The 72,089-nt window shown below is 44.0% G+C and overlaps 10 protein-coding genes across 10 annotated transcripts; 4 read left to right on the top strand and 6 right to left on the bottom strand.

Annotated features, from left to right (window-relative positions):
• Window positions 1-30,887: 30,887 nt before the first annotated feature.
• LOC309564727 (histone H2B 1.1-like) lies at window positions 30,888-40,813 on the bottom strand (the record flags this gene model as incomplete). The annotated part of the gene is made up of 2 exons (XM_082269410.1): window positions 30,888-31,211; window positions 40,460-40,813. 2 exons carry the CDS (start codon window positions 40,811-40,813, stop codon window positions 30,888-30,890), a joined length of 678 nt encoding a protein of 225 aa, XP_082125536.1.
• Window positions 35,284-35,940, top strand: LOC309564732 (uncharacterized protein; the record flags this gene model as incomplete). Its single annotated transcript, XM_082269415.1, has 1 exon — window positions 35,284-35,940. One exon carries the CDS (start codon window positions 35,284-35,286, stop codon window positions 35,938-35,940), a length of 657 nt encoding a protein of 218 aa, XP_082125541.1.
• On the bottom strand, window positions 36,859-37,269 carry LOC309564765 (histone H3.2; the record flags this gene model as incomplete). The annotated part of the gene is made up of 1 exon (XM_082269447.1): window positions 36,859-37,269. One exon carries the CDS (start codon window positions 37,267-37,269, stop codon window positions 36,859-36,861), a length of 411 nt encoding a protein of 136 aa, XP_082125573.1.
• A 324-nt stretch (window positions 40,814-41,137) lies between the features above and the next one.
• Window positions 41,138-41,530, top strand: LOC309564788 (histone H2A type 1-like; the record flags this gene model as incomplete). The annotated part of the gene is made up of 1 exon (XM_082269470.1): window positions 41,138-41,530. The coding sequence occupies one exon, from the start codon at window positions 41,138-41,140 to the stop codon at window positions 41,528-41,530; it is 393 nt and encodes a 130-aa protein (XP_082125596.1).
• Window positions 41,531-43,046: 1,516 nt separating this feature from the next.
• Window positions 43,047-43,358, bottom strand: LOC309564824 (histone H4; the record flags this gene model as incomplete). The annotated part of the gene is made up of 1 exon (XM_082269507.1): window positions 43,047-43,358. The coding sequence occupies one exon, from the start codon at window positions 43,356-43,358 to the stop codon at window positions 43,047-43,049; it is 312 nt and encodes a 103-aa protein (XP_082125633.1).
• A 13,566-nt stretch (window positions 43,359-56,924) lies between these two features.
• On the bottom strand, window positions 56,925-57,305 carry LOC309564799 (histone H2B 1.1; the record flags this gene model as incomplete). The annotated part of the gene is made up of 1 exon (XM_082269481.1): window positions 56,925-57,305. One exon carries the CDS (start codon window positions 57,303-57,305, stop codon window positions 56,925-56,927), a length of 381 nt encoding a protein of 126 aa, XP_082125607.1.
• A 324-nt stretch (window positions 57,306-57,629) lies between these two features.
• On the top strand, window positions 57,630-58,022 carry LOC309564780 (histone H2A type 1-like; the record flags this gene model as incomplete). The annotated part of the gene is made up of 1 exon (XM_082269462.1): window positions 57,630-58,022. The coding sequence occupies one exon, from the start codon at window positions 57,630-57,632 to the stop codon at window positions 58,020-58,022; it is 393 nt and encodes a 130-aa protein (XP_082125588.1).
• A 1,404-nt stretch (window positions 58,023-59,426) lies between these two features.
• On the bottom strand, window positions 59,427-59,738 carry LOC309564832 (histone H4; the record flags this gene model as incomplete). The annotated part of the gene is made up of 1 exon (XM_082269515.1): window positions 59,427-59,738. One exon carries the CDS (start codon window positions 59,736-59,738, stop codon window positions 59,427-59,429), a length of 312 nt encoding a protein of 103 aa, XP_082125641.1.
• A 2,952-nt stretch (window positions 59,739-62,690) lies between these two features.
• Window positions 62,691-63,506, top strand: LOC309564326 (histone H3.2-like; the record flags this gene model as incomplete). Its single annotated transcript, XM_082268954.1, has 2 exons — window positions 62,691-63,076; window positions 63,486-63,506. The coding sequence occupies exons 1-2, from the start codon at window positions 62,696-62,698 to the stop codon at window positions 63,504-63,506; spliced, it is 402 nt and encodes a 133-aa protein (XP_082125080.1). The 5' UTR covers window positions 62,691-62,695.
• Window positions 63,507-65,203: 1,697 nt separating this feature from the next.
• Window positions 65,204-65,848, bottom strand: LOC309564742 (histone H1B-like; the record flags this gene model as incomplete). Its single annotated transcript, XM_082269425.1, has 1 exon — window positions 65,204-65,848. One exon carries the CDS (start codon window positions 65,846-65,848, stop codon window positions 65,204-65,206), a length of 645 nt encoding a protein of 214 aa, XP_082125551.1.
• Between the last annotated feature and the right edge of the window lie 6,241 nt (window positions 65,849-72,089).

The raw sequence follows: 72,089 nt of genomic DNA, 5'->3' as shown, positions 1-72,089 counted from the left end.
TTTCAACATCATCGGAGACGTGCTGCGATGGTCCTTGCATGTACTCATCTTGAGAAATTAGTGGTTGGGCATCGCTGCACTCAATCTCTTCCACTTCTGGGGCAGGGCTAGGTGGATGGCCCTGGGAAACCCTGCTGACAGAGTCCTCAAAAAGAAGAAGAGACTGCTGTATGGCTTGGGGCTCAGACTGCTTGCCTGATTTGCAAGGGGGTGAGGTGAAAGACAGTTGGACATTGGTTGGGGGGCGTGGCGACCGCCAAGGAATATGGCCGCATAGCTTGAGAGCTCCTGAGAGGTCCCGGCTGATTTCACATCGCCTACATACCAGAGACCCCTAGGAGACGCCCGCACCAGCGGACCGCACGCCGGATCACCCAGCCGAAGCGATGGCCCAACGGAGGAGAAGGAACAACTCCGTCAGCATAAAGAAACTGTCTGACTTCTTCCCGGCGGCTCCCGCCGGACTCCGCCAAAATGGCGGCGGAGACAGAACACACAGCGGGACACGCCACCCTCTTGCGGCCAGCGCGCCGGAGCTTAGAGAGGAGGGGCTGCACTCGCCCGCGCCGCCACACACTTCCTCGGGAAGACAAGGAGAAGTACAACAAGGCTCAGGAAACTCCACGCCGCCCACGCCACCTACACCGCCCACACCATCATTCCAAAGCCCTGCTAAGTCCAAACCCAGGATGGATCCTGGGCTCCCTGTGCAATCTACACTGGCTATGGAGGTTAGTGCTGCTGCTCCAGATGCATCCTCCTTCACTCCAACCCAAGACCTGTTTTCCTCCTTTCAGACTACAGGGCAGCCTGTGTCTGATTCCACCATTAGTGTTGAGCGAACACGGACTGTATTATTCGTGTTCGTACCGAATAATTGGATTTTTTGTACCCGAACACGGACACGGACACTTTACTGTATGTTCGGGTAAAAATCCGTGTTCGGTCGTTTTATTTCCGGGTTTTGCATGCTTTGGCGCTCTTTTCATGGCGGGCTTTCAACAGCCAATCAACAATCGTTTAACTGGTGTGCCTTAAGCCATCCCAGCCATGCCTGCAAATGTCTCAGTAGCTGTGATTGGCCGTCTGAAGCATGTGACCAAGTCTTTATAAGTTCGAGGCAGCCGCAGCGGCGTCATTATGCTGCTTAGATTCAGGGACAGAGCACACATCAACGTGCTGGCTGCTGATTAGGGAAAGATAGGCAGGAAAAAACCATTTGTGTCCGGATAGAATTGAGGGACAGGTCGGAGTGTTTAGGCAGGGCGAGTTGTAGGCATTTTAGGGATAGAGTCTGCTGAATTATATAGGGTCAGTGTCTTCTACAAACTACAATCGATATTGCTGTGTGGGGGGTGGGGTCTGCACTCAATCCTGATCTACGATCTCTTCTCAATCCTGTTAGGGACAGAGTCTGCTGAATTTTAGGGAAACTGTGTTCTACAAACTACAATCGATATTGCTGTGTGGTGTGGGATTGGAGATAGGCAGGTGTCAGTGATCCACATCCATTTTTCTGTGTGTGAGCTGCAGTGAACACAATCTTTTTGGGCTGCAGTGAACACAATCTTTTTGGGCTGCAGTGAACACAATCTTTTTGGGCTGCAGTGAACACAATCTTTTTGGGCTGCAGTGAACACAATCTTTTTGGGCTGCAGTGAACACAATCTTTTTGGGGTGCAGTGAACAAAATCTTTTTGGGGTGCAGTGAACACAATCCTTTTTGGTGTGCAGTGAACACAATCTTTGTGGGGTGCAGTGAACAAAATCCTTTGTGGGGTGCAGTGAACACAATCTTTTTGGGGTGCAGTGAACAAAATCCTTTTTGGGGTGCAGTGAACAACATCCTTTTTGGGGTGCAGTGAACACAATCTTTTTGGGGTGCAGTGAACAAAATCCTTTGTGGGGTGCAGTGAACACAATCTTTTTGGGGTGCAGTGAACACAATCTTTTTGGGGTGGAGTGAACAACATCCTTTTTGGGGTGCAGTGAACAAAATCCTTTTTGGGGTGCAGTGAACAAAATCATTTTTGGGGTGCAGTGAACACAATCTTTTTGGGGTGCAGTGAACACAATCTTTGTGGGGTGCAGTGAACACAATCTTTTTGGGGTGGAGTGAACAACATCCTTTTTGGGGTGCAGTGAACAACATCCTTTTTGGGGTGCAGTGAACACAATCTTTTTGGGGTGCAGTGAACACAATCTTTGTGGGGTACAGTGAACAGAATCTTTGTGGGGTGCAGTGAACACAATCTTTGGGGGGTACAGTGAACACAATCTTTGTGAGGTGCAGTGAACACAATCTTTGTGGGGTGCAGTGAACACAATCATTGTGGGGTGCAGTGAACTCAATCTTTGTGGGGTACAGTGAACACAATCTCATACTGAAGGTTTGAGGGTGCTGCCTGTTCCATACTCCCCCTACTCCTCATCTAGCCTTTTAGGGGTACAAACAATAGTAATTGGGGCCTAGTGTGGTTGTGTACGTGTGATATACATACACTTTTTTAGGATCATATTTTCTATTCCGCTATTTAATCAAAAACCTTTGGGGATCAGTTAAATTGGGGGATAGTCTGTGTTGGTACGTGTGAGAGAGATCCACCTTTCCAAGTTGTTGGGGTTCATCTCATACTTCTGAAGGTTTGAGGGTGCTGCCTGTTCCATACTCCCCCTACTCCTAGCCTTTTAGGGGTACAAACAATAGTAATTGGGGCCTAGTGTGGTTGTGTACGTGTGATATACATACACTTTTTTGGGATCATATTTTCTATTCCGCTATTTAATCAAAAACCTTTGGGGATCAGTTAAATTGGGGGATAGTCTGTGTTGGTACGTGTGAGAGAGATCCACCTTTCCAAGTTGTTGAGGTTCATCTCATACTTCTGAAGGTTTGAGGGTGCTGCCTGTTCCATACTCCCCCTACTCCTAGCCTTTTAGGGGTACAAACAATAGTAATTGGGGCCTAGTGTGGTTGTGTACGTGTGATATACATACACTTTTTTGGGATCATATTTTCTATTCCGCTATTTAATCAAAAACCTCTGGGGATCAGTTAAATTGGGGGATAGTCTGTGTTGGTACGTGTGAGAGAGATCCACCTTTCCAAGTTGTTGGGGTTCATCTCATACTTCTGAAGGTTTGAGGGTGCTGCCTGTTCCATACTCCCCCTACTCCTAGCCTTTTAGGGGTACAAACAATAGTAATTGGGGCCTAGTGTGGTTGTGTACGTGTGATATACATACACTTTTTTGGGATCATATTTTCTATTCCGCTATTTAATCAAAAACCTTTGGGGATCAGTTAAATTGGGGGATAGTCTGTGTTGGTACGTGTGAGAGAGATCCACCTTTCCAAGTTGTTGGGGTTCATCTCATACTTCTGAAGGTTTGAGGGTGCTGCCTGTTCCATACTCCCCCTACTCCTAGCCTTTTAGGGGTACAAACAATAGTAATTGGGGCCTAGTGTGGTTGTGTACGTGTGATATACATACACTTTTTTTGGATCATATTTTCTATTCCGCTATTTAATCAAAAACCTTTGGGGATCAGTTAAATTGGGGGATAGTCTGTGTTGGTACGTGTGAGAGAGATCCACCTTTCCAAGTTGTTGGGGTTCATCTCATACTTCTGAAGGTTTGAGGGTGCTGCCTGTTCCATACCCCCCCTACTCCTCATCTAGCCTTTTAGGGGTACAAACAATAGTAATTGGGGCCTAGTGTGGTTGTGTACGTGTGATATACATACACTTTTTTTGGATCATATTTTCTATTCCGCTATTTAATCAAAAACCTTTGGGGATCAGTTAAATTGGGGGATAGTCTGTGTCGGTACGTGTGAGAGAGATCCACCTTTCCAAGTTGTTGGGGTTCATCTCATACTTCTGAAGGTTTGAGGGTGCTGCCTGTTCCATACTCCCCCTACTCCTCATCTAGCCTTTTAGGGGTACAAACAATAGTAATTGGGGCCTAGTGTGGTTGTGTACGTGTGATATACATACACTTTTTTTGGATCATATTTTCTATTCCGCTATTTAATCAAAAACCTTTGGGGATCAGTTAAATTGGGGGATAGTCTGTGTTGGTACGTGTGAGAGAGATCCACCTTTCCAAGTTGTTGGGGTTCATCTCATACTTCTGAAGGTTTGAGGGTGCTGCCTGTTCCATACTCCCCCTACTCCTCATCTAGCCTTTTAGGGGTACAAACAATAGTAATTGGGGCCCAGTGTGGTTGTGTACGTGTGATATACATACACTTTTTTTGGATCATATTTTCTATTCCGCTATTTAATCAAAAACCTTTGGGGATCAGTTAAATTGGGGGATAGTCTGTGTCGGTACGTGTGAGAGAGATCCACCTTTCCAAGTTGTTGGGGTTCATCTCATACTTCTGAAGGTTTGAGGGTGCTGCCTGTTCCATACTCCCCCTACTCCTCATCTAGCCTTTTAGGGGTACAAACAATAGTAATTGGGGCCTAGTGTGGTTGTGTACGTGTGATATACATACACTTTTTTTGGATCATATTTTCTATTCCGCTATTTAATCAAAAACCTTTGGGGATCAGTTAAATTGGGGGATAGTCTGTGTTGGTACGTGTGAGAGAGATCCACCTTTCCAAGTTGTTGGGGTTCATCTCATACTTCTGAAGGTTTGAGGGTGCTGCCTGTTCCATACTCCCCCTACTCCTCATCTAGCCTTTTAGGGGTACAAACAATAGTAATTGGGGCCCAGTGTGGTTGTGTACGTGTGATATACATACACTTTTTTGGGATCATATTTTCTATTCCGCTATTTAATCAAAAACCTTTGGGGATCAGTTAAATTGGGGGATAGTCTGTGTCGGTACGTGTGAGAGAGATCCACCTTTCCAAGTTGTTGGGGTTCATCTCATACTTCTGAAGGTTTGAGGGTGCTGCCTGTTCCATACCCCCCCTACTCCTCATCTAGCCTTTTAGGGGTACAAACAATAGTAATTGGGGCCTAGTGTGGTTGTGTACGTGCGAGATACATACACTTTTTTTGATCATATTTCCTACTCCGCTATTCAATAAAAACCTTTGAGGATCAATTGAATTGCGGGATAGTCTGTGTCGGTACGTGTGAGAGAGATCCACCTTTCCAAGTTGTTGGGGTTCATCTCATACTTCTGAAGGTTTGAGGGTGCTGCCTGTTCCATACTCCCCCTACTCCTCATCTAGCCTTTTAGGGGTACAAACAATAGTAATTGGGGCCCAGTGTGGTTGTGTACGTGTGATATACATACACTTTTTTGGGATCATATTTTCTATTCCGCTATTTAATCAAAAACCTTTGGGGATCAGTTAAATTGGGGGATAGTCTGTGTCGGTACGTGTGAGAGAGATCCACCTTTCCAAGTTGTTGGGGTTCATCTCATACTTCTGAAGGTTTGAGGGTGCTGCCTGTTCCATACCCCCCCTACTCCTCATCTAGCCTTTTAGGGGTACAAACAATAGTAATTGGGGCCTAGTGTGGTTGTGTACGTGCGAGATACATACACTTTTTTTGATCATATTTCCTATTCCGCTATTCAATAAAAACCTTTGAGGATCAATTGAATTGCGGGATAGTCTGTGTCGGTACGTGTGAGAGAGATCCACCTTTCCAAGTTGTTGGGGTTCATCTCATACTTCTGAAGGTTTGAGGGTGCTGCCTGTTCCATACTCCCCCTACTCCTCATCTAGCCTTTTAGGGGTACAAACAATAGTAATTGGGGCCCAGTGTGGTTGTGTACGTGTGATATACATACACTTTTTTTGGATCATATTTTCTATTCCGCTATTTAATTTAACTGGGCCTCCATGCGAGACCTGTGTGCCTTGTTGCGCTGTTTTGAGTACTCCACCAACATGGCCAGTGGCAATGACGCCGTTCTCAGCTTAACTATCCCACTTCCATGCCTCCTTGAAAAAACAATTCGGGCGATGATGGAAGAGGATGTGGCACAGGATGAGGAGGAGGAGGAGGATGAAGAGGTAACATTTCCAAGGCTTTCAGGGCAGTCATTCGCAAGGGGCTCCGAGGGTGGGTTCCTGCACACGCAAACGCCAGGGACGCAATTGTCCAGCAGGGGCACAGTTCTGGAGGATGAGGAGGATGAGGAGGAGGAGGAGCTGGAGGAGGAGATGGAACCATGTTCACAGCAGGGTGGCACCCAGGCCAGCTCATGGCCATCACTGGTGCGTGGCTGGGGGGATACAGAGGACACGGACGATACACCTCCCACAGAGGACAGCCTTTCGTTGCCTCTGGGCAGCCTGGCACACATGAGCGATTACATGCTGCAGTGTCTCCACAACGACCGCCGAGTTGCCCACATTCTAACTTGTGCTGATTACTGGGTGGCCACGCTGCTGGATCCCCGTTACAAGGACAACGTACCGTCCTTAATTCACTCACTGGAGCGCGATCGCAAGATGCGCGAGTACAAGCGCACGCTGGTAGACGCCATGCTGCTGGCATTCCCATCTGACAGCGGGGCCACAGTGGAAGCACAAGGCAGAGGAGGAGGAGGAGGAGGTCGCCAACGCAACCAGGGCACCGCCAGCACCTCAGAAGGCAGGGTTAGCATGGCCGAAATGTGGAAAAGCTTTGTCAGCACGCCACAACAAACAGCAGCACCAGCAGCTCAGATGGAACGTCTTAGCAGGAGGCAGCATTTTACCAACATGGTGGAGCAGTATGTGTGCACACGCCTACATGTAGTGAATGACGGGTCTGCCCCCTTCAACTTCTGGGTCTCCAAATTGGGCACATGGCTTGAGCTTGCCCTTTACGCCTTGGAGGTGCTGGCGTGCCCTGCAGCCAGTGTATTATCTGAACGGGTATTTAGCACGGCTGGGGGCGTTATAACAGACAAGCGCAGCCGCCTGTCCAGAGACAATGTGGACAAGCTCACGTTCATTAAAATGAACCAGGCATGGATCCCACGGGACTTTTCCGTACCTTATGCAGAATAGCAATGGATACCGACCTTACCCACCCATTGTTCCATTTTTGCTCTTTCTCACTCTTTTGGGGTGTACCCTCATTTAAAATTTTTGAAAAGAAGCAGTGTTGGCTACCTCGTCCTCCTCCTCAGGGCCAGATTAATGTAGGGGCTATTGGAGCTGCAGCTCCAGGCCCCTACCTTTTATATAGGCCCCGGGTTGGCCATATTCACTGTTACCGCTCTTCTGTCACTTGTAAACACAGAAGTCTGGCTTCTATGCTCGCTTCCCCAGGCAGCACCCTCAGAACCTCCCCACACAGCGTGAAGGCCGGACAAGGAGGGACAGTTGGCGATGCATGGATGTGTTTATGGGCTTCAGAGACAGCATCCCATGTTGAATTAGGCATGCATGGCTGCACCCTTCCTCCTCTGGGTGCATGGCAAGGCACGGCCCTTAAGGCCCTTCAAAATCCTCAGCACCAAGCCCATGATGCTGTTAATCCGGCCCTGGTCCTCCTCCACCGCCGCTTCCACCTACACCGCCCATAGGTGTGCGCAGCCTATTGCATTAAGGTGTGCACCCCAAAGTTGAAATACACATGCATGTGTTTGCCAGCAGGGAGAGTAATGTATCGGGGCCATGTACCTGTAGGCAAGGAGAAATAGAGCAGAGCAGGTCCCAGGGAGATCTTTCCCATCTCCTCACTGGCAATGCTATGTGCCCTAGGTGATTAGGGTGTGCCCAGGCACACCCAGCACACCCTGTGCGCACGCCTATGTCACCGCTAGGCTTGTGACGGTATCAGATTTTCATGCTGCGATTAATTGATTAAGGTTTTGCCACGGTATACGGTATTATCACGGTATTCTATTATTAAATTTAAATTATTAAATTTCCACCTCACTTCAATTTCATTGCTGAATTTAGGGGCTTTGGTTCACTTATGCACATTATTATATAGTCAGTCAGTACAGACTCTGTGAACCAGGCCTAAAATAGGTCATCAAGCAGTGTCTGGCCTAACTGGTGATAACTGGTTCTGGCGCTCGGCTCCGATCCGATGGCCTGGTCATTAAGAGGGCAAATCCTTGTGGTCAAGAAGTGGTTAAACCTGAAGGAGGTGTTGTTTATAAATTACTTTACTATTGCTTTAGGCCTGGTTCACATGTATGCGGGTTGGTGGTTCACATTTGCACAGGCATAGCAGCCCATTGATTTGAATGGGCTGCTATGCCCTCATTTTCCGCAGAAAAAAGGTGCATGCAGCATTTTTTTAAAATTCAGTGGCCTTGAAATCCATCCTGCTTTTGCACCATGCGACTAACCTGCAGTTCCTGCTCTGGCAAGCTTTCTGCATTTTTTGTATACGTGGGCACGGCATTTAAAAATAAACAGTTTGCGTGTGCAGCAAAGGCAGGTAAGTCGCATGGTGCAAAAGAAGGATGGATTTCATGGCCACTGCATTTTTTTAAATTCTGCATGCACCTTTTTTCAGCTGAAAATGCAGGCATAGCAGCTCAAGCCCATTCACATCAATGGGCTGCTATGCCTGTGCAAATGTGGGCCCCCAACCCGCATACATGTGAACCAGGCCTAAAGCAATAGTAAAGTCATTAATTGGTTAAACCTGCAGGAGGACCGGTGTTTTTATCTATTAATGACTTTACTATTGCTTTAGGCCTGGTTCACATGTATGCGGGTTGGGGGCCCACATTTGCACAGGCATAGCAGCCCATTGATGTGAATGGGCTTGAGCTGCTATGCCTGCGTTTTCAGCTGAAAAAAGGTGCATGCAGAATTTAAAAAAATGCAGTGGCCATGAAATCCATCCTTCTTTTGCACCATGCGACTTACCTGCCGTTGCTGCACACGCAAACTGTTTATTTTTAAATGCCGTGCCCACGTATACAAAAAATGCAGAAAGCTTGCCAGAGCAGGAACTGCAGGTTAGTCGCATGGTGCAAAAGCAGGATGGATTTCAAGGCCACTGAATTTAAAAAAAATGCTGCATGCACCTTTTTTCTGCGGAAAATGAGGGCATAGCAGCCCGTTCAAATCAATGGGCTGCTATGCCTGTGCAAATGTGGGCCGCCAACCCGCATACATGTGAACCGCCAACCCGCATACATGTGAACCACCAACCCGCATACATGTGAACCAGGCCTAAAGCAATAGTAAAGTCATTAATAGATAAAAACACCGGTCCTCCTGCAGGTTTAACCACTACTGGATCGCAAGGATTTGCCCCTTTAAAGACCAGGCCATCGGATCAGAGCGCCAGGACCAGTCATCACCAGGTAGGCCAGACACTGCTTGATGGCTATATAATAATGTAATGTGGGCTGCTAGGCGTGTGTGTGTGTATATATATATTTATTAGAGCTGCACGATTCTGGCCAAAATGAGAATCACGATTTTTTAGCTTGGAATAAAGATCACGATTCTCTCACGATTCTCTGTGTAACAAAAAAAAAAAAAAATTGGGATAACTTTACTGTTACGTTTTTTTTTTTTTTTTTATTCATTAAAGTCTAATCATTGCGTTTGAAAGACTGCTGCGCAAATACAGTGTGACATAAAATATTACAACAATCGCCATTTTATTCTGTAGGGTCTCTGCTAAAAAAATATATAAAATGTTTGGGGGTTCTAAGTACTTTTCTAGCAAAAAAAAAACTGATTTTAACTTGCAAACAGCAAGTGTCAGAAAAAGATCCAGTCTTTAAGAGGTTAAACTTCCTTTCTCCCTGGCAGAGGGAAGGAAAAGATACAAATGTAATCATTTTTGTTTATAGTTAGGAGACTTAATGCTGAAAGGTGTTAGCTGAGTGAGTGAATGAGTCATCCAGCTCACTGAAATGTATCAATTCACAAGTCAGGCAGACTTGACAGAGAAACTCGGTATTTTAAAAATGCCACAATAACAATACCGTGGCTATGCAATACCGCGATATATCGAATTACCGAAAACCGGCATATGTCTAGTCACCGCCACATCCACCACCACCTCAACCTCCCTCCTACTCCATATGGGCCTCGTCCTTCAGAGATGAAGAAGAACATTGTTTTATTTTTCTGTTTTTTTTTGTTGTTTTAAGTTATTTCCCTATCCACATTTGTTTGCAGAGCACTTGCCATGCTCTTAATTACGTTTTGCTGCCATTTGCAGCACTCTAGCCCTTTCCTTTGGTGTTTTAGAGCCATTTTAGTGCCTTAAAGTTCGGGTCCCCATTGACTTCAATGGGGTTCGGTGTCCGGGAAAAGTTCGGTAAAAGTCCGGGACACGGACCCGGACTTTTTTTTAAAGTTCGGCCGAACCCGTCGAACACGGACATCTAGGTGTTCGCTCAACCCTATCCACCATCAAATCAATGTTAAATATGCTGCATACATCACTTCAAGCTAACATTGTCTCTGCTATGACACGCTGCCAGAGGGAGATAGCCGACTTAGGAGACAGGGTCGATACAGTGGAGAACAAGATGTGTGAATTCACAACCTCCTACAATGCATTGGTCGATTCGCACGCAGTATACCAGGAGGATATGCGCCGAGTCCAGGCCAAACTAGCGGACTTGGAGGACAGATCACGGCGCAACAATTTGAAAATTAGGGGGATTCCTGAGTCGGTGACTCCTAATCAACTACCCCACTTTGTCCGTGACCTCTTTAAGAAAGCCGTCCCTGAACTCTCTCCATCTGATCTCACTATCGACAGAATCCATCGTATCCCCAAGCCGTCCTTCCTCCCACAAGAAGTGCCATGCGATGTCCTCATGCGCATCCACTTCTTTCAAGCCAAGGAACGCATCCTGGATGCATTTCGCCGCAAGGAACATCTCCCGGATCAAGCATCTACACTTCAGGTCTTGCCCGACTACTCGCAACACACTCTCCAACTGCGGAGGAATTTGAATTCCATTACGAAGGCTCTGAGGAACAATCGTGTTGTTTACAAATGGAAGTACCCCGCTAAATTATGCATCACTTACCAAGGCTCTACCTCCTACATATCTACCATAGATGAAGGCCTGCATCTCCTCCGTCAGTGGGGGATGGTCCCAGACCCTCCACCAAACCATCGCAATCTCAGTCACCCGCCTCCGAGACATGTTCAACCAGATTGGAACGTTGTCACTAAAAGGTCCGGATCCTCCCACGCTCAATCCTAGAGGACGTTCCCACTCTTCACCGGGATCTCCGGGCCCCTCTCAGGTACCAGAGTACCGCTCATCGTACTCTGACCCCCACAGGCTTTGCAGCCTCAGTTGCCCCTTGGTCTTTTGACCTTTTTTTAGTTTTTTTTTTTTTTTCTCTCTCCTTTTTTGTGCTTTTGATTGCTGTTTATCTCATTGCTGGTTCTCTTTGTCTGTTGGTTTTCCTAACACCTCTTTTGCAGTACCGCTCTTCTATCACAAGGACACGTCACCGATTCTGTACATCTTCCAAGGATCCTCTCCCTCACTTGCTTCACCTGATTGGACTACGCTCCTGAAGGACTGACTCTCTTTCCCACCTCGCTAACCGGATCGTGTGAGTGACTCATTTTGCATTTCAAAGTCTCAGGGAGCCCGATACTCCGGGTAGCTCACTGACATTTTGAATCCTCCCCGTGTCACTGCTTAATAGCCTATTTGCCCTCATCTTACTCGTACTCTTTCATTGTGCCCAAATGCCGTTACAGTGTATGTCTCTTAATGTTAATGGGCTGAACCATCCTGCCAAGAGGTTTTCCTTATGGTCTGAAGCCATACGCTCCAAGGCAGATATCGTAGCCGCCCAAGAAACACACTTTCATATCAAAAAAACCCCAACATGTCGCCATCCCAAATACCCTCATGTTTTCATGTCGTCCACTTCTGCCAAGAAGAGGGGTGTCTTGCTCGCTATAGCCGACTCTGTGTCCTTCACGGCCACTAAGGTGGTGTCGGACACGGAGGGCAGGTATATCATATTGGTTTGCCTCATTGACAATTGTCCCTATACCATTGTTAATCTTTATGCCCCTAACACACACCAATTACGCTTTGTCAAAAAGTTATGGGTCCAAATTAACAAACTTAAACAAGGAAAGCTGATTGTATGCGGGGATTTCAACATGGTGGTGGACCATTCATTAGACTCATCTTCTCCACGCACGTCTCGCCAGCCTAACTTGGCCTCCTTCATTAGCCTAGAGGGGGCTCATGATGTGTGGCGCTACCACCATGTTGAGGAAAGGGATTACACCTATTTCTCCCCACGCCATGGCACATATTCTCGAATAGATTTGTTTCTAGTGGATCTACCAACCCTTCAGGCGGTCACCAACACAAGCATTTCCCCGATTACTTGGTCGGACCATGCAGCTATACACTTGTCCATTAATAATGGCCCTTCTGCCCCGACATCCACTATATGGCGCTGCAACAACTCTGTCCTCACCGACCCCGAGTCTACCTCCGCCATTCAGAAACTCATGCGGGAATTCTTTGAAATCAATAATACACCTGATGTCTCCCCGACCATCCTATGGTTGGCTCACAAGGCTTACATTAGAGGTCTTCTGATCCAACTGGGGTCCAAATTGAAGAAAAGATTCACATCCAAATTGAATGATCTGCTGACGGAAATACAAACCCTAGATGCGCAGCACAAAACATCCTCTTCCCCCTCCCTTCTCTCCAAATTGACATCTTTGAGACTTGACCTTCGTAGACTTTTATGGGAAAAACATGACAAATTCCTGGCTCGACTTCGTACCACCTATTATACATCCCACAATAAAGCGGGGAAATTCCTGGCCTCTAGATTGAAAGCCCGTAGGACGAAATCTATAATCCAATCCCTGACGCACCCACACACTGGTGATTCCCTGCGCCATCCTCAAGCCATTGCGGATGCCTTTGCAGACTACTATGGCTCGCTCTACAATTTACAAACGGATGGGTCTACACAACAACCTACAGACTCCGCCATCTGTGATTTTTTAAAACGCATTAATGTCCCTGCGCTTACCCCTACAGCGAAAGCACTCCTTGACGCCCCGATTTCCCGACATGAACTCTCTCAAATTATCAAATCACTCCCTGTGAACAAATCCCCGGGTCCAGACGGACTTACAAATGAATATTATCGATCATTTTCTGACATCTTATCCCCATATATCCTAACCCTGTTTTCAGATACCATAGACTCAGGCTCCTTCCCCTCGGAAATGCTGCAGGCCCATATCGTGACTCTCCCTAAGCCGGGCAAACCTCCCAGTACCCCCGCCAACTTCCGCCCTATCTCATTGCTAAATACAGACGTTAAAATATACGCCAAACTGCTTGCAACTAGACTAGCCGTAGTTTTACCCGACCTGGTCGGTCCTGACCAAATGGGTTTCATTAAAGGCAGACAAGCCCCTGACGCTACTAGAAGGGTAATAAACTTAATACACCGGGCGGAGCGCGCTCGGGTGCCTTCTCTGCTTCTTTCCATTGATGCAGAGAAGGCATTTGACCGTGTCCATTGGGGATATATGCGAGCAGTACTCACCAAATTTGGGCTTTCAGGCCCCATTGCATCGGCTATCTTAGCGCTATACTCCTCCCCGTCCGCCAAAGTTCTGTCCTCCGGACTGCTTTCGAAAACGTTCAAAATCACGAATGGCACCCGTCAAGGGTGTCCTTTATCCCCCCTAATTTTCAACTTGATGATAGAACCCCTGGCCATCTCCATAAGAGAACACCCCATGATACATGGCTTTAAATTTTCCCACTCGCACCACTCCATCACCCTATTCGCAGATGATGTAATTCTCAGCCTCACTGACCCCATCACGTCCCTTCCCGCAGCTCATTACCTCCTCCAAACCTTTAGCAACATTTCCTATTACAAGGTCAATTTCACGAAATCCCTAGTATTAAGCATGGGAGTCCATCCATCGACTATCACGCACTTGAAATCCACCCTTCCTTACACATGGACGTCTGAGAATGTCCCCTACCTAGGTCTAAAGCTCGTTTACCCCCTGTCCAAAATTGTATCGTCTAACATGCAGCCTCTTATAGAATCAATCTCTGCCGACACACAAACCATAGCCCGTACAGAAATATCGTGGGCGGGTAGGATAGCAGCCTTCAAAATGGTATGTTTGCCTAAGATCCTATATGTCTTTCGCACCCTCCCAATCCATATTCCTGTGACATATATCAACACACTGACTAAGTTACTTCGCACATTGATCTGGCAGAAAAAAAGGGCCAGATGCAACTACTCCCATATGATACGCCACAAATCTGTGGGTGGACTGGGTCTTCCGGACCTACAGGATTACTACAGGGCAGCTCAACTTGCTCCCATTAGACAGTGGGCTCCTCACTCACCCTCCTCACCATGGGTGAAAATCGAGTCCGTAACCTCCAAATCTAGCGACCTTCACCTCCTCCTGATAGCAGACCTCTGGAAACCTATACCCCTCTTATCGCTCTCCATTACCACCCAAACAACACTGAAGGCATGGCGATCTCTGTGCGCCGAGCCCAAATCAGATCTCCCGACTATTCCAATCACTTACCCTTTGCACGTTCTCCAGGTTCTTATGCCTTTCACATCCATCTCCAAATTTATCACAGCTGGGGTCCAAACAGTGTCCCAACTCTACTCACATAACACCTTGAAAAGCTTTCAGCAACTCAAGACTGAATATGATCTCCCAGACTCGGCTAGGTTTCAATACAATTCCATTACTAGCTTCCTCTTGAGACACCCACCTCCCCTAACCTCCCTTCCGTCCCCTATATGGCAATATCTGTTTTCACCTCTCACCAAAATTAAGGGTATATCCCTATTCTACAACCACCTCCAGGGCAAAATGACGTTCCAAAAAACTTCTCATATGACTAAATGGGAAGGGGATCTCCGCACTTCCTTCTCTGCCACTCAATGGCAAACAGCCATTCGTAGCACCTACAGGGCCTCTGGATGTGTAACACATTGGGAGCAATCTCAAAAAATCCTAACCAGGTGGTACCTGACACCATATCGCCTGTCTAAATTTTACCCACAATCTGACCCTCTATGTTGGAGGGGCTGTGGTCAGGTTGGCAACATATACCACATTTTTTGGTCCTGCAAAAGCCTTCTGAGCTTCTGGAGGAGGGTGTCGGAGATCCTCGCAACAGTCACAGGCATTCTTAAACCTATCACCCCTGCCATGGCTCTCTTATCTCTAGGTTTGGATGGCCTCCCTGTCGACTTGCGCATAGTATACACTCATGTCTTGATTGCGGCCAGGTCCACTATTGCGAGAAATTGGAAAAATCCAGACCCCCCCTTCACACTTAGAGGTTATCCGTTTGATTAATTCTCACTACTCTATGGAAAAGGCACACGCTTTCTCTGTGTCCCAGGGGCCTAGGTTTACTCACAACTGGTCCCCTTGGACACATAGCAAATATTATATATCAGTCCTTTAAGCATATATGTTAGTGTTTGCATTCACCACACATGGTGTGGATGCAAGTCTCCTCCATCTATCTCTCTCTTCCCACTTATGTTATTTTTTACAAGGTTAATTCCTCACACCGAGAATGTAGCATTATATGATAACTTTCTAATGTTCTATACAGCTTCTTCTGCCATGAAACCGATCTGTTTCCCTGTTCCAGCTGTTCCATATTCTGTCATATTGCACAATATGTTTGTTTTTTGCAAAACTTAATAAAAATCATTGAAAAGAAAAAAAAAAAAAAAATGCTGTTTGTTGTTGAGGTTTTGCATACCAGAGCTCATGTTTTTACCTATACTTTTGTAGCAATAAAAAACTTTTTTTCTGTTTAAAAAAAAAAAAAATAAAAAAAAAAAAAAAAAAAAAAAAGACAGTTGGACATTGGCTGCAGGTGCCAACTCTGACCTTTCTGCAGTAGACTGGGTGGGAGACAATGTGAAGGAACTGGAGGCACTGTCAGCAGCAAACCAATCTACTATCGCCTCTCTGTGTTCTGGCCTCATCACTTCTAGAGGCGTATGATGCCCTACCAAATACTGATGCAGGTTTTGTCGCCTACTAACACTTGAGGAAGGTGTTTCACTTGTGCGTGTAGCTGGCACAGATCGACCACCTCCTCTCCTTGCAACAGGAGCTCTACCAGCAGCACCACGACCCAGGCCACGGCCCCTATTTGACGGTCTCCTCATATTTCTGTAATTTATGATCTTGCCCTAGAAAGGTGTTTATTGAATAGCGGAACAAAACAACAACAGTATTGCACGGGTGTATATGTCAAATATGCAAACTATGCCGCAATTTAATGTTTTTTTACCCCAAAAGGGTGTATATTGAATAGCGGAATAGAAAAAAGGATAAAAAAACGGTGTATCTCACACGTACAAACACAGACTAGGCCCCGATTAAAATTTTTTGTACCCTAAAGGGAGGATGAGGAAGAGGAGTAGGAGGAGTTGGAGACAGGAGGCAAACTGAAGCGCCCTGCAATCCTTGGCGGTGGAAGGAGATGCGAAAAACAAATTTAAAAGGTGTATCTCACACGTACTGATACAGACTATGCCGTAATTTAATTTTCTTACACTCCAAAAGGGTGTATATTGAATAGCGGAATAGGAAAAATGTTATAATACGGTGTATCTCACACGTACAAACACAGACTAGGCCCCGATTACAATTTTTTGTACCCTAAAGGCAGGATGAGGAAGAGGAGTAGGAGGAGTTGGGAACAGGAGGCAAACTGAAGCGTCCTGCAATCCTCGGTGGTAGAAGGAGATGCGCCAAAAAAATTTAAAAAGGTGTATCTCACATGTACCGATACAGACTATCCCGCAATTTCATTTTTTACACTCCAAAAGGGTGTATATTGAATAGCGGAATAGGACAAATTTTACAAAACGGTGTATCTCACACGTACAAACACCAACTAGGCCCCAATTACAATTTTTTGTACCCTAAAGGCAGGATGAGGAGTAGGAGGAGTTCGGAACAGGCAGGAGGCAGACTGAAGCACCCTCAAATCCTCGGCAGTATGAGATGCGCCCCAAAAATTGGAAAGGTGTATCTCACACGTACCGACACAGACTATCACGCAATTTAATTGTTTATACCCAAAGGTTTTGATTACATAGAGGAATAGAAAATATGATCAAAAAAAAAGTGTATGTATATCACACGTACACAACCACACTAGGCCCCAATTACTATTGTTTGTACCCCTAAAGGCAGGATGAGGAGTAGGAGGAGTATGGAACAGGCAGCACTCTCAAATCTTCAGAAGTATGAGATGAACCCCAAAAACTTGGAAAGGTGGATCTCTCTCACACGTACCAACACAGACTATCCCCCAATTTAACTGATCCCCAAAGGTTTTTGATTAAATAGCGGAATAGAGAATATGATCAAAAAAAGTGTATGTTTATCACACGTACACAACCACACTAGGCCCCAATTACTATTGTTTGTACCCCTAAAAGGCTGGATGAGGAGTAGGGGGAGTATGGAACAGGCAGCACCCTCAAATCTTCAGAAGTATGAGATGAACCCCAAAAACCCCAAATATCATTCAGCTCTGCTGCAGGCCACAACTTAATTTTTTTTAACCCAAGGCTGTATATTGAATAGTGGAATAGAAAAAAAGTGTATGATTTTTGAAACCACTCAATATTAGCACATGTGAACTGAACACAGCAGTGTATGATCAGTCACTCAGCACAGCACAGCTGAAGGAAAAAGGCTGCACACAGTGCCTGATAGAAAAATACTTTTCTCCCTCCTCCTCAGTGGGCAAAAAAGATTGTGTTCACTGCACCCCAAAAAGATTGTGTTCACTGTACCCCAAAAAGATTGCGTTCACTGCACCCCAAAAAGATTGTGTTCACTGCACCCCAAAAAGATTGTGTTCACTGCAGCCAACACACAGCAAAATGGATGTGGACCACTGACACCTGCCTACCTCCTATCCCACACCACACAGCAATATCAATTGTAGTTTGTAGAACACACTTTCCCTAAAAATCAGCAGACTCTATCCCTAACAGGATTGATAAGATCGTAGATCAGGTGACTGCAAACCCCACCCCACACAGCAATATCGATTGTAGTTTGTAGAACACACTTTCCCTAAAAATCAGCAGACTCTCTCCCTAACAGGATTTATAAGATCGTAGATCGGGTGACTGCAAACCCCCCCCCACACAGCAATGTCGATTGTAGTTTGTAGAACACACTGTCCCTAAAATCAGCAGACTCTCTCCCTAAATTGCCTACAACTTGCCCTGCCTAACACACTCCGACCTGTCCCTCAATTCTATGCGGACACAAATGAGTTTTGCCTGCCTTTCTGTCCCTAATCAGCAGCCAGCACGTTGATGTGTGCTCTCTCCCTGATCTAAACAGCAGAATGACGCCGCAGCGGTGCTGCCTCGAACTTATAAAGACTTGGTCACATGCTTCAGACGGCCAATCACAGCTACTGATACATTTGCAGGCATGGCTGGGATGGCTTAGGCACACCAGTTAAACGCTTGTTGATTGGCTGTTGAAAGCCCGCCATGAAAAGCGCGCCAAAGCATGTAAAACCCGGAAATAAAACGACCGAACACGGATTTTTACCCGAATATACAGTAAAGTGTTTGTGTCCGTGTTCGGGTAAAAAAATCCAATTATTCGGTACGAACACGAATAATACAGTCCGTGTTCGCTCAACACTAATCGGGAGTGGTATTAGTGTCGAAGAATTCTCGCAATTGGGCCTGTATGTGTGTGAGTGACTCAGGATCAGAGAGGAGAGAATTATTGCATCGCCATACAAAGGAAGAAGGGGTAGTGGGGCTAGTTAGATAGTGACATGAGAACCGCAGCGTGGTCGGACCACGTGATAGGGGATATAGAAGTGTCCAGCACAAGCGGTAACAATGTAGAGTCCACTAGGAACATGTCTATCCTAGTGTACGTATTATGGCAAGGTGAAAAAAAGTAATAGTCCCGCTCTTCCACGTGTTGGTAACGCCACACGTCATGGAGCCCCTCAGCATGTGCCAGAGAAGCTAGAGAAGGCAGTTTTGATGCGCCCCTGGAGGAGGAGTCCATGACATGGTCCATCACCAAGTTGTAATCACCGCACATGATCTGTCTACCCACTTTTAGTTTAGATACCTTCATACAAAGTTTACGTAAGAAGTAGTTGGTGTCTATTGGGGGCATACACGTTAACTAAGGTGTACGGACAATTATCTATGACACAAACAAGAATTATGTATCTGCCCTCTACGTCCTGCACCAGCTTGGAGTAGGAGAAGGATACAGAAGAACGAAGCGCCAGCATCACACCCCTCTTTTTCTCTGTAGAGGAGGCCTGGAAGTTGTGAGGATAGTCCGGGTGTGTGCAACGAGGACTGTGGTCTTGTTTAAAGTGCGTCTCTTGTACCGCTAGTACATCTGCCCTAGCTGTAGTCGCCTCCCGCCACATAGAGTAGCGCTTCACGGGGTGATTTAGCCCCTTAGCGTTCAGAGAGAGAAGTTGAAGGGTCATGGTAGCATTGGGTAAAGGGTATGATTGAAGCAGGAGGTGTTGTGCAAAAGTTCAGGAGGCAGCTCCTCCGGGGATGGGTTGCGGCTGGGATGAATGTCATTCCAGTAACAGATGGAATGTGGGAAGGAGCAGATAAGAGAGAGTACCTGAGGGGCCAGTCGACGTGGGTCTTCGGACAGGATAGTAGCAGTGCATTGCAGGAGCACAAAGAGACGACTCCGGTCCACCCCTGGAGGAAGGCGAAGATGGTGACTCGAGCGAGTGTCAATGAAAGGTTCCAAACCAGGAATCACAGGATGTAACTGCAAAAAATTGGCAAAAACAAAAACGACACACAAAAAACAAGAAAAGAGTAGGGTAGGGTAAAAAATACTTGGCCTTTTACGACCAGGTGTACAACAGGCATTGCAAAGGCATCAGGGGTGAAAAGCACGGTGGTATGTGCTCATTCAGCAAATTGGGGTCTGATCCACCCAGCGAGGGTAAGGAAAACTGCTGTCACTTGTGGCGTGATCTGGATCTAGAGGATCTTGACACGACGTTCCACTCGGGTTGAACATGCCGGGGCGGAAGTGTGGTGGTGTTGCGTTGGGGATCCTGAGGTTCTGGTACAATTCCCCATTGGCGGAGCAATCGGATCCCTTGATCCAGGGAAGTGATATGGGATGTAGTACCTTGGTGAGTCACGCAGAGTCTCGCAGGATATTTCCATTTATAAACAACTTTGTGGTTGCGGAGGGCCTTGGTGACGGTGTTCAAATTGCGCCTAAGTTGCAGAGTGTATAGAGAATAGTCTGGAAGAACCTGCAGTGATCCAATTTGGTCAGGTAGGCGATCTCTGCGCCTGAAAGCTTCCAGATTTTTTTCTTTGGCTTGAAAGAAATGGATCCTGAGCAGCACGTCTCTGGGCACTTCTTGTCGGAGGAAGGATGGCTTGGGGATGCAGTGAATCCGATCTATTGTTAAGTCCGCATTAGTGAGTTCCGGAACCGCTTTTTGAAAAAGGTCCCTCGCGAAAGACGGTAGTTGGTTAGGTAAAAGTGACTCCGGGACGCCACGGATCTTAAGATTGTTGCGTCTGGATCTGTCTTCCAGATCTGCAATTTTTGCTTGGATTTTGTGGATGTCTTCCTGATGGGAGACGTGAGAGTCCACTAATACATTATAGGAGGATGTGAATTCCTCCATCTTGTCTTCCAGATTGTGTACCCGGTCCCCCAAGCCATGCAGCTCTTTCTGGCAGTAGGAGATATATGCAGCAATGTTAGCCTGCATGGAGTTGTTAAGCATGGACATCATCTCCTTGAGCGTGGTGTCTGACACTGGCTGCCCTGTGGTGGTAATGGCAGCAAAGGGGTCTGGAGGCGGTATATAGGCCCAAGGCAGAGGGCTGGTGGATGATTGAGTGCTCTCCTCCATGTCCGGTGTTTCATATGTCGCATGGCTGCTGTCCCATCTAGGCCTGGATTTCGCAGGGCTTTGCGTGGAGGGAGTGGATGGAGAGGAGTCCCCTGTGCAGGATGATCGCATCTGGGTCGGTGAGCCGTGCTGCCCGGGGCTCGCCTGATGCAGGTGCGGCCGCCGCTAGAGGGCTGGCGCGCTGTGGCAATGGCTGGGAGCCGGCACCATTTTTTTTAAGACTGGGAGACGCCGGCCGAAAGAAGTCCGAGAGTTTGCGGACTGTTGGGGCCTCGGTCTTCCGTCTTGCCATCTCTGGGGTGTGCGGGGAGTGATCACGCACTCGTTCCCGAAGAGCTGAGTTGTGAACAGCAGTTGTTGCGGGCCGTAGATCCGGAATTTGCCGGGTGGGATCAGGAGCTCCGGCTCTATGCGGCCATACTAGTTGGCGGTCGCCACGCCCCCCCCCCCCCCCTCTGCCTGTCATGTTTTTTTTTTTTTTTTTATAAATTTTATTGAAAATTTCTTCACAGTACAGTAACCACAATCAAAACAACATGTAATGAATGAAGGTACAGTCGTGTACAGATATATATTTGATAGTCATTTCTTTTGCATGGTTGCGCTATTCTTTTTTAATATACATGTTGCTTGGTCCATAGCTGCACCGGCTTTAGATATACATGTTCAGGGTTTGCTCCCCCAATTTTTTGCTTGTGTACAGACAGTCGCATTATTGCACCAATAATAAACCGAGAACAGGTAAATAGCAGTATTACTGCATGAAGGTGGGGGGGTGGTGGGGTGAAAAGTAGGGAACCTGGGGGGGGGGGGGGGTAAAGACTACGGAGGACAGCCATAAGTAGTTTGAGGACACCTAGAGTAGAGATAAAATATGCAAATATTCAGATAGTAAAGTGGGACCATCAATTCAATAGTGCCATAGGTAACATTGGCAGATGGATGGACTGACAATAATAACTGATGTTACATTGAGCCCGTCCTTTTCAGCTTAGCAAGATGAACAGTATGGTACGCTGGCCGATTGTGAAGGTCCAGTTGTTCCTGATTTGTGAGCGTAGTAAGGATAAAAGCATTCCAGCGGTCGGAGAAGCGATTAAAAGAGGCAACACTCCCAACGTCCATGGACAATCTTTCATTATAGAGACACAGTTTTATGTGTGTGATTTTGGGGCACAAATGGGAGGTCCATTTGTTCAGTATGCATTTCCTGGCTATAAGGATGCAAAGTAAGATCCATTCCTTATGGGGGAGACCGGTGTCCGGGGGTCTGGAAAGAACTTGCGGGTCCCAATATCCGAAGAGCAAAAGGAAGGGATCCTTGGGTATGCGGACTTGCGTGACTCCAAAAATGAAAGAGAGAACGTGGTCCCAGAAGTTGGATATAGCCGTGCATTGCCAAAAGTGGTGGGCCAGGGTGGGGCGTGGAACTTTGCAGTGTGGGCATGTCGCACCCTGTGGGTTATGAGGATCCGTAGAGAACGGCATATAGGCACGGTGCAAAATGCGCAACTGAGTTTCCCTCCAAATTTCATTTGGTGTCAGGCAAAGAGTTGCAATAAGTCCTGTTCGAAGTCGGAGGAAAAGATCTGGATGTGGAAAGGCTGTACCCCAGTTCAGAACTGTTGAGTCAGATAGGGGGGGGCGTGGACTTCAAAAGGATCGGTTTATATATGCCCGAAATAGTGTTTATATTGTCAGCAATAAAATTGTCTAGGATGGAGAGGCGGAAGCGATCAATGTCAGAGCTACACGACTTGCGAATAAAGCTCAAGCATTGTCTGTAGTAGAAATGATGAGAAGGTGGCAGGGAGAAGGCTTTGGCTACAGCAGAAAAATCCAAGGGGGTGCCAGAGGTACTGTCACACAGATCCGAAAATTTTGTGAGGCCGTTGGTTTTCCAGAGGTAAAAGATACCAGAGTCCATGCCCAGTGAGAACATAGGGTTTCCCTGAATCGGGAGGTGCCGAGACATGTGGAGAGGAAGATGTAGAAGCTTTCTGAGTTCCCTCCATGCAATGGCCGTATCACGGAGCAGTACATTATGTTGGAGGACAGGGGCCAAGGTTTTCCATTTGCAGTGTAGCAAGGCAGATAGGGAGACAGGGTACACCATAGCGGCCTCCAATGTATACAAAGAGCAGTGGGTAGACTGAGTTAGCCAATCAATACATATCCTAAGTAAGCATGATAAGTTGTAAACTCTTATGTTGGGGAGACCAATTCACCCCTCTCTCCTGGGCAGCTGCAATTTCTTAAGAGATATCCGTGAACGCCTGCCTCTCCAAATAAAATGAGAGATAGCCTTGTTCAAAAGCTGAACATCTTTATGTTTAAGCAACAGAGGCAGGGTTTGCATTGGATAGAGCAGTTTAGCGAAGCTGACCATCTTGACCAGGTGACATCTGCCAAGGAGAGAGAGAGGCAATTCCATCCAGCTGCCCAATTCCTGTACAATTTTGGTTATCAACGGTGGAAAATTTAGTGTGTAAAGTGAGGAAGGGGTCTTACCAATTTTTATTCCTAAATAGGTTATGTGAGTTTTGGCTATAGAGAATATAGAAGTCTGTGGCCATTGACGGGTTGGACAACAGGTGAGAGGTAGTATTTCGCTTTTTTGATAATTAATGCAGAGACCCGCACATATTTTAAAAGTGTCAAAGATAGATTTTATAGTGGGTAGATCAGAAGCCGGATTGGACGTGAAAATAAGCACGTCATCAGCAAAAAGGGCCGTACGGAGGTCGTGCTCACCCACCTTGATGCCATGTAAAGGGGCTTGTTCTGCTAGGTATCGGGATAAAGGTTCCAAGGCTAAATTAAAGAGTAGGGGTGAGAGGGGGCAACCTTGTCTCGTACCTTTATGCAGGCTAAATTCCCCCGTGAGGAGACCCTCCACCACCAGTCTGGCTGTAGGTGCCTTATACATGGAATCAATCAAATGGGTGAAGACCCCAGAGAAGCCCATGTCGGAAAGGACCATCGACAACCAGTGAAAACCCACGTTGTCGAAGGCTTTCTCGGCATCCAGGGTGATGATTGCCAGGTCTTCCCCAGGGTGGAGCCGGGCCTGTTCCAAAACCACAAGATATTTAGCATGGCCGTTCTACCTTTCACAAAACCTGATTGTGAAAGGATTAAATGGATGGCCGAAGAGGGTAAAAGGTTAGCCAATCTGGTCGCCACTAGTTTTGACAAAATGTTTACATCCAAATTACATCCAAATTAAGTAGGGAAATTGGGCGGTAAGCACCTGGGTCAAGAGGGTCTTTACCTTTTTTAGCTAAGAGTTTAATTAAGGCTTGATTACCGGTCGGCAGATATTCGCCGCCTTCCCAAATGTTGGTGTAAACCCGATGTAGAGTGGGTTGGATCACTTCGCGAAAGGATTTGAAAAATTTGCCGGTAAAGCCGTCAGGGCCAGGGGCTTTATTAGAGGGCAGGGATTTTATGACCGAACTCAGTTCATCTGGTGAAATTGGAGCATTAAGAGTTTCCAGCTGTGAAGGGGTCACCTTAGGCAGCTTAGTGCGTTGCAAGAACTCGCGGGTGGTCGGGGGTCAATGGGGTCTCTAGAGTAAAGCCTGGAATAGTATTCCAGCATTGCCTCACTGATCCGCTTAGGGGGAAGTTGAGGGAAATTCAGGAGGTGTGCGATGAGTTTCTCGAAAAATGGTTTGTCCGGTGTGTTCAGAGCATAAACATTGGATATTAACAACTCCGTGGAGCCAATCTGGATGTGAGCCGTACAAAAACGACCATGGTCGTCAGATGTGACTGACAAAACATTACAGGATAGATTTTTATGGATCAGTATAATGACCCCAGCCTTGCGACCTAGAGCTGCTGATCTCAGCACCTCACCCACCCAGAGCTTCCTAAGCCGGTGGAAGCCTGAGGGGGCGAGGTGTGTCTCTTGCAGTAGGGCAATGTCTGCATGCAGTCTGTGCAAGTGACGTAAAATTTTCATGCGCTTGAGAGGGGACCGGAGGCCCTTAACATTCCATGATATTAACTTCAGGGAGGGTAATCAGGGGAGAGAACTGGTTGCAGGAGTGGGAATGAACACGCCTTAGCTGGAAGCTCAGAGAGTAAGTATCTGACTCTAGATGGGGTAAGAGCAAAGATATGCAAATAAATTGGGCCAGGGCCTTCACCACAATTAGTGAGGGAAGCGAGGTAAAGGGTGAGATATAAGGAGAAGGGGTAGGGGAATACAAAAAAACAACATACAAAAACCAGTACTAACTTCTCTTTTTTCCACATGGGGTCACAATCGAGGGGGTCTCCCACTCACAACGGCCCACGCAGATGCACACAAAATCGCCCCAAGGGAGTCAAAGAGGATGACTTCTCCTGCTGTAAAAAAAAAAAAAAACACAGGGGGAGAAATAATGTGTGCCCTGGGAGGGATGGAGCGAGCGGCAGGGCCAACAACCCAGGGGGGAAAAGAAGCATGGCAAAACATAGCAATGTAATCACATGTAAATACATAGAGAAAATAAAACATGTTCCCTAGGGAGCGGAGTCCTGTAAAAAAATGAATAAGGCATGGGAGTGAGGTAATTGAGGGTTTGATCAACAGTCAGGTGAGCGAGTACTCGCGTGAAAGGAGAATGAAGATGGAGGACAAAGTCCAACTACAGTACCTTTAGCTGCAGAACAGGCAGGTCCGAGTCCGAGACCTGGGAAAACATATGTAAAGCATACCACAAAATTACTGCGATTGAAGATTGAACATTGAAGATGCAGGAGAAAGTTCAACGGTGTTTAGTGCGGTAAGACGGATCAGCGAAGCGCTGGCGCTTTGGCGAGTCCTTTCGGGGGCTCCGTTGATCCATAGGTCGCGGGAAAGAGAGAGGCCTAGGGGTAAACTGTTGCTGATTGTCTGGATTCAAAGAGCGCAAATAATCTTCCGCCTCAGAGGGATCCTGGAATGACAGCTGCTCACCAGTAGATGATTTCAGACGCAGAATGGCGGGGTAGGCAAGGGTGAACTTTATGTGTTGTTGGAAAAGCTGGGAGCAGATTTGCTGAAATGCTTTCCGTTTTTTGACACTTCAATGGAGTAATCAGCAAATATTAAAACTTTGACCCCATCCACCTGAAGGGATTTGGATTGTCTGTATTTCTGCAGTAGCAAGTTCTTGTCAGCATAATTAAGAAATTTAGCAATGATGGGCCTAGGGGTCTTGCGGTCCTTAGAATGAGCCCCAATGCGGTGAGCTCGTTCTACCACATGAACACCGGTCAGACCAAGCGCCTCCGGGATGCGGCGGGAGCAGAAGTCAATCAGCTCTGAAGAAAGTAGCGATTCTGGGACTCCCACAAAACGCAAGTTGCTGCGTCTGGCTCGGTTTTCCAAGTCTTCAAGTTTCTGTGACAGGAATACATTCGTCTTTTCCTGCATTTGTTCTTGGGCCTGCATGTGATAAAGTTCATCCTCCAGGCTGGAAATACGCTGCTCAGCCTCGATTAACCTGGTGACATGTTCCCCCAGCTCCTTCTTTATTTGCAGCATGCCAGACTGCACTGCTTTCTCCACAGTGCTTTGTATGGTAGGGGATAGGAGAGAGGCAACAGCCTGTGCGATCCGTTCAATGAACCCCGGATCGATGTGCGGAGTATGGGAGGAGGAGGGGCCGCCCACCTCCATGGCTGGCTCCGAGGCCTCTGCCGGCTGCTGTGAGGAAAGCGCGGCTTGGACAGCGGGCGGTTCCTGGGCTGCCCGCGGACCCGATTTCTCCAGGAAACGATCCATCGTGGTGGCGGGTGAGTGCACGGCCGGGCTGCGGGTCCCCGATGGGTACAATAGCGGGCGAATGGCAGATTTTTAAGCCGGGCGCGGGAGCTGAGGTGGAGTGTGACTACTCCATGCGGCGCCGGAACCGAAAGCCATGTTTTTTAATTACCCTGTGACAAAAGTCTCTAGAGAATTGCAGTATATCTGGAAAAAAGGTATACAACACCTCACTTCAATCTGTGGTATTGGGGGGCCACAGTTTTATCACACCAGTTCTACAAATAATTGGCTAGTAACTGTTGTCACTGTGTGTAGCACAGTTAATACAGCAACAGAGGCCAAAAGTTTACAGGACTAAAATACACTCTTAGAAAAGTATACTGTTAAATAACATGCCACTTCAATATGTGGTATTGGGGGCCACTGGTCTATCACACCAGTTGTTCAAAAAATTGGCCAGGGAGTTTGGCACTGTGTATATCAGATTGAATGCAGCAAAAGAGGCAATATTGTTGCAGGACACAAATACACTCGTAAAAGTATACTCAGATAACACCCCACTGCAATATGTGGTATTGGGGGGGGGGGGGGGGGGGCAATTGGTCTATCACACCAGTTATAATACATTAAAAGTGCTTTTGTCACTGTTTGTAGTCAGGGCTAGCCTTAGGTGTTCAGGCGCCCTGTGCGAGCTAATCCTGTGCACCTTTTTTGCACTTTATTTGACTTTTCTTTTTTATGATCACTAATAACTTAGCCCCCCTTACATCAGAGAACCCCCGCACATCAGAGACCCCCCACACAAAATCCCCTTAATTTAGAGCCCCCCTACATCAGAGAGCCCCCCTCACATCAGCGACCCACCTCACATCAGAGACCCCCACACAGAGCCCCCTCACATCAGAGACCCCACACACAGAGCCCCCCCCTAAGGCCGGCCCTGTTTTTAGTATTGCTGCAGCAACGCTCAGTCACCACACTTGTCACAATGCTGCACAGTGGACAATAATACCACTGATCCACTATAATATGCTTTCTACGAACTATATTATACTGTGGATTACCCTCCCCCCCCCCCCCCCCCCCTTACATGGTGCACTGCACAGCAATACCAAAAAAATTGCAGCCCTTTAAATGGCTTTTGTGGACATTAACAGAGTGATTTGTGTGACTGTTGCCGATCTCTAACTTCCCCTAAAGCACAGACTGGATACCTGTCCTTAAACTCAAAAGAGACTGTAGTAGACCTATACCGAAATACCAGCCCTGAAAAGGACTTTTGTGGACATTAACAGAGCGTTTTGTGTCACTGCTGCCGATCTCTAACTGCCCCTAAAGCACTGACTGGATACCTGCCCCTAACTTGAAAAAGATACTAGTAGACCTATACCGAAATACCAGCCCTGAAAAGGACTTTTTTGGATCTTAACAGAGCTATTTTTCCCTTACAATCTCTCCCTGATGCATGCAGCAGACCTCTCCCTACGCTGACAAAAAGCAGAATGTGAAATGGCCGCCTGCTCTGGTCTATTTATAGGATAGGAGGCATGTACATGTGCTGAAATGTTTCAATGGCTGTCCCGTTCCACCTGATGGCTGTGTCATGGGTCAAAATTCTCCCCAATGTAAACTAATATGGCCGCCACGAACAACACCATGTGTTCGAAAATTGGCGGGTAGCGAACAAGCAAAATTTGCCGCGAACCAACCGCCGGGCGAACCGCAAGGCCATCTCTAGTGGGCACCCCTCCAATCAGATATGGTCACCTCTGTTGTCATACAGGTACCTCTGCTGTGACATGGGCCATGTCACAGCAGAGGTACCTGTATGACAACAGAAGTGACCATATTTGATTGGAGGTGCCCACATCACATCAGCGTGCCATATTCACACCAGGCCAGCAGTCCTCAAATCACACCAAAAGTGTCCAGACCATATATGGAGCTAAGTGCCTGTAACAAAGCTGTATTAGTCCAGACAAGTAACTGTTATGATTGATCTGTTATGACCATAGACACACATGTTTTCAGCATGGCTCTTTATGATGGAACAGATGGCAGAGCAGGAGGATGACAGCAAAATGAGGAGTTTTTAATACAGTGGCCTGTGGGTGTCAAACTGGTGGCCCTGCAGCTGTTGCGGAACTACAAGTTCTATCATGCTTCTGCCTGTGGGAGTCATGCTTGTAACTGTCAGCCTCGCAATTCCTCATGGGACTTGTAGTTCTGTAACAGCTGGAGGGCCGCCTGTTTGACACCTGTACAAGGAACCACAGAACCCAGCACTGCCCTGCTTCCCTATACTGTATGCTGTAACTAGGATAGATTTACAAATCTTACAGAGCAGAAGATATGTATGTCTGCAGAAAGATGGTCTGTGGGTGGTACTACTTTGTTCCTCATTGGTTCTAAAATCATCCTAATAGAGACTATTGTATTAATAAACTCAGAATTCTGTAAAAAAAAAAAAAAAACAGATATAAAAAAATTTGAAAAAAAATGTGTAGATATTAGTAAAGGTGCTACACATGTCCAATGATAAAGGAAACATTTTCTACTTCAAACTTCTATAAAGGACTGTGTGCTGTCCGAGGTGATATTGTGATCAGATTTGTATGTAGCTGATACTTTGTACATATTTTGTGTCATTTACCTATCAGGCAGCTTATGGCTTTATCTATGGACATCAATCTGCTGTTGATGATGGAAATAGATACAAATAGGCTGGGCTGATGGAATAAATACAATGTTTCTTTTATCTTGCTTCTTTTTTCTTGTAAGAATGTGTGAGCGCGGCATAAATGTTTATTCAGCTCTGCCACCTTGTGGTGATTCCTGGTAGAACAGTTGGGTATGTGTGCAGTACGAGGCGATGAATTGGGAATGTATAGAGGCAGAAAGTGGAGATGATCTCCGCAATAAATCTAGAATCAGGACGGTTTGATCCATTCCCCACAGTACTTCTCTACTAAATGTCATTATTATTAGTTTCCCACCCAAGAGCCGGACATAATTGGATTTATTTTCTTTATCAAGTAATATTTTATTGTGATAAATTGTATAATTAAAGTGCACTCTACAGGCAAACACTTTGTCTTCTTATCACACTCAGACTTGTAATACAGGTGAGTAGTAATGAGAGGAAATGTGATCACAGAACTTCATTCTCTCTCATCTCTTTTACTTCCAATCTATCTATGCTGATCGTCTACTCACCGCTAAACTCCTCCAACCAAATCCATTCCTCCTACGTCACATCACATTATAATTCATAGTTCAGGACATTATTTACTCTCTTGGCTATTAATAGACCACGCCTATAATGGATCAGAGTTGCTTCTTTTAAATCTCCCGCCGTTATTCGACTGGCCAATAGGAAGATTGAGCCGCATTATCCCGCTAAACTCGACATTGTAGAAGTTCTATTCATAGATTCGCTCATCTTCCTCCAAATCACATCACTTGTGTCGCCTTTCAGGTTCCAAATATTCAATCAATTATTTTCTATTCCCAAACACCTCCATCCTTTAATTCTGCTGAATAATTTCTGGAGATCAGAGATCATTGAATATTAAATACCAAACAAACATCCCCCATCTGAAAAGGAACACAGATCTCAGATCCCCCTTCACACTCCTTGGAAGAAAAATACATTTTATTATGGGAAGAAACCGCCCAGAACTGTGATTGGTGCAATTTTCACATTTTAAAATTTAAATTTCCCGCCGGAATTCTATGGAACGTTCCAATTATCTCAGATAGAATAATCCGACACTAAAATCTGATATCTTTTCCTCCGGGAACATCGATCATCCGTCCTCTGAATTGTCGGGCAGTTTATCTAACCAAGAATAATAAATACGTTAGAAATATTAGGTTCAGTTTCAACATAAACGATATATTCTCCTCACCCAGCAGCCAGCTCGGAAAATCGGCTCCATCACCCGGAGTGCGGACTCTACAATCAACTATAACAATGCATCAACTGCCCAACCAATGTAATTTGTAATATTGTTCTGTTCTTCCATAGCTTTGTTAAACGTAAAACAGATCGAACAATCAGATCGCAGAGTGTATGGGCAGCTAGACATCGCAGCACTCCATTTCTTAGTGAAAAGAAATGAGCGGCAGTTCCTATGGTTACACAATAAATGTGTAGAAATGAGTGTTGGGAGTTGTGAATGATCAGCCCTTTGTGTGAGAAGGTGGGTGGCCCTGAGAAGGACCTTTGTTGTGATGAAGTGGGGTAAGCGGTGGATGTTGGGATTTTTTAACCTCCGAATCCGTAGAGAGTGCGCCCCTGGCGTTTGAGAGCATAGACGACATCCATGGCGGTGACGGTCTTCCTCTTGGCGTGCTCGGTGTAGGTGACGGCATCGCGGATGACATTCTCCAGGAAAACCTTCAGCACTCCGCGGGTCTCCTCATAGATGAGTCCGGAGATGCGCTTGACACCCCCTCTGCGGGCCAAACGTCGGATAGCGGGTTTGGTGATGCCTTGGATGTTGTCCCGGAGCACCTTCCTGTGCCGCTTAGCGCCTCCTTTCCCCAGACCCTTCCCTCCTTTACCGCGACCAGACATGATGATTCTCTGCTACAAAGACAGACTGAGCTCAGCTGTCTGCCCGCCCGCCTTATATACAGCCTGAGCGGACCAGATGGAAACCTTCCTGGGAAAGAGGCGGAGTCACACCATTCATTAAAAAAATAAGACAATTTAATTCATTTATAAGGCACCTAATTATTATATTATATGCCGATACATTAATGCAACAGCAATACATTTCCGGAAGATGCATTTATTCCTTCTTATCATGTATTTCTATTTATAGCTGGAGATTACACGGAGAAAAGGAATCTTTAACACTTCATAACAGAAACACAATCACCAGTTTTAATTGTTCAAAGTAATTTAATATTTATAAAATATTGTTTTGAAAAGGAAACAAGGACACGTTTTCCCGACATCTCACCTTCCTGGGTGTAAGGCTGGGCGGACCTGATGGGAGACATGCTGAGAAGGGGGCGCTGTCAGTCATTTATTACACTGCAGATAATTGCATTTATTTAGAATATTGTAATGAATGGAAACGGATGTAATTTATCAGAAGCGAGATATTTTCTTTATTGATTCATTGTACATTTTTTCTGACATGTCATAATTTGATATATTTATATAAGTTTTTTCTTTCTTCATTTACTAGTTGGAAACATTGTTAACAGTTTGCTGATTTTAAAGTTACAAAGAGGGAGCCGATCAGACATGAAACATTTGTTTCATTGTACATATGTATTTGGCAGTGTCATCATTGCTACATATCTCTACCAGCACTTTCACTTTTTTACTCTAGTTTTAATATGGGGGAAATCTGTAACTGTTACATCTCTGAAAAAGGGAACATTAATTATCGGCCAGTTCCACGATCATATACAGATGTGATGATGAAACGTGTAATACTTTTTATCCCATCATATAGAAAGGTAGAGATCTATGAGAGAAGTCATCTCACTATCATGTTCTCTGTGTAGCAGTGTGTATGTGTGTGTGTGTGTGTGTGGGGGGGGGGGGGGGGTTGGATTCTGCATTCTGAGGACTTGGAATAAAAGAGAACATATGGAAATGTTTTACATTATTCAATCATCTTCACATTCCATTTCTATTCATCTTCTTGATAATAAAGCATTGATGAGATTTCTCGGATAAATGTCTCATCTGATGATCTCAGGTCTCAGTGTCGGATTTGGCGGTATAATAGGGCTGAGTATTTCTCTGTAACGTTCTTCACAATTCAGGCGGCAAATTTAAAAAAGAGCTATGTGAAATCTGGGCCAATTAGAGCCGTGGGCGTTTCCCTCTTAAGCCTCTACTTCATAGAAATCTATTCTGAGATCTTTCTCCGTTTCCCCCCGAGAAAATACTTGTTCAGTAGACTTTTCATTGATCTCTATAGGAAACATTCTCTAGCAGGGCGGATTCTGTATTGTAAAGTAAAAGAAAAGCTTGGAAGAAATGTGACATTTATATTTCTAACGTATTTATTATTCTTGGTTAGATAAACTGTCCGACAATTCAGAGGACCGATGATCGATGTTCCCGGAGGAAGAGATATCAGATTTTAGTGTCTGATTATTCTTTGTGAGATAATTGGAACGTTCCATAGAATTCCGGCGGGAAATCTGAATTTTAGAATGTAAAAATTGCACCAATCACAGTTCTGGACGTTTTCTTCTGATAATAAAATGTATTTTTCGTCCAAGCAGTGTAAAGGAGGATCTGAAATTTTTGTTGCTTTTCAGATGAGGGATGTTTGTTTGGTATTTAATACTGAAAGATCTCTGATCTCCAGAGGATATTCAGCAGAATTAAAGGATGACGGAAAATGAAAACTAACCCCTATAAGGAGATCACATCGTTCCTTATACGATATAAACAATTAGATGATATATATATATATATATATATATATATATATATATATATATATATATATATATATATATATATATATATATTTATTCTAATTTGAACAGACAGGTGTCATTATAGCACATTGTCCCCCCACCCGGATCACAATCTTAGGTGTATAAATATACGATCAGATCTCCTAAACATGTATGTCCGGCTCCTTCTTAGGCTCTGGGAAGATCTGTTGGATTTGGAAATAGAAAATAATTGATTCGGATTACTTGGCGCCAGACTTGTGTCAGTAATCATCGAGAATTTAACCGGTTTGGAAGAAATATTTGGAACCTGAAAAGCGACACAAGTGATGTGATTTTGAAGAAGATGAGCAGATCTATGAATAGAACTTCTACAATGTCGAGTTTAGCGGGATAATGCATCTGAATCTTCCTATCGTCCAGAAGGAGCACCTTTACTAATATATACACATTTATAGATGAATCAACATTAGCAGATTAAAAACTTAAAGTGTTAGTAATAAAGGAGCTAAGGAATAAAGGCATCCTCGTAGGGTGGTACTGTAAATGCGAGCATAAAAAGGTGCCACATCCCAAATTGAATAGCAAAATTGATCAGTGAACTCTTATGGCCTGTTTAGGCACCAAACTACACAAAATGTCTTACAAATGATACATTTTATTGCATTTTGTTCTTGAAATAGAAAGAGCAAATAAAATACTTGCGGTATGATACAACCCAAATATTCATAGCCACATGACCTTATATATACAGACCAATAGCTTACATGCCCGTACTTCTTGAATTGTATATTTGTTTGCTCTCTGAGCAATCCAATTTGTATACATGCTATACTTTGAGAATGTATCTTCTCATTTCATTTTTTGTTTCCTTTACATCTTTAAAAAAAAAAAAAAAAAAATCAAATACAAAATTAAAGTAATAATAATAATTTAAAAAAAAAAAAAAAAAAAAAAAGATCACTTAAGACACATACTTTTTTCTTTATTTTAGTTGGAGTGGAAAGGGATAGGACCCCCTGACAGGTTTTTAATTCTGCTTGTGTCCCCATTGAGGGGGGTATTTACCCTCTCTATCTGTCCTGTTTACCATTTTCACTGAGCTTGAAAGTAAAAGAAAATCTCAAATGTTGGGTTATCACCGGAACAGTAGTAGAGTGGAATTCTTTCACACTGGACACTAGTTCTGGTGTGAATCAGGGATCCCCTCACTTTGCAAGGATTTCTTCTCACTCCCCGTTTAGCTATGGGACCAAAGATGGTAAAAATACATTTTTCATGGGGTTTATTATAACCCTCCCTTATTTTATATATTGAAATAAAATGGAAAAATAAATAAAAAATGATTATTATTATTAATAATAATAATAATAATAAAGACGATTAACACCAACCTCTGCCTTACTTACATCCTCTTTTTGCCCCGTGTGAAGGAATGTGTAGATGTTACCTCTGATTCTAGATACAAGGAAACATTCTACCTGAGTAGTCTATATAGCTGTGTAGTAATATGTGCTAATAAAGTTACTCAGAATATCCAGTGACAATATATTTGTAATGATGAGCAGAAAATGATACAAAGATGATGAGAACATGTAATGTTTAATGTACTGACACCTTCGAAATCTCTAACAATCTCTCCCATCACATCACACAGGGATCTGATGTCCCCGGCTGATGTTTTTGTTCCAGGCTCCTTCTACTCAGCTATAGACGAGCAGATTTGTGTGTTGGAGGGAAATGTTTCCTGATCTTCTCTCTTCACTCATGTAATGTGAAGATGATTGTAGTTGGAGATGTGAGAAGATTGATTTCTGATAGGAATGTGTGTAGAAAAGCAGGTAGAAGGAAGAATGAGACACACACTCAGGAGGTTGGAGGTGTTTGCAGCCTCTGTGTTCAGCCTCCTGAGCAGATGATGAGAGCGGTAAGTGAGAGATCGATAAGTGACAGTCCAGTGAGCAGATCGGGTCCCCGATAAAGATCGGCCATCCTTCCATTTCATATTAAAATCGTTTATCTCTCTGACGGGGAAACACAAGAAGAGAGAGAAGATTCTCCAACACTGAAATAAGAATTAGTGGGCGTGTTTAAGGTGTAACCAATAGCAGCGCAGAAGACAAATTCTATATCAACCAATAGCGGCGCAGAACGTCTGTATATAAGGCAGAGCGCCATCCCAGAATGATGTTTCTATTATCTGTTTTAAAAACTCCCTGAGAATCATGACGGAGACTGAGAGCGCCCCAGCCGCCGCTCCTCCAGCGGAGCCCGCCGCCAAGAAGAAGGCGACTAAGAAGGCGACAGCCGGAGGAGGGAAGAAAGGCAGCAAGAAGCCGTCCGGTCCCAGCGTGTCCGATCTCATCGTCACAGCCGTGGCCGCTTCCAAGGAGCGCAGCGGGGTCTCCCTGGCCGCCCTCAAGAAGCTCCTGGCCGCCGGAGGATACGATGTGGAGAAGAACAACAGCCGTCTGAAGATCGCCGTCAGGGCGCTGGTGACCAAGGGGAACCTCGTCCAGGTGAAAGGACATGGAGCCTCCGGATCCTTCAAGATCAACAAGAAGCAGCAAGAGGGCGACAAGGCCAAGAAAACCGCCAAGAAGCCATTGGCTGCTGCTAAGAAGCCGGCCAAGTCCCCCAAGAAACCGGCGGCCAAATCACCCAAGAAGCCGGCGAAGTCCCCTAAGAAGAAGGCGGCCAGCAAAGCGGCCAAGAGCCCCAAAAAACCGGCAAAGGCTGCAGCTGCCAAGAAGGCGACAAAGAGCCCCAAGAAGCCCAAAGCTGCAGCCAAACCGAAAAAAGCCGCCAAGAGTCCGGCTAAGAAGGCGGCCAAAGCCAAGACAGCAGCCAAGCCCAAGAAGGCCGCTCCGAAGAAGAAATAAATCCCAGCAGCCGGAGATCTCCATCTACACCCCCCAAAGGCTCTTCTCAGAGCCACCCACCTCCTCCTAACAGAGCTACACATACCTACCTACACCCCACCTCCTAACAGCTACACCTACCTACACCCATCTCCTCCTATCAGAGCTACACCTACCTACACCCATCTCCTCCTATCAGAGCTACACCTACCTACACCCATCTCCTCCTAACAGAGCTACACTTACCTCCTCCTAACAGAGCCACACATGATATTTCAGTATGTAATGCGGCCATTATGAACGTTCTAAGAAGAATCATTGTAATGATCGTGAGATCTCATCCTCCTCTATGGGCTGATCGATCCTCAGATCTCTAAGCACTATTCCTAGCGATTCTGTTTGGAATAAGAAATGACGTTTCTAGAAAATACAAGAATGTGTCTCCTGAGAGAATCCAAACATTGTTCAATCTGTTCCTAGGAAGTGATTTGTTTTACCGTTAAATATTGTCCCAATGTATCTCTTAGGGAAGATATTGAGGAAGTGTGAATTGTTACTCTGTAATTGTTAGTAATGTTACAGATGAGTTCCATTGTATTTAGGGGACAATAAATCGGTAAAAGGATCTCCTTTATAGATGAGAAATGTGAATTTCTCTGGGATCGGTTTAGAAATGTTACAGATGAGATTTACTTCCACACTGAGGATCGGAGCGGAGAGAAAAGAGAAATGCAGTGAAGCTGATGGCCGGGAAAGTGTAGAAATGTAGTAGCGGGGATTGGCAGCATGTAGTAGGGGTGTAGAAATGTAGTAGCGGGGATTGGCAGCATGTAGTAGGGGTGATGAGGTAGTATGGAGCTCTCTGTGAAGAGGATGTGGTGGCTCTGAAAAGAGCCTTTGTGCTTTGTAGAGATAGTATGGAGGGAGATAAGAATGTATTTAGGCCCTCTCTCCGCGGATGCGGCGTGCCAGCTGTATGTCTTTGGGCATGATGGTGACCCTCTTGGCGTGGATGGCGCAGAGGTTGGTGTCCTCGAAGAGTCCTACGAGATAAGCCTCGGAGGCTTCCTGCAGAGCCATGACGGCGGAGCTCTGGAAGCGCAGGTCGGTCTTGAAGTCCTGGGCGATCTCTCGGACGAGGCGCTGGAAGGGCAACTTGCGGATGAGCAGCTCGGTGGATTTCTGGTAGCGGCGGATCTCCCGGAGAGCCACGGTGCCGGGCCTGTAGCGGTGAGGCTTCTTGACTCCGCCGGTAGCCGGGGCGCTCTTGCGGGCGGCTTTGGTGGCCAGCTGCTTGCGGGGAGCCTTCCCTCCGGTGGACTTACGAGCGGTCTGCTTGGTTCTTGCCATGGCGGAAAAACTCTTCTAATCTCCAGACGGAACAGAAGTGTGAGAATACGGGCTGTGCGGCGTCTATTTATACAGACCGCGCTCCGCGTTTATTGGTTAGTGCTGACCACGCCTTCTTAGGTTTAATTGGACTATTTCTTAGAGCTCTAATCAGCCAATGACTGAGTTGTGTGATTCAGCTTTCAGTAGGGCGGGGCTTTCCCAGCAAGAGGTCACATGGGGCAGATTAACCCGAACCTGCCCGGAAAGCTGTGCGCGCCATTCCTGAAATAGGAGACATTAGAAATATTGTGAAGATGAAATGCTTTGTGAAATCCACTAAAGGACAATTTTACTATAAACTGCCCAGGAAGGATCATCGGGAAATGTTTTATTGAATCGGAAATAATTTCTGGCTTTATAAAGTCGTTTTTTTCTTAGTGATCAGTAAGGTGTCAGAGTTTAGATTTGATTTTCAGGTAAAATCTCTAATGAAGGTTTCTATGAAACGTGTAATACTTCCTATCCCATCATATAGAAAGGTAGAGTTCTATGAGAAAAGTCATCTCACTATCATGTTCTGTATGTAGCAATGGGGGAGGGGATTCTGCATTCTGAGGACTTGGAATAAAAGAGAAGATATGGAAATGTTTTACATTATTCAATCATCTTCACATTCCATTTCTATTCATCTTCTTGATAATAAAGAATTGATGAGATTTCTCGGTTAAATGTCTCATCTGATGATCTCAGGTTTCAGTGTCGGATTTGGCGGTATAATAGGGCTGATTATTTCTCTGTAACGTTCTTTACAATTCAGGCGGCAAATTTAAAAAGGAGCAATTTGAAATCTGAGCCAATCACAGCTGTGGGCGTTTCCTTCTTCAGTCAATAATGTCTTTCTTATAAGGATTTTAAAGAAATGCATTCTGAAATCGTTAATCGTCCCCCCCCCCCCCAAAAAAAAAAAAAAATACTTGTTCAGTAGACTTTTCATTAATTTCTATAGGAAACCTTCTCTAGCAGGGCGAATTCTGGATTGTGAAGTAAAAGAAAAGACTGGAAGAAATGAACATTTATATTTCTAACGTATTTATTATTCTTGGTTAGATAAACTGCCCGACAATTCAGAGGACGGTTGATCGATGTTCCCGAAGGAAGAGATGTCAAATTTTAGTGTCGGATTATTCTATTTGAGATAATTGCAACGTTCCATAGAATTACGGCGGGAAATTTGAATTATATAATGTGAAAATTTCACCAATCACAGTTCTCTGTCTCTAATTCTGCTGAATATCTTCTGGAGATCAAAGGATGGAGGGAAATGTCAGCCAGTCCCTGTAAGGAGATCACATCCTTCCTTCACATTAAATACGATATAAACAAATATAATAACTAAATAAATATATAGCACGTTGTTCCCTCAGCCGGGTCACAATCTTAGGTGAGGAAATCTACAATCAGATCTCCTAAACATCTATATGCCGCACTCACACATTCTTACAATAAAACATCCTCCACAATCTCCCGCCTTACATTGTTACTTTATCTCAAATCACACGTTGGGAAGATCGCGGAGCTTTTATCCCACAACACAATGGAGGAGAGAAGCAAGAGAAACGATACATTGTATCTATTCAATCAGCCCAGCCAAATCTTTGTCTATTTGTATCTATTTCCATCACCAACAGCAGATCGATGTCCATAGATAAAGCCATAAGCTGCCTGATAGGTAAATGACACAAAATATGTACAAAGTATCAGCTACATACAAATCTGATCACAATATCACCTCAGACAGCACACAGTCCTTTATAAAAGTTAGAAATAGAAAAATGTTCCTACGTCATTCCACATGTTTAACACAATTACTAATATCTACACATTTATAGATGAATCATCATTAGCAGATTAAAAACTTAAAGTGTTAGTAATAAAGGAGCTAGGGAATAAAGGCCTCCTCACAGGGTGGTGCTGTGAATGCGAGCATAAAAAGGTGCCACATCCCAAATATAATAGTAAATTGATCAGTGAACTCTTATGGACTTTTTAGGCACCAAACTACACAAAATGTTTTAAAAATTATACCTGTTGTTACATTTTGTTCTTAAAACTAGTGATCGACCGTTATAGTTTTTTTTTTTTTTTTTTTTTTTTATTGCCGATACCGATAGTTTGGTCATCGCATATCGGTAAATATCAACCGATATTTTCGTACATTAAAATAAATAAAAAAAAAAATATATATATATATATATATATATATATACATATATGTTTTATTATTATTTTTTTTACAGGTACTCTTGTGGAGGGATCTGGGGGTCTAAAAGACCCCAAACCCCTCCTCTGCGCTTGGAAACATTCAAAACGCCACGTTTGGCTGTTTTATATGCTGTAATTTATTAGAATTTTGCGCAGAATGTGGGGAAGTCCCCTCCCCCTCCTTGTAATGGCAGGCTGTCCAATGACTTCATTGGAGAATTGTCTTCTTCTATAAAGGACTGTGTGCTGTCCGAGGTGATATTGTGATCAGATTTTTGTGTAGCTGATACTTTGTACATATTTTGTGTCATTTACCTATCAGGTAGCTTATGGCTTTATCTATGGACATCGATTTGCTGTTGGTGATGGAAATATATACAAATAGACAAAGATTTGGCTGGGCTGATTGAATAGATAAATGTTTCATTTTTCTTGTTTCTCTCCCCCATTGTGTTGTGGGATAAAAGCTCCGCGATCTTCCCAACGTGTGATTTGAGATAAAGTAACAATGTAAGGCGGAGGATGTTTTATTGTAAGAATGTGTGAGTTCGGCATATACATGTTTATTCAGCTCTGCCGCCTTGTGGTGATTCCTGGTAGAACAGTCGGGTGTGTGTGCATTACGAGGCGATGAATAGGGAATGTATAGAGGCAGAAAGTGGAGATAGATCTCCACAATAAATCTAGAATCAGGATGGGAATAGAAGGAAGGTTCGATCCACTCCCCTCCCAGTCTAGGCGATCTACAGTACTTATCTAAAGATAATTTAAAGAGAAAAGTTTTCTATTTTCTAAAAATTAATTAACTTCCTTAATGACAAAACACATAAAGATCGGAGTAGAGCTCTGCTGTGATGTCTGTGGGTGGCTCTTAGAAGAGCCTTTGTGTGTTGTTGGGGTGATGGATGGGGGAAGGGTATTACTTGGCGCTGGTGTACTTGGTGACGGCCTTGGTGCCCTCGGAGACGGCGTGCTTGGCCAGCTCTCCGGGCAGGAGGAGGCGGACAGCCGTCTGTATCTCCCGGGAGGTGATGGTGGAGCGCTTGTTGTAATGAGCCAGGCGGGAAGCTTCGCCGGCGATGCGCTCGAAGATGTCATTGACGAAGGAGTTCATGATGCTCATGGCCTTGGAGGAGATGCCGGTGTCGGGGTGGACCTGCTTGAGCACCTTGTAGACGTAGATGGCATAACTCTCCTTCCTGCTCTTCCTCCGCTTCTTGCCGTCCTTCTTCTGGCTCTTGGTCACGGCTTTCTTGGAGCCCTTCTTGGGCGCCGGGGCGGACTTGGCTGGTTCAGGCATGATCAAGGATAAGAATGTTTTCTCCGCTCTGAGAAGAGAAAGTGTACTGGCGCCGCCCTCATGTGCTGCTTATATAGGCGGTCCTATGCAAATGAGCCTCCTCCCTCCTCACTCTTCTATTGGAGGACTCAGCCATGTGATGGGGAGTGACGTCATGCTTTCCTACCTCTTTTACCGATTGGTCTAGATACAAACCTAGAGGTTATTGGCTGGCTTCAAACGTGGCCAATCACAGGGCGAGACGTCATATCATTCAGAGTATAACAGGAAAGGGAGCGGCTCCAGCCATTCACATCTCTTTGAGAACTCCATTATCACAGAATCATGTCTGGCCGCGGTAAACAAGGAGGAAAGGTTCGGGCTAAGGCCAAGACCCGATCGTCCCGGGCTGGTCTGCAGTTCCCAGTCGGTCGTGTTCACCGCCTGCTCAGGAAGGGTAACTATGCCGAGCGGGTCGGGGCCGGAGCTCCCGTCTATCTGGCCGCTGTTCTCGAGTATCTCACCGCTGAAATCCTCGAGCTGGCCGGCAACGCCGCCCGCGACAACAAGAAGACCCGCATCATCCCCCGACACCTCCAGCTCGCCGTCCGCAACGACGAGGAGCTCAACAAGCTGCTCGGGGGCGTCACCATCGCCCAGGGAGGAGTCCTGCCCAACATCCAGGCCGTGCTGCTGCCCAAGAAGACCGAGAGCCACAAGGCCGCCAAGACCAAGTAATCCCCAACTCCTCTTCCTCACCAAACACAAAGGCTCTTCTCAGAGCCACCCACAACTACATACAAAGAGCCTCATACCTCATTCTGTGTCTTACAACAAATCACATCTATCACTCAGTAGGAAAAGTTTTTCATTCCTACAAATACCTCTAAAAAGCAAACAACTTGCTTATTAACCCTTCTAATACCGGGGACTTGTAGTGAGAACATTTCCTACATCTAAAGAGAGCCTTCCACTCATTATTGGAGAATCTCCTTTCTAAAGTTCTCATCTCCCTCCAGGAACTCCTCGTCATTCCCCATCCTTTATTCCTGCTGAATGGATTCTACAAATCAGCAATTACCAAACAAAACATCTTCCCAAGGATCTCCAATATCATCCAAGTCAGGATTCTCCTGTAAAGGAAGAAAAAACGTTCAGAACTGTGATTGGCTCAAATTTCCCGCAGGAATAGCATGGAAAGTTACAATCCTCCCTGATTGGCTGATCTGACATAAAATCTCCCTTCCGGGGAAAATTCATCAACGGTCACCCTCTGCTTCCAGGCAGTTTTATAAGCATTGAAATGTTACATTGTTTTAGGGTTTGATTTTACTACAGAATCCTCAGCCATTACTGGCGGATGAAAGGAACGCCCACAGCTCTGATTGGCTCAGATTTTAAATTTGCCCGCCTGAATTGTGGAGAACGTTACAGAGAAATAATCAGCCCTATTATACCGCCAAATCCGACATTTATCCGAGAAATATCAACACTTCATAGTTTTATTTTCACCGCTTAGTGAGGAATGACTACAAATGGAATCTGAAGATGAAAGAAAAGAGAACATATGAAAATGTTTTACATTATTTAAAGTCCTCAGAATCCCCCTCCCCCACACACAACATGAGAGGACTTCTCTCATAGATCTCTACCTTTCTATATGATGGGAAATAAAGGATTGCATGTTTCATTATCAGATCTGTGTAGAACTATATCTCCCCTCTGCCTGATATACAATTTGTACATATAGCAGATGCACAGATTTCTTCTTCCTGTATTACAATCGGAATGTTCACAAAAATTCCATCTTTGAAACATTCTATTTCTAGAATCATCTCAGTATTAGTGATCTCCATTCTTTTCATAATGAAATATACATTTTTAGGTTCAGTTCCAGGATAAACTATGATCTATTCTCCTGACTCAGCAATCGGCTCCACCACCCTGAGTGCTGACTGTACAATCTCCTATAGATCTACTGACCGCCCAATAAGATTCCACATATAATATTGTCCTGTTCTAACATCTATTGTTCAATCTGCTTTATGTTTAGCAGAGTGTATGGGCAGCCAGACATCGCTCCATTCAATTTCTTACTGAAACAATTAGCGGAAGTTCTTATTGTTACACGATAAATATATAGAAATTACATTTCTGAGTTATGAATCATCATCAGCCCTTTGTGTGAGAAGGTGGGTGGCCCTGAGAAGGACCTTTGTTGGGGTGAAGTGGGGTAAGCGGTGGGTGTCAGGGTTTAGCCTCCGAATCCGTAGAGAGTGCGGCCCTGGCGTTTTAGGGCATAGACGACATCCATGGCGGTGACGGTCTTCCTCTTGGCGTGCTCGGTGTAGGTGACGGCATCGCGGATGACATTCTCCAGGAAGACTTTGAGCACTCCGCGGGTCTCCTCATAGATGAGTCCGGAGATGCGCTTGACACCCCCTCTGCGGGCCAAACGTCGGATGGCGGGTTTGGTGATGCCCTGGATGTTGTCCCGGAGCACCTTCCTGTGGCGCTTAGCGCCTCCTTTCCCCAGACCCTTTCCTCCTTTACCGCGCCCAGACATGATGATTCTCTGCTACAAAGACAGACTGAGATCAGCTGTCTGCCCGCCCTCCTTATATACAGCCTGAGCGGACCAGATGGAAACCTTCCTGCGAAAGAGGCGGAGTCACACCATTCATACAAAATAAAGATAATCTTATTCATTTATAAGGCTCCTAATCATTATATTATATTCAGATACATTAATGTTGCATTACATACACAGCAATACATTTCCAGAAGATTCATGTATTCCTTCTTCTCATTTATTTTCGATTTATTCCTGGAGATTACACGAACAGGAAACTTAACACTTTATTACCAGAAACAAAGTAACCAGTTTCATGAAATTGTTCATAGTAATTTCATATAATTTAAATTTATAAATATTGTGAAAAGGAAACAAAGACACACATCTTCAGACATTTCACAGGCTGAGCGGACCTGATGGGAGACATGCTGAGAAGGGGGCGGGGTTCAGTCATTTATTACACTGCAGAGAAGTTAATTTATTTAGAAGCTTTTAAATGTTTTACTGAATAGAAACGGGTGTAATTTATCAGAAGCGCAATGTTTCCTTTATTGATCCACTGTACATTTTTTTCTGACATATCATGATGATATATATATATATATATATATATATATATATATATATATATATATATATATATATATATATATATATATATATATTTATTTCCCTTACTTAGAAACATTGTCAATATTTTGCTATTTCTATTTACAAAACGGGACCGATAAAATAGAAACATTTGTTTTATTAATTCATTGTACATATGTATCTGGCAGTGTCATTATTACTACATATTTCTACCAACACTTTCACTTTTTTATTCTGGTTTTAATATGAGGGAAATCTGTAACTACTTCATCTCTGAAAGACAGAACACTAATTATCGACCAGTTCCACGATCATATACAGAAGTGTATATGTTAATTTTCTCGGATATATGTCTCATCTGATGATCTCAGTGTCGGATTTGGCGGTACAATAGAGCTGATTATTTCTCTGTAACGTTCTTCACAATTCAGGCGGCAAATTCAAAACAGAGCAATATAAAATCTGAGCCAATCAGAGATGTGGGCGTTTCCTTCTTTAGCCAGTAATGTCTTTCTTATAAGGATTTCAAAGAAATGTATTCTGAGATCTTTCTCCGTTTCCCCCCCAGAAAATACTTGTTCAGTAGACTTTTCTTTGATCTCTATAGGAAACATTCTCTAGCCGGGCGGATTCTGTATTGTGAAGTAAAAGAAAAAAGACTGAAAGAAATGTGACATTTATATTTCTAACGTATTTATTATTCATGGTTAGATAAACTGCCCGACAATTCAGAGGACGGTTGATCGATGTTCCCGGAGGAAGAGATATGAGATTTTAGTGTGGGATTATTCTATCTGAGATAATTGGAACGTTCCATAGAATTCCGGCGGGAAATATGAGTTATACAATGCGAACATTGCACCAATCACAGTTCTGGGCGTTTTCTTCCGATAATAAAATGTATTTTTCCTTCCAAGGAGTGTGAAGGGGGATCTGAGATCTGTGTTCCTTTTCAGATGGGGGATGTTTGTTTGGTATTTAATATTCAATGATCTCTAATGCTGTTGAATATCTTCTGGAGATCAAAGGATGGAGGAAAATGACAGCCAGTCCCTGTAAGGAGACCACATCCTTCCTTCACACATAAATACGATATAAACAAATATAAATAAATAAATATATAGCACGTTGTTCCCTCACCCGGATCACAATAGGAAACCTACAATCAGATCTCCTAAACATCTATATGCCGCACTCACACATTCTTACAATAAAACATCCTCCACAATCTCCCGCCTTACATTGTTACTTTATCTCAAATCACACGTTGGGAAGATCACGGAGCTTTTATCCCACAACACAATGGGGGAGAGAAGCAAGAAAAACTAAACATTGTATCTTTGTCTATTGGTATCTATTTCCATCATCAACAGCAGATCGATGTCCATAGATAAAGGCATAAGCTGCCTGATAGGTAAATGACACAAAATATGTACAAAGTATCAGCTACATACAAATCTGATCACAATATCACCTCGGACAGCACACAGTCCTTTATAGAAGTTAGAAGTAGGAAATTGTCCAATAAAGTCATTTGACATGTTTACTAACATCTACATATCTGCATCTACATGCATTTCTTGTTTTGGATAAAATGTCACTTCTCCTGCAGTGAGATAGTCTTGCGGTCTCACTACTGCTTTATTTTTCTCTGTTCTTGTTATTTTGAATTACCTTTTTATTCACAATAAAATATATTGAGGAGAAAAAAAGGCCTGCATTCTTGCTTATAAGAAAAAACTGACCTGATGGAAGACTGATGGAAGGGGCGGGGTCACAGCCATTCAATGATCTGCAGAGAATTTAATTTACTTAGACACATTGTTAAAATGTTTCCGATTTCTATTTACAAATAAGAGACTGAAATGAAACAACTGTGTTTATTGATTCGTTGTATATATATTTATCTGGCAGTGTCATGATTACTACAGATTTCTACCAGCCCTTTCACTTTTTGTTTATTTTAGGATGTAGGGGGGAATCCGTAACGGCTACATGTCATGTCTGAAAGATGAAACATTAATTATCGGTCAGTTCCCCGATCATATACAGATCTGATAATGAAACATGTAATACTTTATTTCCCATCATATAGAAAGGTAGAGATCTATGAGAGGAGTCATCTCACTATCATGTTCTGTATGTAGCAGTGGAAGGGGGGGGGGGGGGGTTCTGCATTCTGAGATCATATGGAAATGCTTTACACTATTCAATAATCTTCCAATTTTATTTCTGTTTATTCCGTACTAATCAATTAATCTGCCTGAAAATAAAGTGTTACAGATATTTATTGGATACATATCTCATCTGATTATCTCAGTTCTCAGTGTGGGATTTGGTGTTATAATGGGACTGGTTATTTGTCTGTAACGTTTTTCACAATTCAAGCGGGAAGATTTGAAAATGGCTAATTCAGATCTGAGCCAATCAGAACTGTGAGCGGTTTCATTATCAGCCTTCATTGGTCAGCGATGTCTTTATGAGGAATCCAAAGAATTGTATTCAGAGATTTTTCTCGGTTTTCAGCCCAGAAAAGATTTGTTCCATAGACTTTTTATAGATCTCTATAACAAACTATCTCTATAACAGAGCAAATTCTGTATTCTGATGTGCAAAATCAAACCTTAAAACAGAACAATAATATTTCTACATATATATTTCCTGGAAGTGAAGGGACAGTCCCGGAAAGAGTGATATTTTCTATGAATAATTTTCAGTGTCGGATTAGCCGATCTGAGATGATTGAGCAGATACAATGTTTCACTTTTCTTGCTTCTATCCTCCATTGTGTTGTGGAATAAAAGCTCCTTTTCAAAAAAGTTTTTTTTCAGCAAAAACATGCCCCCCTTCTCCTGGGCACCCAGTTCTTCCATGACATATTTGGGCATTCAACTCACCTCCCAGTCCTGGGCAGCACCCTCAAATCTTCAGAAGTATGAGATGAACCCCAAAAACTTGGAAAGGTGGATCTCACACGTACCAACACAGACTATCCCCCAATTTATCTGATCCCCAAAGGTTTTTGATTAAATAGCGGAATAGAAAATATAATCCAAAAAAGTGTATGTATCTCACACGTACACAACCACACTAGGCCCCAATTACTATTGTTTGTACCCCTAAAAGGCTGGATGAGGAGTAGGGGGAGTATGGAACAGGCAGCACCCTCAAATCTTCAGAAGTATGAGATGAACCCCAAAAACTTGGAAAGGTGGATCTCACACGTACCAACACAGACTATCCCCCAATTTAACTGATCCCCAAAGGTTTTTGATTAAATAGCGGAATAGAAAATATAATCCAAAAAAGTGTATGTATCTCACACGTACACAACCACACTAGGCCCCAATTACTATTGTTTGTACCCCTAAAAGGCTGGATGAGGAGTAGGGGGAGTATGGAACAGGCAGCACCCTCAAATCTTCAGAAGTATGAGATGAACCCCAAAAACTTGGAAAGGTGGATCTCACACGTACCAACACAGACTATCCCCCAATTTAACTGATCCCAAAAGGTTTTTGATTAAATAGCGGAATAGAAAATATGATCCAAAAAAGTGTATGTATCTCACACGTACACAACCACACTAGGCCCCAATTACTATTGTTTGTACCCCTAAAAGGCTGGATGAGGAGTAGGGGGAGTATGGAACAGGCAGCACCCTCAAATCTTCAGAAGTATGAGATGAACCCCAAAAACTTGGAAAGGTGGATCTCACACGTACCAAAACAGACTATCCCCCAATTTAACTGATCTCCAAAGGTTTTTGATTAAATAGCGGAATAGAAAATATGATCCAAAAAAGTGTATGTATCTCACACGTACACAACCACACTAGGCCCCAATTACTATTGTTTGTACCCCTAAAACGCTGGATGAGGAGTAGGGGGAGTATGGAACAGGCAGCACCCTCAAATCTTCAGAAGTATGAGATGAACCCCAAAAACTTGGAAAGGTGGATCTCACACGTACCAACACAGACTATCCCCCAATTTAGGGGAAAAAATATATAATAGACAGATAGAGGGAGAGCCGAGACTCAGGAGGATTAGCACAATGTATTTTGGGGTGTCATTTTTGCTATGTGCATACTATGTGTTTGAAATATCTTATAAATCAGGGGTCTTCAAACTATGGCCATCCAGTTGTTTAGGAACTACAATTCCCATCATGCCTAGTCATGTCTGTGAATATCAGAGTTTTACAATGCTTCATGGGACATGTAGTTCCGCAACAGCTGGAGGGCCATCGTTTGAGGATCCCTGTTATAAATGAACAACTTTGTGTAAAAAAAATGCACTTTAATTTTCTTTTCATATTTTCCAAAAACTTGAAAAGAAATTACATGTTCAAAAGACTCATTATGCTTAACAGAATATACGTTTGGGTGTTTACTTTGCTAAATGGGGTAATTTTGTGGGCGTTTCATTTGCACTGGTGCTCAAGGGCCTTCTTTTTTTTTTAAACATCAATTTTTATTGAAAGTTTTTCAGATAATACAGTAATAACAAAGTATTGGGTAAGGCCGTGATTACATAAACAGAAGCATTAACATCAGCTTCAAATGTGCAAATACAGGAAAAATTGTCAATGAGCAAAAAAAGGCATGTTGAGAGCCCCTAACATAGGGAACCCCCAACCATAATTGCATTATAGGCATACCAGTAAGAGTAGTACCTCAATAAACCATGGGCGAGGGCGGACCTAGAACCCGAACGGAGTGGGAAGATGAAAAGAGGAGTACCTGTCCCCCCCAATGGGAACACACTGTGAACAGGTAGTCCCCAGCGTCGCTTACTGGACAAAGCGGGCTTCCACTACCCGCCCCCTCACTCCGGGGTCCAGGCCGCCAGCGTGTGGTGAGCCCATTACGAAGCAAATGGTGAGCACCATTTACTACTAGCAGACAATTGGAAACCTCAAAACATGCCAGACTTGTTGATTACAATGAGAATCGCCATCGCAGCCTGGAGGGAACTACATAAACACACAAATGTAGGAGATGCCCATTGTAAACAAAGACTACCTATCCGACTACTAGACATCTTGATCCCATGTCTATCTACCCTAAAATGGAAGGACAGTGACATCCACTGGATTGACGACCTCTTTAGCGACATCGACTGAAACCATTTACTTCCCTCACTCAACAATACCAAATCCCTCGTTCGGAACTATAGACTTACACTCGTATCTCCACGTTCCTGACTAAAAACCCACCAGCACCCATCACTATTCCATACCCAGTATACCAGTTCCTCACAACCCCTCCTGGGTCGATAAAAGGCATCACCTTCTTCTATAACATATTCCATGCCAAAAAAAACTTTTCAAAAATGAAATCCCATGATTAAGTGGGAGGGCGACCTCCAACGACCTTTCTCACCACAACAGTGGACCCACACCTTCCGGCACTCGTACGGGGTGTCGAAATGCACCAACCACTGGGAACTGTCGTAGAAAATTCTCTCCCGCTGGTACCTTACACCATATAGGCTGTCTCAATTCTACCCAGCACACTCCCCGCTCTGCTGGCGAGGGTGTGGCCAGGTTGGCAACTTATACCACATCTTGTGGACATGTAAAAACCTTACAAGCTTCTGGAACCAGGTCTTTGGCCTCATCTCCTCTGTAACACAATCGCCCATTAAGCTAAATCCGGCTTTGGCACTCAATACCCTGGCCATCGATCTGCTTCCTAGTAAGGTCAGATGGGTTGTTTCACACATTTTGCTGGCCGCTAGGGCCACCATTACTAGGAGATGGAAAAAAAAAAAGAAGCACCAAACCTATTGGAGGTTGTAGCCTCAGTGACACTCACGTTTGAATTTAAGAAATCACTAGCATTACAGTCCCATTCTCTTAGGACACATACCAAACACTGGGAACCATGGATCACTTGGAATGATAAATGAGTGTTAATTGTTTCTGACTATATCTCTCGAATAACAATACCTTGTATTACTTGTTGTTTATGTAAATTTATTTTTTCTGTTGTGTCTTTTGACACCTTGAATGCATTTCTTGTATCTGCTGTTTAAAACCAATAAAAATCTGTTTGGAAAAAAAAAAGAAGTAAGTGTCGGCCATAAAAGGCCCCAAAAATTAGCCCACATGGGTTTAACTGACAGCAAAGAACTTAGTATTTGATGGCTAGAGGTACAGTAGGCATTCACAGTATACAGAAGTAAGTGTCGGCCTGTATAGGCTCCAAAAAAATTAGCTCACATGGTTTGAACTGACAGCAAATAACTTAGTATTTGATGGCTAGAGGTACAGTAGGCATGCACAGTATACAGAAGTAAGTGTTGGCCTGTATAGGCTCCAAAAATTAGCTCACATGGGTTTAACTGACAGACCATTGTTAGACCATGTGTCTGTGGTCAGATGTATCTTGGCACCAACACTGTGTGCCAGAGATATATTCACTTGCCGCTGAACATGGCCATACAGCTCTGGAATGCCCTTTTGCGAGAAATATTTCCTGCTTGGGACCTCCCATTGTGTTGTTCCAATGGCCACAAATTTACAAAAGGCCTCCGAGTCCCACAGTTGATATGGCAGTAGTTTGCGGGCTATCAGTTCCGACAAGCCAGCAGTCAAACGTTGGGCAAGAGGGTTATCCGGCATCATTATTTATTTCCGCTCCAACATTTGGACCACAGAAGCCTGCCTTTTTCCAGAACAACGTGATGACGGCATCATGGAAGGGGGAGTGGAGGGCAAATGTGAGGAGAGATGAGAAGGAGAAGGGGCTGGACGATGAGAGCCTGGAGTGTTGCTTTGTGGGTTCTGATGGTGTTGCTCCCACTGGGCTCGGTTATGGGAGTTCAGGTGCCTTCTTAAGGCGGTGGTCCCTAGGTGAGTGTTGGGCTTACCGCGACTTATGCATGGACTGCAAAGGCTGCAGATGACAACACTGTTGTCAGCAACGGACACATTAAAAAAAACCCACACTGCGGAGCCATGTGCCGGCGTCCTGCTAATGCCAGATGTGACTGTACATGGTTGATGGCTCACTCCTGATACATTTGCAGTCTGCTTTCTACCTCTTGTGCAATGCAAATTCTGCCTGCCTCTCCTCCCTATCTGCCGGCCCGTCTCCCCCTCTGAACTCCCTTCCTCTTTCTCTCTTGTGGACTCCCACGTGATGTCCATAGGCTCGTCATCATCCACGTCACCTTCCCCACTACTAACATTCAAGATCTCTGAGTAGGCAGCAACAGCGGGGACCAACCTCCTTGGGCTGATCTGGGTACTGTCGTCAGACTGCTGAGTGGCGGCTGTTGCTACCTCCTCTTCCTGATCCAATGCCAACAATGGCTGTGCATCGCAAACGTCTTGTGATGGATTGGAAAATAATTCCAGTGACTCAAGTGGAGGGTATGTGGTGGTGGTGTCTTTGGGGGTGCACACAGCAGAGCGTGAAGAGGGTGCAGATAGAGAGGATGAGGAGGGTGCAGAAGAGGAAGGCTGAGTGACCCACTCAACCAAGTCTGGTGCGTCCTTTGCCGTAATTGCACGCGCCTTTTGAAACTTCACAGTTAGGCTCCGGCCTATTGCTCCTGCCCTACCACTACCACCCCTGCATACATCTCTGTCTCTTCCTCTGCCTGTCATGTTTTTTAATTACCCTGTGACAAAAGTCTCTAGAGAATTGCATTATATCTGGAAAAAGGTAGATAACACCCCACTTCAATATGTGGTATTGGGGTATCTATCACACCAGTTCTACAAATAATTGGCCAGTAACTGTTGTCACTTTGTGTAGCACAGTCAACACAGCAAGAGAGGACAATTTTTTGCAGGACTAAAGTACACTCTTAGAAAAGTATACTGTTAAAAAACACCCCACTTCAATATGTGGTATTGTGGGGCCACTGGTCTATCACACCAGTTGTTGAAAAAAATGGTCAGGGAGTTTATCGCTGTGTGTATCAGACTTAACTCAGCAAAAGAGGCAATATTGTTGCAGGACACAAATGCACTTGTAAAAGTATACTCAGATAACACCCCACTTCAATATGTGGTATTGGGGGGCCACTGGTCTATCACACCAGTTCTACAAATAATTGGCTAGGGAGTTTGTCACTGTGTGTAGTATTGCTGCAGCAATGCTCAGTCAGCACACCTGTCACAATGCTGCACAGTGCACAATACTACTACTAATCCACTATAATATGCTTTCTACAAAGTATATTATACTGTAGATTAACCCCCCTCCCCCACCCCCTTTTTAGTGCACTGCACAGCAATACCAAAAAAATTGCAGCCCTTTAAATGACTGTTGTGGACATTAACAGAGCAATTTGTGTCACTGCTGACGATCTCTAACTGCCCCTACAGCACAGACTGGATACCTGCCCCCAATACTAAAGAGACTGTAATAGACCCTATACCGACATTGCAGCACTTTAAATGACTTTTGTGGACATTAACAGAGCGATTTGTGTCACTGCAGATGACGATCTCTAACTGCCCCTACAGCACAGACTGGATAACATGTCCCTATACTGAAGAAAGACTGGACCTATACCGATATACCAGCCCTGAAAAGCACTATTGTGGACATTAACATAGCAATTTGTGTGACTGCAGCCAATCTCTAACTACCCCTAAAGCAACCCCTGGATACCTGTCCCTAACCTGAAAAGAGACTGTAGAAGGCCTATACGGAAATACCAGCCCTGAAAAGGACTTTTGTGGATCTTCACAGTGCTATATGTGTCTAGCAAACTCTCACTGATGAGCACAGCAGACCTCTCCCTACACTGGCAAAAAGAGGAACGTGAAATGGCCGCCAGGTCAGGTCTATTTATAGGGTAGGGGGACTGTCCATGTGCTGAAATGTTTCAATTGGCTGTCCTGTTCCACCTGACGGCTGTGTCATGGGTCAAAGTTCTCCCCAATGTAAACTAATATGGCCGTCGCAAACTACGCCATGTGTTTGCAAATTTGTCGGGTAGCGAACAAGCAAAATTTGCCGTGAACCGACCGCCGGGCGAACCGCAAGGCCATCTCTATTAAGTGGTTAATGTTAGCAGCAATATACTGTTTGAACCAATAATGTGTTAGTTTATAGACAATATTTGAGCAGCAAACACCACTTGTTGAAGATTTCATTGCTTGGTGGGTGAACCTTCTCGAAAGGGGCAAACTTGATCTTTGGACACATTTGTGTGTGTGTGTGTGTGTGTGGGGGGGGGGGGGGGGTGATTTTTGTATAATTTTCAGGTCATTAATCTCTTTTCTTGTGCTTTTCGGGGGTTTTATTGCTCTAGTTGACTAAATTCAAATTTCCATATTTACTCTGTAACACTTAAAACCCTAACTAAAAAAAAAACAAAAACAAAAAAACAAAAAAACATAAATTATAATACATTTAAAAAAGAGCACTTTTTATTTTTTTTATTTTCCCAGCCTTGTTCCCAGAGACTTTAATGACGTTCGTTTTTCAGCTCCGAAGTTATGTGATGTTCGGAAGTTATGGAACGATGGGGGGGTCCAGGATTGGAGATTATATGTAACTTCACCAATAAATGAGCTAAACATTTCAGTGAAACAATTTTCTACTTCTAACTTATATAAAGGACTGTTATCCGAGGTGATATTATTGTAATCAGATTTGTATGTAGCAGATACTTTGTACATATTTTTGTCATTTACATATCAGGCAGCTCATTGATTTAGCTATGTACAATGATCTGTTGCTTATTCATTAAATAGATACAGATAGACAAAGATTTGACTGGGCTGACCGAGTAGATACAATGTTTCGTTTTTCTTGCTTCTATTCCCCATTGTGTTGCGAGTTAAAAGCTCCACGATCTTCCTAAATACAAAGTAACAAATTTATGGCGGTAGATTGTTGAGAATCTGTTATTGTAACAATGTTTGAGTGAGGCATAAAAGTTTAGTAACCTCTGCCACCTTGTGGTCATTCCAGGTACAACACCTCGGTGTGTGCAGTACAAGGAGATGAATAGGAAATGGCTAGAAAGTGGAGATGATCTCCGCAAAAAAATATAGAATATATAGAAATAAATTATTATGACTATTATATATTTATTGAAGCCTCACAAACATGTCACCCACATCTCTGTACAAAGAGCCGGACATACGCAGCATTTATTCCTATTCTTAAATAAGGATATATTTTATTAATGTGATAAATTGTATTATTACTGTCAGATGAAGTGCACTCTAAAGGCAAACACTTTGTCTTCTTATCGCACTCAGACTTGTAATACAGGTGAATAGTAATGAGGGGAAATGTGATCACAGGACATCATTCTCTCATCTCTTTTACTTCCAATCTTTTCTATGCTGATCGTCTACTCACCGCTAAACTCTTCCAACCAAAACCATGCACACCTACATAGAGCTCCAATGTCAGAACACATTGTACTCCATATTTCCAGAAATTATTTCCCCAATTTGCTATTAATAGACCACGCCTATGATGGCTCCGAGTTGCTATATTTAAATCTCCCGCCATAATTCTACTGGCCGTTAGGAAGATTCAGCCGCATTATACCGCTAAAGCCGACATTGTAGAAGTTCTATTCATAGATCTGTTCATCTTCCTCCAAAATGACGTCACTTGTGTCGGTTTTCAGCTTTCAAATATTTTCTCCAAAGCGGTAAAATCATCGAATATTACTGCCACAAGCCCGCCAAGTAAACCCAATCTTTTTTTTTTTTTTTTTTTTTTAATTACCAAACCCAACGGATCTTCTCAGAGTCACCCACTTCTATCTAAGAAGGAGCCGGACATACATGTGTGGGAGATCTGATTGTATAATTAGACACCGAAAATTGTGATCCGGGTGGGGGGACAATGTGCTATAATGACACCTGTCAGTCCTAACAGCAATTAAGTTTTTTTTTTTTATATGATTTTAAAGTCTAATATAACACATTGAATTGATGTGAGTTTAGATAAGCAGGTGATCTCCTTGGTGTCCATTGCCCTCCATCCTTTAGATTAGACACATTGTTGGGATATGGGACCCATAATCCAATGATAAGGTGCAGAGAACCGTTTGATGGATCAGTAGATGACTCCGGGGTGACATAGTCGGAGCTCAGCACTAACTGCAATACATTTTGCTGTTTTTAAACATATTTGTGATGATCTGATAGAGACAACATTGATTGATTTTCCTTCCACCTATTCTGGAGCTGTTGTAGGGTCAGGAAAATTTGCATTACCCTAATTCTATTTTTCACATTATATGGGGGAGGGGGTGGGACTACAACAATAAATAGAAGACTTTACTTGCACAAGTAATAGAAATGAAGGAAACAGTGAATTGTACAGAAATCCTCTCTTCATCCATTCCCTGTTCATATTTGGCGCTATTCTTCCTTTACTGCGGTTTCCTCGTTCTTCCTTGGAGATTACACAGAAAACATTCATCTGTCACACATCATAACAATTTCATATTTATACAATATTACTGTAAAAAAAAAAAAAAAAAAGGCCTGCATTCTTGCTTATAAGAAAAAGCTGACCTGATGGAAGACTGATGGAAGGGGCGGGGTCACAGCCATTCAATACTCTGCAGAGAATTTCACTTACTTAGACACATTGTTAACATTTTTCTGATATCTAGTTACAAAAACTGTGTTTATTGATTATTTGTATATATTTATCTGGCAGTGTTGTGATTACTACAGATTTTTACCAGCCCTTTCACTTTTCCTTTATTTTAGGATGTAGGGGGGAAATCCGTAACGGCTACATGTCATGTCTGAAAAATGAAACATTAATTATCGGCCAGTTCCCCGATCATATACAGATCTGATAATGAAACATGTAATACTTTATTTCCAATCACATAGAAAGGTAGAGATCTATGAGAGAAGTAATCTCACTATCATGTTCTGTATGTAGCAGTGTGTGTGTGTGTGTGGGGGGGGGGGGGGGTAGGGATTCTGCATTTTGAACATATGGAAATGTTTTACATTATTCAATAATCTTTCATTTCTATTTCTGTTTATTCCATATTAATCGAATCTGCCTGAAAATAAAGTGTTAAAGATATTTATCGGATAAATATCTCCTCTGATGATCTCAGTGTGGGATTTGGTGTTATAATGGGGTTGATTATTTCTCTGTAACGTTTTCACAATTCAGGCGGGAAATTTGAAAATAGCTATTTCAGATCTGAGCCAATCAGAACTGTGAGCGGTTTCATTATCAGTCTTATTTAGGCAGCGATGTCTTTATGAGGAATCCAAAGAATTTTATTAGGAGATTTATCTCCGTTTTCAGCCTAGAAAATATTTGTTCCGTAGACTTCTCATAGTTCTCTATAACAAACATCCAATAACAGAGCAACTTCTGTATTCTGATGTGCAAAATCAAACCTTAAAACAGAACAATAATATTTCTACATATATATTTCCTGGAATTGAAGGGACTGTCCGGGAAAGAGTGATATTTTCTATGAATAATTGTCAGTGTCGGATTAGCCGATCTGAGATGACTGAGCAGATATAATGTTTCACTTTTCTTGCTTCTATCCCCCATTGTGTTGCGGAATAAAAGCTTCACGATCTTCCCAGATAAAGGAACAATGTAAGGCGGGAGATTGCGGAGAATCTCTCATTGTAACAATGCAGCAGAGGTGATTAGAGCAGTTGGGTGTGTGCAGTACAAGGCGAGGAATAGGAAATGTATAGAGCCAGAAAGGGGAGACGATCTCCGCAATAAAGAAGGATGAGATTAGAAGGAAGGTTTTATTCATTCCCCTTCCAGTCTGACCGACCTACTTCTCATCTCAAGATTATTAATGATGCTATTTTGAGTTCATTTTAAATTATCCGAAGAGCTAAAACTTGTAAAAGTAATAAATTGTACGATACATAAAAATTGTATGACAGCTCGGTTGTGTAGTATGTGGGTGGCTCTTAGAAGAGCCTTTGTGTGTTGTTGGGGTGATGGATGGGGGAGGGGTATTACTTGGCGCTGGTGTACTTGGTGACAGCCTTGGTGCCCTCGGAGACGGCGTGCTTGGCCAGCTCTCCGGGCAGGAGGAGGCGGACAGCGGTCTGTATCTCCCGGGAGGTGATGGTGGAGCGCTTGTTGTAATGAGCCAGGCGGGAAGCTTCGCCGGCGATGCGCTCGAAGATGTCATTGACGAAGGAGTTCATGATGCTCATGGCCTTGGAGGAGATGCCGGTGTCGGGGTGGACCTGCTTGAGCACCTTGTAGACGTAGATGGCATAACTCTCCTTCCTGCTCTTCCTCCGCTTCTTGCCGTCCTTCTTCTGGCTCTTGGTCACGGCTTTCTTGGAGCCCTTCTTGGGCGCCGGGGCGGACTTGGCTGGTTCAGGCATGATAAGGGATAAGAATGTTTTCTCCGCTCTGAGAAGAGAAAGTGTACTGGCGCCGCCCTCATGTGCTGCTTATATAGGCTGTCCTATGCAAATGAGCTTCCTTCCTCCTCACTCTTCTATTGGAAGACATGGTCATGTGATGGGGAGTGACGTCATGCTTTCCTTCCTCGTTTACCGATTGGTCTAGATGCAAACCTAGAGAGCATTGGCTGGCTTCAAACGTGGCCAATCATAGAGCGAGACGTCATATCATTCAAAGTATAACAGGAAAGGGAGCGGCTGCAGCCATTCATATCTCTTTGAGAACTCCAATATCACAGAGACATGTCTGGCCGCGGCAAACAAGGAGGAAAGGTTCGGGCTAAGGCCAAGACCCGATCATCCCGGGCTGGTCTGCAGTTCCCAGTCGGTCGTGTTCACCGTCTGCTCAGGAAGGGTAACTATGCCGAGCGGGTTGGGGCCGGAGCTCCCGTTTATCTGGCCGCCGTCCTCGAGTATCTCACCGCTGAGATCCTCGAGCTGGCCGGTAACGCCGCCCGCGACAACAAGAAAACCCGCATCATCCCCCGACACCTCCAGCTGGCAGTCCGCAACGACGAGGAGCTCAACAAGCTGCTCGGGGGCGTCACCATCGCCCAGGGAGGAGTCCTACCCAACATCCAGGCCGTGCTGCTGCCCAAGAAGACCGAGAGCCACAAGGCCGCCAAGACCAAGTAATCCCCACCGGTTCATCCACGTCACCCAACACAACGGCTCTTTTAAGAGCCACCCACCCATCCATACATAGAGCTGCATACATCTACATTGTTATTCGGAGATCTAATTGTAACAATGAAAGATTGCATTTATTTTCCAGGTAGGAAATAAAATACTTACTATGACTAGAAGGTGTGATTCCCCATGGGGGGGAACAATGTCTTAGGATGACACGTGGCAGTAATAAGAAATGATGATAGATGTTTATATTGGAACGCTTTCAGTGTCCCTTTTTATAGAGCAATGTCCTCTCATTACAGGGACTCCTCTTCATTCTCCTCCATCCTTTACTTCAAATCATTCTAGAAATAACAATCCCCCCCCCCCCTCCTTCACTCTCACCGCAACACAAATATACATTGTCATGTCATCTCTCATGGAATCTCACAGTTCTGATTGCTGCAATCTTCATGTTTCCCGCCACAATTCTCTTTACACTTCCCATCTACCATCACGATGAAACAGCAGCTTCTATTGTGGAACATTCATCAACGGTCCCTTTATTTCACAACGATAATCCATACATTGATAAACGTCCGTTTTGTTTGATACTTCAGAGTCCGCCCTGCTGTAGAGATGATTAGAAAGTCACTGAACACGTGACCTCTACTCTGAGAAAGGAGAGGGAGCGCACACTTTCTTTGTACTCATAGGAAAGACATTAGTGGCTGGCTGTGGGATCTCCCACAACTCTGATTGGCCAATATTTCAAATTTCACCCGCCTGAATTGTGTAAATCGTTACACAAAAATCCATTTCTTTTATACCGCCAAATCCGACCCTGAATACTGAGATCAGCAGAGGAGAACTTTGATTGGAAAAACATCAACACTTTAATTTCAATCAGATTAGAGAGGGGTGACCGGATTATTACTGACCAAAAAATGTCCTTTATTGCAATTGCTCGGAATCCACCGCTATACACAGAACACGACAGTCACATGACTTCTACCTTTCTTTATGATGAGAAAATAGAGTAATGATCATCTAGAAATGTCACTGAGCGATATTTATTGTCCCCTTATCCCACCCCGAATTTTTCTATAAAGAAATGTGAGGTGACTGGAAATAATGCCTAAGAAAGGGGTTTATCGGTGTCTCAACAAGCTAGCTGAAAAATAATAAAGTGATCTAACGATATTGTAAGCGGAGAGAATATAAACACTAGATCGCTTCGATCTGTTGTATTCCAAGTAAAATAAAGTTGTACAATCGGATTAATATGTGTTTAGCTAAAAAGCTTTCATTCCGACGTGATAAAAGTTGATCTAAGAGAAATAAATGGTTACAGCTCTTTGTAGGAGAAGGTGGGTGGCCCTGAGAAGGACCTTTGTTGGGGTGAAGTGGGTCGGTGGATGTTGGGGTTTAGCCTCCGAATCCGTAGAGAGTGCGGCCCTGGCGTTTGAGCGCATAGACGACATCCATGGCGGTGACGGTCTTCCTCTTGGCGTGCTCGGTGTAGGTGACGGCATCGCGGATGACATTCTCTAGGAAGACTTTGAGCACTCCGCGGGTCTCCTCATAGATGAGACCGGAGATGCGCTTGACACCCCCTCTGCGGGCCAAACGTCGGATGGCGGGTTTGGTGATGCCCTGGATGTTGTCCCGGAGCACCTTCCTGTGGCGCTTAGCGCCTCCTTTCCCCAGACCCTTTCCTCCTTTACCGCGACCAGACATCTCCAAGCTCTTCGTGTATCAGACGAATGTGAAGTAAAAGCACCCAGCCTCGCTTTATATGCAGCATATGCGGACCTGATGGAGAATAAGGGGGAGGGGTTGGAGGAGGGCGCGTCCAGACGTCACAATAAGTCCGCCTCTCTGTGCTCTCAATCATCCAATCCTCAGCAGTTCCGTGATTTGAATTTCCCGCTCGATGATGCTCTTTGTTCAATAGAAAGAACAACATTTCACTCCTTTTGGGTGACCATTGGATGTTACCTGATCATCATTACTGGTGAGGTCATGTCTCTGACGTCACCCAGGATCCTCCAAATAAATGTCCTCACTACATACTCAGACATCGGAATATTCACATTCAGTGAATAAAATATAATAGTATCCTAATATAAAAAAAGAATATATAAAATAATATATTATGAAGTACATAGAAATCGCAAAAATACCATAAAATGCAGCATTTGTAACACCCCCACCCCACCCAAAACGAGACATAATACCTCCCAGCTTTTAGTAGAGTGCAGATCTCCTAGATAAATGACCCCAACCGGAAAAAAGAAAGAAGAATACCAGAGATGTGAGCGCACTCAAATGTCCATACAACTGCCCTCCCCCTTTTTTTTCTATCAATATGGAAACTAAAATTCTTCTAGCCACCCCAACATTTAGCCAATTGTCTTATGAAGAATTATCAGTTTTCCAATATTTTCTAGAAATCCATTTCCTTCCCAATAATTATCACAAACGTTTAGCCGACTTTTTATTACATATTTTGACCAGAGAAGACTTCATAGACCATTAACGCTTCCTGCATATAAAGTTCTCCCCTCAATCCATCCTCCTGTTTATAACAGATGTTCTAACACCTTCCACTGGTGACCTTCCTATCCAGATTACTATATAAAGTCCCCACAATGAACGCTCGGCTCTGGGTTCCTTCAGGTCATACACTGCACGGATAGATTGTGACATCTAGAACCCTTTGCTGATCTCTCACAAGTCATGTTCCCCCAGAGTCCTGGAACAGATGAGATGTCACACAATGTATTATGTCTCCAGAATCCCGGATCTCTCATCATCTTCTATTAGAATGGGATAGGACCCTGCACAGCTGCTGCACATAACCAGAGGGGTACAAACCAATTCCATCCCTCAGTGCTCATACACCAACCAATCTCACCACATCATTGCACTGTATCAGTTAATGTGTTATTCTGCAGCAATACACCCTGGATCAAACATGCCCCATTCTCAGCAATCAGATCTTTTAGCCTACTTGTTTAATTAGAGGTGTACCACTGTATAGACAAATTGATCATTCATTACAGATCGATCTTAGATCCACATAAGATGACAGATAGATAGATAGATAGATAGATAGATAGATAGATAGATAGATAGATAGATAGATAGATAGATAGATAGATAGATAGATAGATAGATAGATAGATAGATAGATAGACCGAAAATCTATCTATCTATGTGTGAAAGGTGCAGTAGCGGCACACCTATTATAATTATTACACAGGGATTTGATTGAAAGGGGAATTCAGCAATAGGTGTTAGGATTTAATACTGATCCACATGGGACATCTAGAAATAATGATCGCACCGAGCGATCCCTCATCTGCCGACTTCTAAAGGTTTTATCTGACACAAAAAAAAACATGCAAAATAATCCGATAAATTTTGCAGTCTGGATGCCATTTCCTCAGATCTTCAGCTATGAATTGTAATTCTGTTATCAAACTGCACACACTAATCCGTTTTATTCTGTTCCTATGGATTCGGAAAGGAAGCCATGAAATTACATTGTATCTCTTCACAGATCCCCGCACGGAAGTCATTCCTCTTTTTACCAGCAGGTGTCAGTGTTTCTCCTCCATAGAGAATACATTGGAGCAGTTTAGTTCAATTTCATTCAAATGGATCTGATAGAAAACTTCCTGAGCGCTGATCCATCTGGAAACAATGACACCGACTGATCCCAGATCTGCCCGGAGCAGGGAGGGCAATGCTGGGGGGACGATTCATTGTCTGCTCAGAGATCTGTCCCTCCATGTTAGTACAGAATTGTGCTGGATGGAAGAAGCTGTGCAAGTCAACTTTCTACTTGTTATTCACTAAGAACGGAATAATCAGATCAGTGAGATCGGAGGAGGATTTTCTGTCATCTCATTTACTGTATTATGGAGAAAAACTGTCCAATCTCAGATCTTCTAATTCTTACACCGATTAGGAATCTCCGATCTTTTTTATTTTATATCATATTTCTGATGAATATTTTCTCATTTGGCAGGAAGGAAAACTGATAGAAAGGATCCTCAGCCATTCAATACTCCGAAGAGAATTTCATTTACTTTGTAACTAGAAACCAGCAACATGTTTACAATGTTTCTAAGAGGGGACAGATCTGCTTCTTCAGACATGAAATATTTGTGTTATTGATTCATTGTACATATCTGGCAGTGCCATGATTTCTACCAGTCATTTCACTTTTTTCTTATTCTAGTTTTAATATGAGGAAATCTATAACTGCTACATGTCTGATAGAGGTCAGTTCCATGATCCTACACAGATCTGATAATGAAACATGGAATCCTTTATTTCCCATCATATAGAAAGGTAGAGATCTACCGCCAGTCCATTCTCACAGTCTATAATTCCTAAATCTATAAAGATATGTATGATGAATGTTTTCTCTTTTTGAGAATAGAGATCGCTTGTATGATGTAAAGTAACTCCCCTCCCCCATCCCACACAAAGATGGTGACTCTACTTACAAAGATAACGTGCAGATTTTGGCGGGCATTTTAAAAATGCCGCTTTTTTTAAGAAAACCAATCATTGAAAGGCGTGTGAGTTACTTGTCCAATCGGAAGGCAGTGCTGTGTATAAATGGCTCCGCAGAGCGGCAATGCCTCACATTCACTGTTCCAGCAGAGAGTTGAGTAAAGATGGCGAGAACCAAGCAGACCGCCCGGAAGTCCACCGGAGGGAAAGCTCCCCGCAAGCAGCTGGCCACCAAAGCCGCCCGCAAGAGCGCCCCGGCCACCGGCGGAGTCAAGAAGCCTCACCGCTACAGGCCCGGCACCGTGGCTCTCCGAGAGATCCGCCGCTACCAGAAATCCACCGAGCTGCTCATCCGCAAGCTGCCCTTCCAGCGCCTCGTCCGAGAGATCGCCCAGGACTTCAAGACCGACCTGCGCTTCCAGAGCTCCGCCGTCATGGCTCTGCAAGAGGCTTCAGAGGCTTATCTCGTCGGACTCTTCGAGGACACCAACCTCTGCGCCATCCACGCCAAGAGAGTCACCATCATGCCCAAAGACATACAGCTGGCACGCCGCATCCGCGGAGAGAGGGCATAGAAGGGGAGGGCACCACCACTCCTACTACTACTCCCATCATCCCAACACAAAGGCTCTTTTCAGAGCCACCACATCCTCCTATATACAGAGCTCTATATATATATACTACCTCATCACACCGACTACATGCTGGAAAATACCGGCTACTACATTCCTATACATTCCCCGGGATCACCTTCACCACATCTTTCTTTTCTCTCCCTTCTCTGCGCTCCGAAGCTCAGTGTGGAAGTAAAGCTCACCTCTAATATAATTACACAGAAAACATTCCCATTTCTCATCTAGAAGGGACATCCTTTCTCTTGCCGATTTATTGTAATAAATACAATGGAACTCATCTGTAACACAATTCACACTTCCTCTATATCTTCCCTAATAGATACAATGTTACAATATTTAACGGTAAAACACACTTTCCTAGGAACAGATTAAACAATCTTTGTCTCTTTGGTTCCCATTCTCTCAGGAGACACATAGTTGCATTTTCTAGAAACGTAATTATTTCTTATTTCAAACAATGGAATCGATTTCGAGTCATTAGGAATCGTGCTTAGAGAGCTGATGACCAATCAGCCCATTTAATTTGTGGGGGGAGGGGGGTAAACCTTACACAGTCCACATGGAGATGTCACTATGGGGATCAGGAGGGATTTTTCCTCTATCTCCCCACCCCCCATACTAGAACTGTGTCATCACAGGAGATCACACACGGACACATTACAGGGAAGAATACATCCGGGATTGGAGAGGAAAACAATTCATCTGTATGGAGATTCATTTTCCTGCCCATCCCTCACTCAGCACTATTGTGTACGGATATGAGGATAGGGGGGGGGGGGGGGTTACGAGCAGTAGTTTCTCTTTACTTATTATCGCACGACGCCCATGTTGGGGGTTCCACTGTTACTGCAAATATTTTAAACCATTAAAATATTGGCAGGCAATTGAATATAAATTATATATATCAGCCAATAGGAGCTTTTAGGTAATCATACAGATTTATCTTCTCAAAAAGTTATAACATTCTCAACACAGGAGACTTCCTAATCATTGTAAGATGAGCGGAGGATGAGATCTCCCGATCATTAGAATGATTCTCCTTTAAACTTTTACATACTAAAACAAGTGAATGATCTAGAAGAGGAAATATTGATCAGCGCCCATCTCTGATGTCTGTGTGCTATTAGATGTGTAGAAGAGATGCGGAGCACTGTGTGCCGTGGGTGTAGGTAGGTATGTGTGGCTCTGTTAGGAGGAGGTGGGTGTAGGTAGGTATGTGTGGCTCTGTTAGGAGGAGGTGAGTGTAGGTAGGTATGTGTGGCTCTGTTAGGATGAGGTGAGTGTAGGTAGGTATGTGTGGCTCTGTTAGGAGGAGGTGGGTGTAGGTAGGTATGTGTGGCTCAGTTAGGAGGAGGTGGGTGTAGGTAGGTATGTGTGGCTCAGTTAGGAGGAGGTGGGTGTAGGTAGGTATGTGTAGCTCTGTTAGGAGGAGGTGGGTGTAGGCAGGTATGTGTAGCTCTGTTAGGAGGAGGTGGGTGTAGGTAGGTATGTGTGGCTCTGTTAGGAGGAGGTGGGTGTAGGTAGGTATGTGTGGCTCAGTTAGGAGGAGGTGGGTGTAGGTAGGTATGTGTGGCTCTGTTAGGATGAGGTGGGTGTAGGTAGGTATGTGTGGCTCTGTTAGGAGGAGGTGGGTGTAGGTAGGTATGTGTGGCTCTGTTAGGAGGAGGTGGGTGTAGGTAGGTATGTGTAGCTCTGTTAGGAGGAGGTGGGTGTAGGTAGGTGTGGCTCTGTTAGGAGGAGGTGGGTGTAGGCAGGTATGTGTGGCTCTGTTAGGAGGAGGTGGGTGTAGGTAGGTATGTGTGGCTCTGTTAGGAGGAGGTGGGTGTAGGTAGGTATGTGTGGCTCTGTTAGGAGGAGGTGGGTGTAGGTAGGTATGTGTGGCTCTGTTAGGAGGAGGTGGGTGTAGGTAGGTATGTGTGGCTCTGTTAGGAGGAGGTGGGTGTAGGTAGGTAGGTGTGGCTCTGTTAGGAGGAGGTGGGTGGCTCTGAGAAGAGCCTTTGGGGGGTGTAGATAAAGGAGGCCTCCGGCTGCTTGTATTTATTTCTTCTTCGGAGCGGCCTTCTTGGGCTTGGCTGCTGCCTTGGGTTTGGCCGCCTTCTTAGCCGGACTCTTGGCGGCTTTTTTGGGCTTGGGTGCAGCTTTGGGCTTCTTGGGGCTCTTTGTCACCTTCTTGGCAGCTGCAGCCTTTGCCGGTTTCTTGGGGCTCTTGGCCGACTTCTTGGGGGATTTTACTGCCTTCTTGGGGGACTTGGCCGCCGGTTTCTTAGGGGACTTGGCTGGCTTTTTGGCCGCAGCTGATGGCTTCTTTTTGGGGGCTTTCTTGGCCTTGTCGCCCTCTTGCTGCTTCTTGTTGATCTTGAAGGATCCAGAGGCTCCATGTCCTTTCACCTGGACGAGGCTCCCCTTAGTCACCAGCGCCCTGATGGCGACCTTGAGGCGGTTGTTGTTCTTCTCCACATCGTATCCTGAGGCGGCCAGGAGCTTCTTGAGGGCGGCCAGGGAGACCCCGCTGCGCTCTTTGGAAGCGGCCACGGCTGTGACGATGAGATCGGACACACTGGGACCGGACGGCTTCTTGCTGCCTTTCTTCCCTCCTCCGGCTGCCGCCTTCTTAGTCGCCTTCTTCTTGGCGGCGGGCTCCGCTGGAGGAGCGGCGGCTGGGGCGCTCTCAGTCTCAGACATGATTCTAGAAAGTCTATTGGACAGATAAACTTCCCCACTCACCTCTTCTGGGATTATATAGTTAAACGTCCTGCACTGCTATTGGTCGGTACACAACAATCCTCCTGCTCTGCTATTGGTTACACATCAGACACGCCCACTCAGTATCATGGAGTAGTTGGAGAATCTTCTCTCTCTTGTTGTGTTTCCCCAGTAGATAGAAAACCGACTTTTATGTGAAATAGAACGCTGTCCGATCTTCATCGGGGACCCGATCTGCTCACTGGACTGTCACTTATCGGGGGTCACTTACAGCTGCCAGGAGCTGCTGAGGAGGCTGAACACAGAGGCTGCAAACACCTCCATCCTCCTGAGTGTGTGTCCCATTCTTCCTTCTATCTTCTTTTCTACACAAATTCTACACAGAAAACAATCTTCTCACATCTCCCTCTAGAATGATCTTCACATTAGATGAGTAAAGAGTGACCACCAGGAAACATTTCCCTCTAATACAGAACTCTGCTCATTTATAGCTGAGTAGAAGGAGCCTGGAAGAAAAACATCAGCCGGTGACATGAGATCCTTGTGTGATGTGATGGGAGAGATTGTTATACATACAAATGTCTCAGCTGATTACACAATGTCATGTTTAATATACAATGTATCATTATCTGCTCACCATGATAAACATGTTTTTATACAAATACTCTGAGTATGTTTATTGTCACATATTGCTGCAAATCTATACTGGCGGCTACTCAGGTATAATGTCATATAGAGGTAAAGAAGTCACTCTGGAAGACCTCGCCTCTATTAAAATGTAATCTGCCCCCCTCCATTCCAAGCACCGCTCTTCTAGTGTTAATCAATTCCGGCTAATCCGGAAAATATACAGCGCCAAGAAAAAAGCTTTCCATGATCCTAATCACATCAAAAGTCCATGTATCTCATAATTCAACAAATTTCCAAATTTACAGTGAAAGGAGGAAAATAGTCAAATACGATATATTTATCGAAGCATCACAAACGTGTCACCCACATCTCTGTACAAAGAGCCGGACATATGCAGTTTTTATTCCTATTCTTCAAAAAGGATATATTTTATCAATGTGATAAATTGTATTATTACTGTCAGATGAAGTGCACTCTAAAGGCAAACACTTTGTCTTCTTATCGCACTCAGACTTGTAATGCAGGTGAATAGTAATGAGGGGAAATGTGATCACAGGACATCATTCTCTCATCTCTTTTCATTCCAATCTTTCTATGCTGATCGTCTACTCCCCGCTAAACTCATCCAACCAAAACCATGCACACCTACATAGAGCTCCAATGTCAGAACACATTGTACTCCATATTTCCAGAAATTATTTCCCCTCTTGGCTATTAATAGACCACGTCTATGATGGCTCCTAGTTGCTATATTTAAATCTCCCGCCATAATTCTACTGGCCGTTAGGAAGATTCAGCCGCATTATACCGCTAAATCCGACATTGTAGAAGTTCTATTCATAAATCTGTTCATCTTCCTCCAAATGACATCACTTGTGTCGGTTTTCAGCTTCCAAATATTTCCTCCAAAGCGGTAAAATCCTCGAAGATTCCTTCCACAAGCCCGCCAAGTAAACCCAATCAATTATTTTCTATTACCAAACCCAATGGATCTTCTCAGAGCCACCCACTTCTATCTAAGAAGGAGCCGGACATGCATGTTTGGGAGATCTGATTGTATAATTAGACACCGAAGATTGTGATCCGGGTGGGGGCAATGTGTTATAATGACACCTGTCTGTCCTAACAGCAATTATGAGTCTCTATGATTTTATTGTCTAATATAACACATTGAATTGATGTGAATTTAGATAAGCAGATGATCTCCTTATAGGGACTGGTTTCCATTGTCCTCCATCCTTTGGATTAGACACATTGCTAGGATATGGGACCCAAATCCAGGTTCAGGATTCAGAGTAAAGCTGGATACACACTATCCAACTTTTGTGGTTAGATTTCCTTCAGATTCACCTTTTCTATGTAGTGCAAGGGCCTGCCAGATTGCATACAAATTGAAAGTGTATAGGTATGACCTCATATTATATGGTTTTGGTAAGTCTGAAGGAAAAAAGTCTTCAGAAAATCTTATAGTGTGTATGGCCCTTTAGACGCTGTGCATGCAGATCTTAATTTATATATATATAATTGTCATTGCAGGTGAGAAGGAAATAGTGAGAGAGGGTCGGAAAGCATTGGATCAGATTCCTCTTTCTGCATTTTGATGAAAATGCATCCAATCAATGGGAGGAAAGGAGAGTAAGAGTATCCAGGAGACACCTTCATACCTCAGAAAGGGACTTTGCCACCTCTCCCTCGTCCTCCTGCACAGTGCTGGATGGAGGGCCCAGTCTGGATCCTCACTGCAAATGGCTTCTGAAAAGATAAGTGTGCCTTTATTTGCAGGTTAAGGAAATCTTAACCAACGGAAATCTGCTGCCATTCTAAACACTGGCCACATACTATGCAATCTTTTTTAAAAATCGTCGGTTAGCTATAAAGTGCCTTTTAGTTTTGTACTAAAGAAAAATGTACAATCGGATCTTTTAGTGTATGTTCAGCTAAAAAGAACCTTCTTTCTCCACAAATTTGTTCTAAAATTGCTAGAAACTCACATAACTCCGGTAGCAATGTATAAATATCAACATAGACAGCCCTTTGTATGAGAAGGTGGGTGGCCCTGAGAAGGACCTTTGTTGGGGTGAAGTGGGTAGGTGTTGGCGTTTATCCTCCGAATCACCAGATATTATTGTCAAAAACGATGTCATATTTATAGAATATTACTCTAAAAAAGAAATTATATATACGAATAACACCTCTTCCCTGATTAAACCTGAGCGGACCTGATAGGAGACTAATCAAAAGGGGCGTGGCCACAACATATTCGTATTCTGTAGAGAATTTTACGTTCTTAGAACCTTGTAACATTTGGCGGATTGTGTGATACAAAGAGGAAACCGATCTGGTTCTTAAGGCATGAAATAGTTTCTTTATTCATTCATTGTACATATTTATGTGTCATGGTTACTACCAGACATTTCTTGTTATACATATTCTGCTTGTGATATGAGGACAATCTTTCACTGATAAATGTCTGAAAGAGACATAAATTGATGATCAGATCTGTATGTGATGATTTCCCCATCATATATAGAAAAGTAGAGATCTATAATAGAATACATTTCTCTATCATGCTGTGTGTGTAGCAGTGGTGAGATCCTGGATTCTGAGAACATATTGAAGTGTTTTCTCATGGTTTAGTAACAGAGAATCCTTCTGTACGAATGGCATTGGAGTAATAATGGGATTTAGCCGATAAATGTCTCATCTGATGATCTCCTCCGTGTCGGATTTGGCGGTATAAAAGGGCTGAATATTTCTATGTAACGATCTACACAATTCTGGCGGGCAAATTTGAAAACTGCTATTGGAAATCTGAGCCAATCACAGCTGTGGGCGTCTCCTTCATCAGCCAGTAATAATGTCTTCTTATGAGGAATCCAAAGAAATGTATTGTGAGATCTCTCTGTTCTCAGCCCAGAAAATACTTGTTCTGTAGACTTTCCATTGATCTCTATAGCAGGGCGGATTCTGTATTGTGAAATGAAACATCCTGAAATTATTATTTCCAACGTATTTCTTATTCTCGGTTCATGAATCCCCCTGAGTTGATCAATGTTCCCGGTAAGGTCGGCTGAGTGGATCGGAGATGACTGTAACGGTCTATGGAATTCCTGGGATCCATTTATAGGAAGGAATTGGAAAGTTGATCCAATCGCAGTTGTGGGAGATTCCTTCAGATAGGATTTTGTCTTCTGATGAGTGTGAAGGAGGTGATGAGATTTGTGTTCCTTTTCAGTTGGAAGGATTCTTGTTTGGAATGTATAGAATATGTAATCATCCATCAGAAGTAAAGGATGGAGAGCAATGAGGATCAGTCCCTGTAATGTTGTACAATAAGAAGATCCAATCCCATCCCCCAACAACAATGCTGATATATTGTAATGAAAAGAGATGAGAGATTTCCCCTCATTACTATTCACCTGTATTACAAGTCTGAGTGTGAATAAGAAGACAAAGTGTTTGCCTTTAGAGTGCCCTTTTCCTGACAGTAATAATACAATTTATCACATTAATAAAGAATGAGAGAAACATGTATTGTGGTCGTACTGTTTATTTTTTTTTGTTTTTTTATAAAAGAGAAGGAAAACTTTTCAATAAAATGATATTTGAAAAAAAAAGAATGAGACAAAAAAAAAAAACACATATGTGGGGCTCTTTGTATGGTTGGGTGGAAATACATTCTCCTAAAGACTCTTCTAAGCCGATATTTCTACTATCACAGCTCTCATCCCATCCCCATGCACTATAACATTCACTAACTTTCATTGTATGCACATTTGGTAATAATAAATATATTAAATCACTCATCACGATCAGAAAATGACATTCCTGCTAGGAAAAAAAAAAATAATAATGATGAACAAATGTGTAGACACACACTTAAAGGGGGTTGAAACAATCAGATTTTTTTTAATTTTTAAATGGTTTGATCCAATGATTTTTATGTATTTCCTTTGGAGCCGCATTTATTGTCTTTGTTCTACGATTACAGCGTAAAAAAAATAAATCATCCTGTTGCTGTTTGATGAAATGGCCGCACGGTGGCAGTGTTGTGTTGATCTTTTGTGCCAGTATTTCCCCTAAATACTGTAACTGTCCGATCAGAACAATATGGAGCTCAGTATTAGAATTGAGGTATGTTTGGGGGAATAAAAAAAAAAATAATTAAGTTTTTTTTTTTTTTTTTTTTTATGACATTTAAGTCATTTATTTTTATGGTACGTTTGTGATTTCTGCCTCTTTCACGCCTCAGCTGTGTCCTCTCCTCTGCAGGGCTCTGGATGCCTCCAGATTTTCTTCTAGTCGCATCCTGATTCTCTCTGGATTGTGGAGATCATCTCCACATTCTGACTGTATATATTCCTCTATTCTACTGCAAACACACCAAAGTGTTATACCCCGACTGACCACTAGGTGTCAGCACTGAGTGAACATTTATGCTGCACTCAGAAACATTGTTACAATTTTAAATCCCACAATCACCCACCTTACATTGTTACTTTATATGAAATCACAACCTGGAAAAGATACAAGAGTAGACTAGAGAATACCCCAGGAAGAATGAAGAACAAGAGGACACTTCTCTTTCTCCTAGGCAGTCTCTGTACACTAGAGCAGAAGATTATAACTGAAACAATCCATGTAAGAGAACACCACAAAGCCAGCAAATATAAGGGCCTTCTGGAGTAAAGAGAATCTGCATGTATTCACTGGGGCACAGAATTCTGGTCAGTACTCACAATGTTTTAGGGTCAGCGGTTGCCTCCTTCCAATTTTCAACGGGCACTCTTTAGTCAGGGAGAAACCAAGCTCACAATACTACAAGAGGATAGAGACAGGAAGGAGAGGAGTGAACAGAGTGGACACATCAATATGTGCCCCAAAGATGGGGCACTATTCATTTCACTAACACAAGTGATGGAGCACTATTCCTCTCACTAACACAAGTGATGGAGGGAGGCACTATTCCTTTCATTGATACCAATGATGGGACACTATTCCTCCTACTGATACCAATGATCGGACACTATTCCTCTCATTGATACCAATGATGGGGCATTATTCCTCCCATTGATGTCAATGATGGGGCACTATTCCTCACACTGATACCAATGATGGGGCACTATTCCTCCTGCTGAGACCAAGAATAGAGTACTATTCCTCCCACTGATGTCAATGATGGGGCACTATTCCTCCCACCGATAGCAATGATGGGACACTATTCCTCCTGCTGAGACCAAGAATAGAGTACTATTCCTCCCACTGATGCCAATGACGGGGCACTATTCCTTTCATTGATACCAATGATAGGACACTATTCCTCCCACTGATACCAATGATGGGGCACTATTGCTCTCATTGATACCAATGATGTGGCACTATTTCCTTCCACTCCACTGATACCAATGATGGGGCACTATTTCCCCCACTGATACCAATGATGGGACACTATTCCTCCCACTGATGCCAATGATGGGACACTATTCCTCCCACTGATACCAATGATGGGGCTCTATTCCTCCCACTGACAACAATGATGGGACACTATTCCTCCCACCTACACCAATGATGGGGCACTATTCCTCCAACT

This window comes from Pelophylax lessonae (assembly GCF_965119305.1).
Source record: "Pelophylax lessonae genome assembly, chromosome: 9".
NCBI classification, from domain to species: domain Eukaryota; kingdom Metazoa; phylum Chordata; class Amphibia; order Anura; family Ranidae; genus Pelophylax; species Pelophylax lessonae.
The sequence above is the reverse complement of the archived record's forward strand: the minus strand, read 5'-3'. Positions and strand labels throughout refer to the sequence as shown.